Raw genomic sequence first — 72,089 nt, 5'->3', positions numbered from 1 at the left:
TGTCGTTCCAACATTTTTTACTTCAACGTTATGTGAAATGTTCGGAATCTTCGGGACTGTATTAAATAGTTGCAGAAGAGTTTTTGAAATGTAAATACACATGTGGAAACTACACGATTTTCAAAAATAATCATAAATATGTTAGTTTAAGATGTAACTGGGTGTAATTTGGTTACGTCTAATGATGTTAGGAACACATTTTAACGCATTAAATATTCCATTCATCTTACCCTTTTTGAGCTGCATGTAATAAAATATGTCGATATTTAGGGTGACTTTAGAGGTTATAAAAGCCTTCATGACAACAGTGGAACCTTACTCTCAAGACAAACACAAGTATTTGGTAGGTCACGCCAAGGTACATGTTATTTTCTAAAGTGTCCATTCTTTTCAAATTGACTTGGGCAGTTTAGGCTACATGAAATGATGCATAGTTAATCAATAAGTTGTCTTTACATCGTTGCCTCAGGCCAATATGACCAGCCTTAGACCTATAACTAAGCCAATATGAAAATCACTACGTATTTATACCATATTATTTTCTTATGTAGTTTTAATGATAATTTTTTTTTTATTTTTCGAATAACAGTGTCAAGGTTTCAGACAATCGTTTTTTTCGTGGTTACTAATTTTTATCAAATTATATTCTGTTCTGATGAAAGTATGACGGAAATCGGAATGAATTGTTTTGTATATTCTGACTTAATGATCAGTCGGAATAATGAAATGAACATCACATACGCATAACATTGTAAGAAACTAGGTAAATTAAGTCATAAATGATGAATATTTGTTTGTTAGTTTTGAATACATCTTGTATCTTTATTGCGGTGGCATTGGTGTCTTCTTTGTAGTCTTTCTATTTGTTCTATTTAGATCCTTTTTACACTGAAAACGTGGTTATTTTTAGTTATTTATTGTTCATATCTTCTGTAAGGATATGTCGACTTATTTTACCAACTTTGACCGATGACAATTTTATACTGACCGTTTATATAATATTGATTAACCGTAATTTAATTACGGGAGGTTACGTGCGCTATAAAATCTATCTGGTTTAAACCAACATTTCTTTCGGAAGTGCCTGGATCAAGTCAGGATGCAAATAATGTTATTAATTTTATTAATATTGCTAATTTTTATATGCTGTACACGTGTTTTAAGGAGTAACCTCTCGTCCTCAGCAGCATTAGAATAAACAAAACACAAGAAGATCGAAGTCCAAATATTAAATGTATACAAGAAATACTCAAAAACAAACATATCAAAAAAGGTAGCCATATCTATCACCAAGATGTTATAACATGTAAATTACAAGCAACAAAGCCTCAGCGTTTTAAGTAAATGTTAACCATAGCGGTGGTGTCTTTTAGGCTTTTGCTTTGATATTTCCGTTTGTTATGCAAATTTTTCATTTTGACTATTTCTTCTTTAGTTTGATAAATGTTCTATTACACTGCAATTACAATTAAAAGAGTCCAATTAAACGACTGTACTATATAATTGTATTTGCACGAATAGTCTCCGATATTGCATTGTTCTCATTTGGCAACACAAAATGGCGGATGCTGATCATTTCAAAATGCATTTTGTCGTTGAAATGTAGATGGATACTAAATAGAAAAAAATAATATTAGTTTAAACTGGTGAATGTAATCCTAGCGGAGAATAGAATTGCACTTGCATGATCGTGACACTATTCACCAATATAAATGCAATAACAATATATCATTAGTGAATATGTATTAGGGAAAATAGAATGAATAAATTTAAAATCAGGGTAACGGTGGTTTGTGATGGAGACATTTGCATACTTTTATAATGGCTATTAATTGAGATTATGCGTCCATCGTCCGTAATGTTTCAGAAATCCTCAACCCAACAAAGACCGTTTGAATAAATTAATCTGAACTTGGCAAAGATGATATATAAGAAGAGCTGTTGTAAAGACTTATAATTTGTTTGTTTAAATAAAATTGCTTCTGAATAATACCCTGACAAATATTCATCAAAAGTCAACTCATGTAAAACCATACATAAATGTCAATACCCTCAAAAATTAAATATTTTACGGAATGCCGGATTCAAAAGTAGATTGCATCAGCTCACACTGGTCTTTTAAATATTCCCATGTTTTACTTCGTTAAAGTATTCTATTTATCGAAGCTGTGGTAAGAACTTGGATGCTTTTAAATTACTATTTCAAAACATTTAGGTGCTTACGGTGAAAATAATTTAATCTTCAAAGAAATATATTTGCTGTTCTTCCTTTCCCCAATGAGACCGCCAAGCAGATTGTTTTGTGCTGGTGGATTTTTTCCATTGGAAAACTTGGCGAAATTGCTTGCATTTCGTAATTATGAAATTATGGACTATTACCATTATACCGTTTTGGGAAACGAGTTTTGTCATGTATTTTAAATACAATACTTATATTTCCTTCCATTGGATGAATTCAAAGACATCACTGTTGTTATTGAAAACGAAAAGACTGTACAATACTTTTGGGGATAGTATGATAATCAGATATACACAAGCGGACAAACTCTGTTTACTGATTCATAGAACATGTTATCCTGCCTTAACCCAACAAAAACGGAGTCATTATACTTTACCTAGATGTCTTTTATCATTGTATGTACAACACATATTTTGTCTTATGGCTTATATCTAGTTTCTTGTATTCGTTGAGTGTGAAACAAAATTATATTATAACTACATGTATATTTATTTTTTTTTTGGGGGGGGATATATCATAAAGGCTCTCAATAGGAGAGGTCCTGAAGGTACCAAGGCAAAGTCTTGGTGGTGAACAGTGTCTAAAATTTCAAGGTAAGATTTTTTGGCGGAATATAAACAATAGATCCATAGTTAAGTTTAGACCCAACTAAAGATCTATATAAATTTAACAAAATTGAGATATCAACACCCCAATCGGTACTGGACACCATTTTTAAAATATCTAGTGCCTTTAGACATCTAGATTAAGTATTTTGATATGGGGAAGAAAATAAAGTTTACTATCAAAAAGTAAACCAAGGAATTTTGTTTCTTCTACTATTTTGATCTTATCACCATATAGAAAGAGATCTGGGTCTGAATGCAGCTATCGCTTTCGACAAAAGTGCATACCAATAGTTTTAGATGTAGAAATCTTGAATCCATTCTCTGAGCCCATTTCTGAATTCTTTTGAGGCAACGTGGTAACTGCAATATTACTCATATTTTGTCCCCTGTAGCAGATCAGAAAGTCGTCTACATACAAGGAATCGTCAAAATTGTCCTTCAAAACTTGGGCTAAACTATCAATTTTAATACTGGAATGAGTGAAAGAAAGAATACTTCCCTGAGGAACTCCAATTTGTAAATTTCGATATGCTATACTTGCGTTTATTGAGTTATGATATATTATTATATATTGTTATTATATTAGGAACTATATTCAAATACAAATGAGAGAGCTAAGTACATATAATTGTGATCTCAGAACTAAAAGCTTCGATGTTAGAATAAAAGATGTTTGTAAACAATTTCGAGGACCACTTATTTAAATGAAAATTCTCTAACTTTGTTTTTAAAACAGATTTTCCCCAAAACTGAATTTATTTAGCTATTAAAAATAAACGCTGTTTTATCAAAAAAGCTGATTGATACAAATTTTGAAATCTTAGCAATCGACAGTATCATGCTAATGTGAGTAATATGATGCATAAAATGATAAAAAATAATAGTTTACAACAACGAAATTAAAAATAAACGTTCCTAAATGTCTTCACGTAAATACGCCACCTAAGCCTAATATGAAGTTTTCTAGTTAAAGAGTAATCAAGGGAACCAAGGTTATAGCGGTAATCAAAAGAATGTAAAAATGGAAAACAGACATACACAACAAAGAACATAAAGTAACTAAAGTCATACATACGAAGTAACAAAAGCAAACGAGCACTCAGACTCCACAAAAAACTGGGAGCATGGACATTGTGCACCGGTAAGGTAAGCGTCATCTGCTTTTCTAGAAACACCCGCCGAGTTGCTCATTGAAACTCAAGTCAGGGGTACACAAACGAGGAAAGGAAAACTATGACCCGTTGAATAAATCAGTTTTTATAGTGCAGATGGATACACCATAACGATCCACGAGTTTATGATGACGACAGGTGTTTCTAGAAAAGCAAAGGACGCTTACCCTACCGGTGCACCTGATCCATGCTCCCGGTTTTTAGTGAAGTCCGAGTTGCTCATTTGCTTTTGTTACTTTGTATGTATGATTTTAATTACTTTATGTTTTTTGTTGTGTCTGTTTTCCATGTCTGGTCTTTGTCCCTGGATTACATTTTTAATTACCGCCATAACCTTGGTGCCCTTGATTACTCTTTTAAATATTTGTGTGATTACTTATCAAACAACGTTTTTTTTAACTTGAAAATGATAAATCCCGTCAGAAAATTGTCTAAACACGAGGTCACACGTACAACCTACGACTCTTGTTCTTTAATCCTTTTCTTCAAGAAGTGATAAGAGGGAGTGGTTACTAATTAGTTTGTAACAAAAATTCGAAATACCTTTAATCTATTTATAAACCCAAAATTTTGTTTATTCAAGCTTGTATGTTAGCAGGACTTGTCGAACAAAATGCTTCGACCGGGTAAACCTGAAAGACTTATTGATTTTGGTAGAATGGTAATGAGGTGACTTTGATGAGACAGGCAGAGTTGGGAATGTCAATACTAATTAAAGAAATCTAAATATGTATACGTCACTAGAAAATGTGAAAGCTATGTCACTGCAGTTGTATTTAATTGGTTGTTTTTAGAATACCATACAAAAAGATTAAGGTACAAACTTTGATATGGTAACTTCATTAATTTCTTATAAACATCATAGTATCGAATTGCTGCCTTATTTGCAGTTCGTCTTTACTGAAAGATAACGCACAACTATAGCCTGATTTCAACTACCTGACAGATTATATCAGGTGTAAATTTACAAATCAAATGTTTAAACAGAAACATTTATTTTTTTTTCTAAAACTTTTTATAAAGGATTTATGTTTTCATGTTATGCAGGGGTTTAAATTAAAGAAAAACAATAACAACAGTTTATGTAAGAGAATAAACTTTGAACATATAAAATTTAGTTCACATCTGCTTTTATTTACGAAGATATTATTGATATTGAAAAGTTTATTTGTGATAAATGAGTTTGGTAGATCACAGTGATTGACTTCACAATGGGAAGCTCAAATTAAATGCACATGGTCCATGCTTCAAGTTTTTAGTGGAGTCGCTCAAACCCAAAAAAGGTCTTCTTCCATTTACACAACTTCAGAGCGAAGCTATTAATTAAGCAAGTAAACGTTGCCTCCTTGATATGATAAAACACTTACTGTTACAAAATTAAACGACTAACCAAAACATCTCAATTTTAGATACGGTTATGAAAAACGAAATGACTAGACCAACAATACAATATTTTAATAGCGTTGCTGTGAGGATGTATTTATTTATGTTTCTTTTTCTGAGCCACGTAATATTATGCATTAATCTATGTATCTTATTTTTTTTTAATCGCCATACAACAATGATTTTTTTATTCTGAAATCCTGAATGTTCATACTAGCTGGCGTTTTCAGATTTTTTTTTTTTTTTTTTATTTTTTTATTTTTTTTTTTTCAATATTCAGGTCGAGATTGATTTTTAACCTTATCTTTAACGCACACAAGTAGTAACCAAAATACAGAGAAAGTGATTCTAGGTATACTAACTGATTTTCCTCACTGTCTTACGGAATTTTCACAAACTGCTTTTCATTAATTCTTGATTAAAAAGGAGTGTGAATGAAAGTGTAAGCTATTTAGTAGAATTAGCTGACTTTCACATTTTGACAATAAACAATCCATAAACTATCAGAATGATTATCACTACGAAATTACAACAAAATAGTATTACCGGATTCGATAACGAGGGGAAACTATTTACTAGTCACGTCTCACCTTTATTTTTAACTCTATTCCATACCTTTAATGTTTTGACAGATCTTGAAAAATCCCTCTGTTTTTAGTCATCCCAATTAACTATAATTTCAAAAGCTTTCTGAATTGTTTTTGACCATTTATTTTTCCCACCGTTTACGCTGTTGAACATAAGTAAATCCTGATGCAAACTTTTACAATAAAATTCCGTCTATTATCCATTTTGTTCATAAGTTTTATCCCATAACCTCAGAGTTCCAAAGCCACTATCAATTTTAACAAGCAAATGCAATTTAATCGCTTAACTGTGGTTGCAATTTTAACAAGTACAGATTTTCATTTTACACAGATATTTTATGAAGCAATTTTCTTTTGTGCGTGCGATTTCGCTAGGATATTATCCTCCGTGGTACACTTTTGGTATTCTTTTTTCAAACTTCTATATTTTTTTCAAGTTACATAATAACGAAAATGAAGTTTAAAGCCGATATATTTAATTCACGTTATAGTTCGTTGTAGTCGTTTTGAAATATCATGATACCTTTTTTTCATTTTAAACTCGATATGTATCTAGTTGTGAAGACAATACAAACTGAAAGCAAGCACGTGTAGTAATAAGAATAACGCGTACACCGTATAATGAAGAGAACTTATTTTCCTTAAAGTTCTCCAATCAAGTACATAAGTGTGTGTTTTATCCACTTTGTTGATTTTACAATGAGTCCTAAAAGAAAAATATCAACCCATTACAATTAATTAGATTACCAAATGATATATTGTTTCTGTACTAGTTTTATTCAATACTACATTAGAATTTAAAGACCCTGATGTAGCAAACCATTGTCTACTATATATGACAAATATTTGTTGTACCAACAGACAAAATCTGACACAACTTTGTTTTGTTTTCACAGTATATTACACCCAATGTTTATTATCAGAGGTAGACTTGTAGAAAATAACAGCAGTAATAAGACCTATTCTGCCACCACACTCTCTAATTCCAGTTTTTTTTCAATTAAGTACAACAGAATAGCATATGTGGATATTTTTCGTAACCTTGGAACAAAAACTGATTTCGAGTGGATGACAATATTATGTATTATATATTATCAAAGCAGATTTAATAGGGCATTTATATTCAGTTTAGAGACTTGTTTTCTCTGACAAAAGTAGAACAACACCTCCACAATGCTTGAAGATTATTAACAAACTCGATATGTCAGACTCAAGATAATTTGAACGAAATCTGGTTTCTGGAACCAACAAGCGTAACGTGGGTACAGCAGACAACATTTATATATAAATAGATCATGTCATTGCCTATAACCATTCAGTTTAAATATGAAAGTGCAATTATTCATAACTTAAATTAAATCGTATTGAAGTGCTCTAATACACTAGAATTGTGCTTTTTTAAACAACTGTATTAGAAATTGGGAGCATGGACCAGGTGCACCGGTAGGGTAAGCGTGCTCTGCTTTTCTAGAAACACCCGCCGAGTTGCTCATCAAAAGTCAATTCCGAGGTAGACAAACGAGGAAAGGAAAACTATGACCCGTTGAATAAATCAGTTTTCATGGTGCTGATGGATACACCATAACAATCCACGAGTTCATGATGTCGACCATAAAACTTCTGTAGTGATGACTTCAATCTTGTAGCAACATAACCCTGTTCCAGAAGCCTATTTGTTAGAGTTCTAGTGCGATACAAAAAGTCTGCGTAGTTTCGGCAAGCTCTGGCATAACGTATGAATTGTGATATGAACACTCCATACGCAGGAGCCGAAGGGATGTTGCAACAGATGAAAGGACAGTTGACAATTCTGAACGAAAAATCAACACGTTTGTCGTAAAGTTTGGTCGATAGTTTTCCTTTACCATCGATTTCTAAGTGTAGGTCAAGATATGAGGCTGACTTTACAGTGTCTGTAGTATCCTTTATCTCAAGTTCTTTTGGGTAGATGCGATGTATCAAATCCCCGAAATTAGGATTGTTTAAAGATAATACGTCATCTATATAGCGGAAACTGAGATTGAATGATCTAGCCAAACGATATTCTTTCTTTCGGATCAGATCAGCTATTAAGTCATCCTCATAAGAGTGAAGGAATAGGTCAGCAAGTAAAGGCGCACAATTTGTTCCCATTGGAATGCCGACCGTTTGTTGAAAAACACGTCCACCACACTGGACAAATATGTTGTCGATTAAAAATTCCAGCATTTTGTAAACATCTTCCTCTGTATATTTGGAAGATGATTTGGAATTATTTCTTACAAAGTATGAGGAATCTCTACCAAGAACTATATATTTATATCTAGGTGTACCATCTTTTTTGGAAAAACAACAATGTATAATGTTTTTAAGTCGGGATTTTAACTGAGTATGGGGAATAGAAGTATACAATATTGAAAACTCATAGGTTTTAATGCTATTATATTCATATAATAGTCTTGAACTGATTGTCTCCAAAAGATCTTTCGAATTTTTTAGGATACACATTGAATTAATACCACTACAGGAGTAACAAGTGTTGTGGTAGGACTGCAGACCCTCTTTGACAGTTGTGAGTATAGAAGTTAAAAGTTTTGAAAGAAGTTTGGTGGTACATTTTGCAGATCCTGCTATAAAACGTTGTTTGTATGGATTCTTGTGAAGTTTAGGATATATAATATAATATTTGATATATTACTTCACTGGAATTGTTCTTATAGTTATCCATTACTATAACAAAAAACAGCGGGATGAGTAGTCAATAGATTAGTTTCAGACTCAGTAAGACGAATCTTTTAAAACAGCGCAAATTTGAATCTAAAGTTGTTATTTGTTATCTACATCTTTTTGGCACAATGATGTCTGTACATGAAGGTTACTAACACTTGTACCAAACAGATAAACTTTAGACAGTAGTCATAAGAAATAGTCAAAAAGGGTAGTCCGTGTAAAAAATGGCAGTATCAAGGAAAAAAACGGACCACTACGATGATCCGGACTTATGACAACCATTTCCAATGGAAGTGGAGTGTTAATTCAGGCTTTATATCGGGTTAAACCTCCTGCCTCCATTACGGATAATCATCTGGTATATTACAATGCAATCTGAATCATAAAATTGAGATCGGAAAAAAAATAGTAAAAATGCACTGAACCTATGTCCGTCCTTGTATTTACATAATATGCAGCACAAAATAATTCTACATCAAATATGTTTAATTACTTAATCTTAAGTTGTTGTACAACAATCAATAAACGATATTAAACTGCTGGTTTTAATTTTGATTAAATCGTGCACAGTCCAGACACGTGTATGATCGTGAATTATTTCGTCTCCCGTTTGGTATTTGCCGTACCATTGCAGACATGTAAAAAAATAATTGTATAATCGTGGTCATTTAGATGTACCATTTCTATGGTTTGAAATTTAACATTGGTTGATATGTGTACCATATTTCGACTGCTAGTTTCAAAATGCAACACAAATCAGCTAAAACAGTATTCGAGACGTATGTTGATTGTCTGTGTATCTTTATCAAAAGCTCACAGTACAACATCAATAAATTTTGTAACTCTTGTGTTAAAATGAAAACATAGCTTGCCATCCTTTTTTTTAAATTTTGGTACATGTATAACAAATGGATTGATCTGTCAATTTATCGTATGTTTTAATGATTTCTGTAAGATACGCACTATGTTTAAAAAATTGTTACGGGTTTGTAGAGCAATACTGGACACTTTGTAATTAAATGTGAAACTGTTTCTTTTAATCGCAGTCCAATCTATTCTCTGCTTAGTTGCATTTATTCATTAAAAAATTGAATTAAGGTTGAAAGACCAATCATTGTATTCAAGATCGCATATAATGATTATACAGTGCATGATGATCACTATCACCAAATATCGGCAACAAAAACCGACGCATGAAAACAGAAGGTCAAATCAAAGATCAGAATCCAAAGACATGACAAAAACGTAAAAAACAAGAAACATGAACGATCCAAATAACTAATGTAGACAAAAGTTAAGTTATAGTTTGGATTTTTCCTTGTCTAAGGTGACTTTTCCTTGTCTTTTGTATCAATTAAAGATAATAAATATAAGACAGCACACAAAAATCAGGGATTGACATCACATGGTCAAAAGAGGGTATAATGTCTTGCTCCGCCAGCGGCAACGATTGCATTGCAAATTGGGTAAAATCCAGTAAGCGTGAAGTTCGGCAGATTACGTGCAGTCAAAGTAAAATGTTGAAGAAATAAATTTCATTGCAGCCACCCCAATTGTTAAAACTAGCATAAAAATTCTGTAGTGATGAAATCAACAAAGGCAACCGTCTTAAATGCTCATGCAACAGTATCCTTGCTGTGCTATGAAATCTAATCACAGTAACGGATCATTAGTGAAATATATTATATATTCCCCATAAGTAGGTGTAAACTTAAGATTACATTTTAACAAAATACAATACAATTATTAAACTCACTGCTTCAAGACTAGCATTTCAAATTCGTTTTTTTTTTGGGGGGGGGGGAGCCTTAGACAAAAACAAACGGATGGAAGTACATTTAACGCGTTTAAGTGTTATGCATAAAGGGTTAAAACTTTATTTCAAGTGTTCCCTTTGGTTGCAGACATATTAAAATTCCTAAAAGCTGTAGTCGAAATTAAATAGTGTCAAATTATCCTCCGTTCTTTCAAAAACATTTCTTCAAGCACACTTATAATCAAATACTTTTTTATGATAGAGACTAACTCAAGATTACTGAGTCTGAAATCTAGCATAAACATATCCGTATATGCAATAAAAAAGAGAAAAGGCATAGAGGTCTTCTGATAAAAAAAAACAGAGTTAAAATAACTTATAATAAGTAAATAAATAAGTATAAATAGGTGTCCAAATGAAAATGCTAAGTCATTATTTGCATGTTATGATAGGTGCCATTTTATTTACATAAGAATTACTTCTTGCATTGTTTCAATTACTAATAGAAAGCAACTTCAAAAACATATAGCAATAGTCAACATATCTTTATTTACATCTACTGTAAAACTAAAACGTCAAAATGCTTCGGATATGATTGTTGTTTTATTTCATATCCTCAATTTAACATTTTGCAAAGATCATTATAATGATGTAATAAAATCTCATCCACACCTGCGTTTTTAAATCTCAACATTTACAGTAGTTTGCAATCTTAAAAATACTTAACTTTCTTCGTATCCGTTAGCAAAGAACATTGAAAACAATAGAAGAACACAACTTGCAATATTTAACTAGATTAGACTATCTTTAACTTAAATATTGGTGAAACTTCACTTGATATTAATAAACAGTGGAAGTTTTTTTTTCGACGGTAATTGTGACGGCTTCATATGGGTCATTCTCAAAATATATGCAATTTCTGGGTTGGTGTTTTGAAAACAAAATAATTTTGCTGAAACGAACGGTTCTATGGTCTTTTTGTTTTTTGTTTGTTTATTTGTTTGTTTTTTGTTTTTTTTTTTGGTATTTTTGTTTTTTTTTGTTATTTTTTTCCTCCAATATACCTCCACAGTAAGTAGAGTACAAATCTGTCAAAAGTTAAGATGTGTTTTAAATTCATCAGCAATTGTCTTTAGTATAACACGGATTGCTTTAGTCATTATAAGAAAGGAATACGTCATAAAGCATAAAGACCGTTTTTAAACATTAGACAGTTTGCAATGTAATATAGGTTCAAAACTATAAAAAAAAAACTGCTTTTAAGCTTCATGGTTTTTGCTGTAGGTCTTTTTCATATCCAGGTGCGAAATGTAGTCAAAATTAACCACATAAAATCTCCAAAATAATGCTTTATTTCAAAATATTCTTTGAATTTCTGTTATGGTACCATAATGTAAGTGTGACGCAACAATCCAATAGCAATTATTTTAAAAAGAAATGTTTCATCATGCAATTATAGAACTCTTTACTGTGTGTTATACCGTGGACTTGAATGTTACACCAAGGACAATTTTCAATATTATTAACCGCCTATCAAACACGGCAGAAACTTCAGGCGTTCCAATTGAATACCATTCAATTTCGATAGGGTAACCAAAAACCAAAACACATACATACATATTGCAAAACCCTTATCTGTCAAGAAGAAATCCGTGAATAGTCAATTTAATCTTTAATTCGTAATTGAAAAGTTAATTGATCAAAATTTTAGTTATTTTTTTAGGATAAACTATATAAAATGGATCATTAATGCATAAATGTCCACAGAATAAGAAAATAAGTGTCTTGATGTAACACATTCTGTCTTTGCTGTAACAAAAAACTTTGCAGAACTATTTTCCTTCAAAAGGACCCCTGAGATAAAGTTAGGAATATCTTATTCTTAAGTAAGAAATGTGTAAATTGATAAAAATATAATTACTTTGAAAAAATATAAACTTAATGATAACAAAATGGATTATTACTGCATAAATGTCCATGGACAAGCTAATTGTCTTTGGTCAAACAAAAATTATCTTACATATAACACAAACTATATACAATATACTATATACAATTACTGTATCAGCTTTGGTTTTTTAATATGTTGGGCGTTATCTGTCATAAAGTATTGTTTCTTGGTATATTTCATTTTCCGTCTTTAAATATATAATAATTTATAAAAAGTCTTTCTTCTAATGTATTAAGCCCTTTGAGTAACATTGTCAATTTACACCAAGGACCGTTTCACCCTGGACAAACATGAACAAATTTCCATTCAAAATTTGAATAAATGCACCCTTCATAAAGAAAACACATGTCATCAATTGCTATCATTTGTTATCATATTTCATTAATGTGAATTAATTAATTTAGTTTTCTTATTGACTGTATATCAATGTTAGACCCAAGACCAAAAAAGTTACGAGGTCACTTTAACTCACATATTTTGACTTTAAATCATTGTAACATTTCTGCTGTAAAACATCGTCTGTTATTATACCTCAGTATATAAACATCAGTACAAAATTTTCTACAGTAAAACTGCTATTTTTCTCCTTTTTCAGTGTTTGACAATTGAGCAGTCCATAGTTTTCAGACTATTGACCGGCAATGTCAACCGCTTTCGCGGATTTTTAGTTCCGTCACCGGATTGGACAAAACTTTTATATTTATTCGGAATGCTCGCACTCTCTCTTAATGAAAACCCCGAAATTATCACGTCTGCTCGTTTTGTTTCTGTTACCTGATCTACATGTACCTGACTTTTTATCTGATGATTATGAGCTAGTAAGCGCTTTGAATGATATAACTAACTTAGAGGCAAATAATAATCAGTTACCAATTCAAAATAACTTTCAAAACTTTACAAACGCACCGACATGTAATTTTGGTGGGTTTCCATCTGGCATAACAATTAACAATTCGACAGTTAAATTTTATGTTCAAAAGTAACTGGTTATAACTTTAAAAACACATAATTGTTACATTTGATTGTTATTCAATAATATTGTTAACTCTTTATTGTTTTTATTTTACTCAATACTGCATACTGGCGCCCTCCTCAACAAGTCTTGCACTTTAACAAAGATGAAATTGAATATTTGCGAGACAATATTCAAATGTGTAAATTGTTGCTGTTCTTTATCTTACAGACACCATGTAATTGATGTTGAAGGCTACTTTCTGCAAATTCAAACTCCTATGAATTACTGGTGAAAAGGTCAATGACACAACATTCAGATTAAAATATTGCCAAACGATGCATGGTTTTCTGGATTTTGAACATTTTGAGGTGATGAGGGAAAAATATCAGTGACATTCAAATTGAAAATATTGTAAAACGTTTTTTCTTGGTTATCATTTTGAGATGATCATTCAACTATGAACAATGGAGGGATATGAGTAAATGTATTACAAGTCTAATGTTTTCGGTATAATAAAATACTTATAGACTGGGTATAAGGGAAATAGCAAGTTTATTGTTCCCCTCTACTGTGACTACTGTGACTACTGTGCTACGCCTCGGTCAATTTTCACCGTCTTGGGGAACAATAAACTTGCTATTTCCCTCATACCCAGTCAATACGGATATACTATTTGATTACGCTGGATTGTGGATAAGGGGCAAAACTATTTTTCAAATATAATTATTCAAAGAAAGACAAACCATGCCCCTCACTTTTCTTTGGTGTTATACCGAAGACAAACAAAATGGGGAACATGTTCAACTGCAAAAAAATCAACATGTTTATAAAATATAGGCATGTTTTTGATGTTACCACATCAAATTTACATATCAACACGCTAAATTATTGGCTTTATGTGTAATATTTGATGCACTTTTAGATTCCTAGACCATTGTACAGATTGAAAAGTGTGCCAGTGACATGCAAAAAACAGCAACAAATGCCTACTTATCAGGGTGGAATTTTTTTACCATATATATGTTATGATTTCATATATTTTTTCTCATCTTTAGGCCAACACACATCAGAAAACATAATTTTTATATAGTTAATAAATAATTTCCATCAACCAACCTACAGGGACAATACCATTGCACATTTTTTTAGAATGACCCATATCAGTTTTTTCTTAATCTATATATTTTAGATTCGGCAAAAGCTACTATAATGACCTTAAGTGTTTGATTTCGTCATTTCAATGTTAAGTTTAAAAATTCCATGACTCTACTTGAACATGTTTTTAAAAGTAATTGTATTTTGATTTTGTTTCGATATAATATAAATTGAACTTCATGTCAATTTTGTTTCTGTGAATCTCTTATTTTTTTTTAATTTCCAACTATGTTAGAACTGTCAAATTTGCAAATTCTTGGTCGTTCCCTCCGCTGTGACATCTATGTATAAGGGTCTGAAAAGTTTGCAATTTGATCCGATGGAGCAGTGTAGTTATATTCTGAGAAGTTTGTATAATATTGAGTTTTTGTTACATGTATCGTTAATTTGATCCCCTATCCTTCATAACAACATCTAGATGAGCTGTCCCGTACTACCATACATCGTGTACTAAGTTACAACCCTAGATTAATCCCATGTGGAGGAATGACCTGGCCAGCTAAAGCTATAATTATATATAGCCTAGCTGGCCGAGTGGTCTAGGGTGCAGGACTTTTGGCAGGCGGGGTTGCCATAGATGTCACAGCGGTACGAGTTCGAGTCCCCAATAATCCTGTTCAGTCCTGTCAGCCCGAAATCAGGCGCTGTTTTCTTATATCATTTCTTAAATTTGTGTTTTTAAGGTATAAAGAGAAACGGAATCATCATACACTAAACCCATCCCTAACAATATTATTGAATGACGACTACAATGTTCTTCCCTGTTTCAGACTGAAAACTGATTAAAATAGTTTCGTGCAATAATCAGGACAACTAATGTTGTTATTCCATAGTTAAATTAAAGCCTACAAATGTATTCAGTGCTACCCGGTAAAATTGAATAATTTAGTTTTGTTATTGGGAAATCAGTATTAACAAACTTCTTGTGACAGTACATTTTTTTAAATATATCATATTGGATTGAAATTATAAATTAATTTGCAAGAACCAAGACAGAGTGAATTGTTGCAGAATTGTAACATTTTTTACACACTTGAAATATCATTACATGCTGCATTTCCTTAATTTACTTTTTATTTTTTTTTTTGTTGTTGTTGGGTTTTTTTTGGGGGGATGTGTTTTTTTTTTTATTGGTTTTCGTTTTTTTCATGTTATCAGTATGCATTACAGAATTGCTACGGGGTAAATTACTTTGTTAATGACAATAATGGAAATATGTCTAAACCATTTAATCAGAAATTTTCTAGACTTATTAAATAGCTTTAATGCAAACATAACTGGTAACTAATTGAACATTATGTTCCACTCAAGTACTGTGTGAGAATATTTGTCAGATGTATGACATAATTTGTTTTCTTGTAACCTTGAGACTATGAATATAATTGAATTGTCTGTACAAATATATCATTGGTACGTTATAAGGGGATCACTAAATGACCAGCTTCTTCCATTGTTATTGGAGACTTCAAATGGAATAACATACCATTTTACTGAGAGTCATTTCACTTAAAAGGCTGTAAATGAAAAATAGCATGCAAATCATATGATGTAGGTGACAAAATATTGAATAATTCCATTGAGTTTTAGGTGTCAATGTAATGTTTTTATGTTACAAATTGTGTGTAGTAAAAGATTTTTTAGCTACAATGGATGGTTCAGAAAATGATTTTAAAGTTCCCCAACAAAGTAACCAAAATATGCACAAAATAAAGAGTTATCTTCCTTTTCAATTACTTAATGTGTAATGTATTTCTCATTAAGCGTTACAGTTAATTATAAACCAACATTCAACTAAGAGAAACAATGAAATGGATGTCAGTTTCTTTTAGACATAATTTGTCATGTGCCAGCCACTGCCTGATTTTTGCATGTATACCCTCTTTAAACACTGGTTCTTGCTAACATTTCTTATTTTTCCCATTGCTTAAAAGTGAATTCAAATCATTTCTAATTAAAACAAAATGTTAAATATGTGAAACTTGATTGATGACTGACACAACTTCCAATAGTATCAACAATGATACTACATAATGACATACATACATTTTACGTTATATGGTCCATGTCGTAGGATGTTTGAATGTATCAATCCAAATTATTGACACCCACCACCAATTGAAAATAAAATATCACTCCTAAAAAATTAAACAAAATATGTCATGGTTTGGTGTAAAAAGAGATGCAAGAACGTAGAAAAGCATGCTCATTTATCGTCTTGACCGCTAAGAGCAATATTGGAAATACAACAGCACGTAAAATGTAGATGGAAATTTGTGAACTAAAAGAACTGAATATCGAGACTGTAGAATGAATTTTCTACCGTGTCATAGTTTTCCTTTCTTTTTTTTTTTTTTTTGATTTTCTTCATTGTTTTTTTTTTTTTTTTTTTTTGTTTGTTTTGGTATGTTTGTGTTGCTTTGCTTGCTAATGTTTTGTTGTTTTTTTGTCTTTTTTTATACTGATTTGTTTTGTTCGTTTGTCTGTTAAATGAAATTTTCTTTGTTTCGTTTTTCTTTCTGTTTTCTTTTTTCTTTTGAATATTTTTTTTATTTTAATAGTACTTTTTATATCTACTTTTTGCTTGCCATACAGTTAAAATAAAGCGATACCATTTTTTGCATTGAGTAAGCTGTTCTAATAAATGTTCCTTAACAACAATCAACACTGTTCTACCTTTCATACCTTTTTCTGATTTAAATTGTAAAAAAAAACTTCAATAATATATATTGACGATTCTATGTCGAAATCAAATTTATTAGCAGTATGAAAGCATAACAGATATCTTATCTTTTTCCCCGTTATAATAATGTCAATATCTAGCAAATTTCAGCGCTGTCATCCATACAACAATATTGTTTATCATCCTTCGATACAAAGAAGATCACAATAAAAAAAACTTTATGAACACTAAATAAAGCGATGACGATGAAACATATCACGATATTAACAACATGAAATGGTTATATTAGCTAAACATCAGAGTCGTGAATTTGCCCGTCAGCACAGTGAATATGTAAACAACACCCGAAACAGTGCAAACTACAACTTATGATATTGTCTGTTAACTCTTGGTTTGATCTTGATCTTTTGCCAAGAGAATTTCTCCTTGTTTTTCGGAAACACGTCTGTAATGTTACCTTGAAGGCACTTTGGAATCTACTTGAAATTAATCCGTATATGATAGGATTTCCACAACTGTTGATGTTGAGCAAAATTCTAGATACACACATTACGTTTGTATAACTTACGAAACCAAATCGTTGTAAAGATTCGATTGGTTCAAACACTAACCACAGCGAAATGATTCGGATCGGAAATAATGAGACGTAAAAGAGAGCAATAATCGTGATAATCATTGCAATAATTTGTTTCCTATGACGTGTTGGTCGATTTCCGTCAAGCTTTTGGGTAACATAAATTGTCCTCAAAATAAAAACATAGATTACTGTCATAACAAGTAAAGGCAACACAAAGCAAGTCATAAATAAAAATACAACATAAAATTTATCCATTGATGTTGTAATTTTTGTTCGACAGACCATGACATCAGTTCCATCAAAAAACTTTGCCGGTTCGTGGTGAGTAAGAAATAAAAACGGTAAACAAAGAGCAATTGCTGTCAGCCAAATGCATATTATCGACTTGCTTGCCGTCACTGTTCCAACGCAGGTGTTATTTCGCATTGCTCTGCATATTGCCTGAAACCTTTCACAACTTATTACCCACATAGTCAGTACTGACGAATTCAGAGAGGCATTTTCAAGGAATGGAATTAGTTTACCTAAAAGACAAAACAAATATCATTTAAAATTGAATCATATAAAGCCATACTTAATAAAATATCACAACAATACCACAGCTTTAGAAATATCAATGCTTAATATTGGTTGAAACACTAACTGTTTCTGGTTTTACACAGAAAGGCATTGTTTTAAAATGTTTAATTTTTTTATTATTTGTATAATTCTTTTCCCCTAGCATCCAAAGCAAAAAGGTATCATTGATTTTAGATATTTAATATGTTGTAAATTATCAAAAGACATCGGTGAACATGGGTTTTGGTCTAACTATTGAAATATAAAAAAACAGATAGGAAATATATTTGACCCTAAATAAGCACTTTTGTAGAATTCTCGAAATTTCGTTGATTCGTGTAAGCTCAAATGCAATTTGAACGATATAAACAAAATACATTAAATATTCTGCAGTGGGTTTTTTGTCTATGTTTGCATTCTATAAATAAATGGGTTGCACTGTTGAAACATAAAATTGACCATGACTTGATCAGCAACCCGTGAACTTTATTTAATTAAATTTCTGTGCATAACACTTTTTGCTTCTTTCCCATGAACAAATGATAATACCTTCAATCGTTAAGTGTCTAGACCAATATAAAACTCAGTGCCCATAGTATACTCGAACTCAGTATAATTATTTATTCTTTTACTGATATAACGTCAACATAAAAGTAATATAGACATCGGTATAAACCCGTACATTGCAAATTCAATAGTATGGAAACGTTTGGCAGTATTGCTATTGTTGAGTGTAAATATATATTAATTCGAAAGCAGTAGACCATTAAACTTAATATTACGAACAAACTGCGCATTCATTATTATTTCATAATTCGGTCGCAAGGCATCTTGTCCATTACACGAACTCAAATTTGATTAACATTTCGATATTATGCATCAGGTCTGTTGAATTACGGCCAGTCCGTTGTAAAACCATGATAACATGGAGTCTCCGTATATCATTTCTTAAATCTTACATTCACGCATATTGATATATGTTTTGCATGCAATATTCGAGATAAGATTCTAGGTTTTACGATTAAACTCTGTAATTAATCATATTCGATTATTTGTACACTGGCCATTATGTATTTGATGAGAACAAAGAATTTTATCAAAGCCAGTTCCTACAACGGCGACACAATATACGAGTAAATTGTTATAAATCTGTGTTTCATGTCTGCTCTGCAGAGAATTTATTCGCCTTAATTGTAAAAATGTTGTTTGGCAATTGATGCTTTTATAAACAAATATATAAAAGAGTTGTCTGTGGTTGAAAAACAATTTAACAGTGTTTTCCGTAGTTTGACGAAGAGGTCTTTAACATGAACTTTATGGTACACTTAGCTTTGGGGCTTTATTGCGTTTTGATACAGGAATCTTGTGTAGAAATGGCCAATTATATTGCATTTGTACATCTTCTTTATGGAAAATAGAATTTCAATTTATCTCATTATAAATAATAGACTTCGTTTGTGTAAGAATATTTAATGATTGCCGTTAGACATTCCTCGTCATGTGGAAATATCTTACTCATTAAAACTTGCATAACGAACTTAGTTACTAATTTTAAACACGAACAACAAAAGCAAAATTGCTTTTATTACATTGTCTCAATGGAAATTATATGAATATAAGGAAATATGGAGACGAAAACATGCCCAATAAGCACCGATATCGTGATTTAATCAAATTAAAATGAGTTTGCTGGAAATGAAGTGCAATGAAAACATTTTTGTTGTTGTTGTGAATTGTATGAATTCAAAATGATTCACAAAGCTGAATCTCTTGTCGACGTTGTTTTACAATTACTCAAATGCAAAAAAGTGGAAACATTCAACTTAACTTCTAAGGCCATTTTTGTTCTTGTCAAATATTTCGTGCATAATTTATACCACAATGTGCTTAAATCCACATGTAATTTTGTTTTGAGCATGTTAGCTTCACACTTTCCATATTTAGATTATCTTTAAAAATCGTCATAAAAAGTGTTTTTCATGCTGCATTATTTCATAATTACAATTTTCAATACACCACGATTCCTTTGATATATACTGCATAGCTGATACAAAACATAGGAAACAGAACAATATTTTTGTTTAAATGAACAGAACAATGAAACACTTTATTATCTATAGTAAACATACGTATATTGAACATTTTATTTTGATTAGAATAATTATAAAGACACAAAATTTGATCTGATTTCGATTACTCTGGATATAAAACAAACATGCTACAAAGAAATAAGCTTTGTTTGAAAGTAGAAATCAATAGTCAGCCGTAGCTGTAACATCTGTTAATTTACTCTGAGACAATTAAAGTCCATTCAAGTAATAAAAGATAATAATCTAATCCAGTGTGAAAAAAGAAATCTTTTTTTATTCTGTGAAATCGATTTTGAAAGTTGAACGATCGCTATGATAGAACCCAATTTGCATATTCATAGAAAATGCTTCAGACGATAATTATTTTACCAAAGTTCGCTTTAGAATATTAATAAAAATCAATTAATTTAGCACCGTCAATAATTTACTGGAAGCATCAATTAAATTAGCTTAAACATGATAACAATCATTCAGTCAGACAGTACAAAAGTAAAGAGCAAAAGGATTGGATATAACAAGAATGCTTTTTTTTCCGCTGGCGGAAGTAATTTCGAATACATTTTGGAGAAAGGCGGAAAGAACATGTTAAACAAGGAGGATTACATAAATTGGTGATTCTATCTCACTAATACAATGCATGTTTACATTTGAATCAATTTAAATCTTAAATCAAAGTATTTCGGAAAACGTTGTGGGGTGTGTTTTTTTCTTGCATAGACTGAAACAGTCATTTTCACCGGTGCACCTGGTCCATGCTCCCAGTTTTTAGTGGAGTCCAAGTTGCTCCTAAATTGAGTCTAATAATTATTATATCAGTATATTTTATATAAGTAAAAATATCTAACGGAAAAAGCCAAAGTGTTTCGTATATATTTTCTTATATGTGATATAAATATGGAAAAAAGAGGAATGCTGTAGGTCATGATTCTATATCTTCCATTACGTTTTATGTCATTCACGTTTCCATTTAGTATGAATTTGAATTGCCAGTGGACATATTACGACAAACGTGATGAATTTTCATTCAGTATTGTTAACTTTCCTTTCATCTGTGGCAACATCCCTTCAGAACCTGCGTATGGAGTGTTCATATCATACGTTATAAAGAGCTTGCAGAAACTACTTTGCAGACTTTTTGTATCGCGCTAGAATTCTAACAAACATGTTTCTGGAACAGGGTTATGTTGCTACAAGATTGAAGACGTTTTATGGTCGTCATCATGAACTCGTGGATCATTACGGTGTATCCATCTGCACCATGATTTGTTCAACGTGTCATAGTTTTCCTTTCCTCTTTCGTCTACTCCGGACTTGACTTTTTATGAGCAACTCGGTGGGTGTTTCTAGAAAAGCAGAGGACGCTTACCCTACCTGTGCACCTGGTCCATGCTCCCGGTTTTTAGTGGAGTCCGAGTTTCTCATTTGCTTTTGTCACTTTGTATGTATGATTTTAGTTACTTTATGTTGTGTATGTCTGTTTTCCATGTCTTGTCTTTATCCCGGATTACACGGTTTTGATTAGTCCATAACCTTGGTTCCCTTGATTATTCTTTGAAATTACACATGTGCAAAGTCAAAATATGTACAGTTAGTATAAACCCCTTACATATCTCGTGCATCATTGTCAAAATTGTTTCAGTGTTTTTAAGATGGTGAAGTCGTTTTTAAATGAAATGTATATACCATTAAACTAGACTGTTTAAGTAGGTAGCTGATTGGTGTTCCTTAATTAAGTTGTCATGATATCTTTTCAGTGAAAACCGTGATCAGTAAGAAACTTACTTTTTAAAAGTCAATGGTTTTGTCAAGAATGCGTGACTTCGCACTCTGTAATTCCAACAGCACATATCTTACTTAACATTAGATGTTCATAGCACTTAAAGCTGGTATATAGTAGTTATTTAAAAAAGGAGATAACCTTAGAATACGCTTTTCTCATAAATATCTAGATAGTATATACAGATTTATGAGTGTACTGGTAATTCGTCATTACGATGTCTTAAATCATCAATTAATTTCACTTTCGCATGTTCAAGTATTAGTGGCTACATGTATATATGTATTGTATTGTATCGTATAGAGATATGCGATATTTAGGAAGTTAATTGCCTTTATATGATCAGGCATGTTTCGCTCAGTTATCCACTTCTTGTCTCTAAAGATGTACAGTTCGGGGAAATGTAATTAACGTTATATAATTTTGTGCTAGCTTTGTAAAAGATTCCGAACAGAATCTCACAGATTAAGTAATCGCTGGTAACACGATTCATTCTCAATGGAAATTTCGTGAGATTTGACGTAAGACAAATAATTTTACACTCAAATTGAACAGCTTCAAATGCGTTGGTTTAAAATTAGATTGCAACTTCGCTCATCTTTAAACCGAAAACCTGTTGTAATGCTGACCTTTTACGTAAGCTCCTTGAGACTAAAACGTATCTCCAGTTAGTCAAGTGATTAACTATAACACCGATAACATGACCAATCGGTATATATAAAGAAAGATTTTGTTTTCATTGGAAGTGTTTCCCATTTAATCATCAATGCACTTATTGAGATCGTTATATAGGTTCATTATTCATTATTTATTTCATTTTTATTACCCAGAAATTCAATTGTTCTAAACTTTCTAAATATATCTTTCAAAGTATGATAAGACAGTGATAAACACTTCATCAAAAAGCATTCATATACAGTGAGTTTTTCTTTCTTATTCTTATTAATTATTCGAACTCAAAAAAAAATCAATCATTTTGTAAAAGATCTTCCATTAAAATAATTAATATCAACAAAGGAGTTAAAATGTGACCATTCCGTTTAAAAATGCATTTAGGTTATCAAGATACATAAGTGTTTTCCTAATATGACAGTAATATCATTTCGGAACAATATTTGTATGATTAAATGCAACATGATTTGTAATATGGACAAAGAATTGCATAACACAGTAAAGTTGTATCATGGAGTCAATTCCAAAATTAGTAGACTGCATTTGTTATGAATGTACAGGTGCGCTTATAAAGATGTTTAATTGCTATTTTCATTGATTATTTGGCATTTGCAAAAGAATTTAGATGATAGTATTGTATTTGACGATTAGTTGTCTTTAATCTTGATTTGACGGTTGTAAATTCACGATTAACACGATTAAAACTGATTTATTCAACGGGTCATAGTTTTCCTTTCCTCCTCGTTCGTCTACTCTACCCGGACTTGACTTTTTATGAGCAACTCGGTGGATGTTTCTAGAAAAGCAGAAGACGCTTACCCTACCGGTGCACCTGGACCATGTTCCCAGTTTTTAGTGTAGTCCGAGTTGCTCATTTGCGTTTGTTACTTTGTATGTATGATTTAAGTTAATTTATGTTCTTTGTTGTGTATGTCTGTTTTCCATGTCTGGTCTTTGACCCTGGATTACATTCATTTGATTACCGCTATAACCTTGATTCCCTTCATTTCAAAAGTTATTTTTTTCAAATTTGATACAAGCAGGTTTAAACAAATTATGAGCCGAACAGTGAACTTACAACACTGTCGTTTTCCGTTTTTGCTTGCTGTTTAGTTTTTTCCTTGTCTCCTATTCTTGTGTATGTAGTTATATTTTAATGGTTTTGCATCCTACAATGTTAATGTAGATGAAGTCTACTTCAGAATTTTACATTTTGTCCATGTACTGGAATGTCTATGAGTTGTCCTTCTACTTTGAATCTTCGGCAATTCGTTGATCATATGCTTCTTCAAAAGAATGGAACTAATTATTGTGATACGTTTTTTATGCGATCCTTGTGCAAACAAAAATACTAAAACAACAATAACAGGGAGCACAAGTATCCGAAATATATTACAGCCAAATGAACGCACCATGCAACTCTTCCTAACACTGAAGTCAATAGCGAGAAAAATTAGGTCAAATGATGTCGCTTTTTATCCATTAAATTCCGTTTTACCGAATATGTGTATATGTTCTCATATTGACTCATATGTAAAAAAAAAGTAGCACGATGCGTTCAGATTCTGCGTATGCCTGAACACATTGGTAATGCTGTTTAATTGTTTGTTTATTTGTTTTTTTATTTTTATTTTTTTATGATTTTTTTTTTTCAGGGAAAAGGTTAAGTACCTATTTTCACTGTGAACATATCTTTTTATTTTACGCCCTTGTTGACAAAATTTCAAATTGACAGACCTTGTTAGCAATTTATTTTCAATTCCCTGGGTACTTAGGAATGTAAAATGAGGGCAAATATAAAATAAATAAAGGAACAAAATCGTAACGTCAGTTTGTTTTGGCAAATATTGTTAAATATAAGTATTTCACGGAAATTGCAATTTATATTGGAATCAACGGAAGAATAGATGTTTTTTTTAATATTTTTGTTGCACTCAAATTTCAAATGATCTTAATCATATCATCACCGTCAGGATGTATTTTATGAAATGTTGCAACCAAACCAATGTTAATTATTCTACTGGCTAAAATGTACAACATAATGACGGAGTATTTATACATGTGAGTAGCATTGGTCTTTTGAAAATTGACCCATTTACAAAATATTTAATTGTAAACTTACATAACGCTTCCCCAAGAAACCATCTGTCTTTTCCATAAAACTCGATCATTCCGGCAGGCTGACAAATCACCAACACTAACAAATCTGCTACTGATAAACTACAGAGAAGTATATTCATATGTGTCCTCATACTTTTGTTTGTGAATACCACAGTCAACACAAAAACATTGCCTGAAACACCAACTACAAATATTGTAGCATTTGCAATTGTCACATACCAAAAAATGTATGATGGAAGATAATATGTCCCATTTACTAATTGATTTGTTGAATTGATGAAGTTTTCGTCTATTCGGTCTATATTTTCCATTTTATCAGACCGCTGCTGATTAAGAAAGTTGTATTCTTATGAGTGTCTTATTTGTAGCGTTCTTCCCATCGGTTATGGTAAATGTCAATACAGACTAGATTATATATTAAGTAGGCAATGCTGCTCCGACTTAAAGGAAAAAAACTACTTAAAGCGTATTCAAGGTCTGTAAGTGCGCGATATCAAAGTAATTGATCAGAGCCAGACTGCACTATTGTTCTTCCACGTTCTCTACCGGAACAAATCAAGTTTGATGGGAGAAAATGCAAAATTTCCGATCTGTTAAAGGCATCACTGAAGTTGGAATTTGTGTGCCTCGTTTATAAATATATATATATCTGCGCGTTTAAATGATGAATTATAATGTTTTGTAATGCTTTTAAGATTAAAATTAATCATGTTATTCCTGAACAATTAGTTTATCTGTGGATTTAAGAGGCTGTACTTGTAAAAATTAGACAGATTCTATATGGGTGGAACAGGGTCAATTATATCCCACTGATTTGTTTTTGTTCCAATCTAATGTATATATCATATGTTTGTCAAAGGTATATGGTTAGTTTAAAATCGACAATGAATGGCTCCGAAAATGATATTAAAGTTCCCTAACAAAGCAATCAAAATTTGCTCGTATTAGTTATCTCCCCTCCTTCAATGGATTTCAATTCTTTCTATGTAATTTATTTCTCTTTAACCCTTGAAGTCACTCAAAATCCAACTTCCAACATCCAGAAAGAATGTATTTGTGATAAGAAATTGGTGAATATTTTTAAGCAAAATTTGTCATGTGCCACCCACTGCCTTGTTTGTTTTTTGTTTTTTGGGGGGTTTTTTGGTTTTGTTTTTTTTTTTTTTTTGTTTTTGTTTTTGTTTTTTTTTTTTGTTTGGACACCCTCTTAATATACTTCTCATATTTACGCCAACGCATAATTATGTAAGTCGATAATATGTTACATGGAACGCCAAATAAATGAATTCTAACGGAACAAATAATAATAAAGATATAAAAGTAGAACATTTCAAATCAAGATATTTAATACATGTAACTTGTTTAGTAATTTTCCGCAGTTTAATTTCGCTTGTATACACGTGTAAGCCGGTTTCATAAGAAGAAGATACTTATTTTGAAGGAATCGATTTTTCACAGCGTGCAATTTATTTTCACGCAAATTTAATCGCTTCTTATATAAATATAGAAAAAAATCTTAATTCTTAAGTCAACTGTACATTTGTAGATAAGTTTACATATCGTAGTGAGTGAAAACGCTCGCTTTTATTGGCGATCTGGTATTTTTTCTTTGATCTTGTTGATTGATATTTTTCTTTCGCGCGAAAAAAATTCCGTCAAAACATTTGGAGTGATTGAGACGTCATCAAACCGTCTATAGACTTTTGAATGAAAATGACCACGAGCACCGATAGTTTAATGTCGCACTGGTAAATATTTAACTAAAAGTTCATTCAAATTGTACAAAAGCGAGCAATTATTAGATTACCGATAAACAGAATATCTTACTTTCTAAAAGAATAGGGAAGTTTTAAATTAATGTGGGTATCAAATTAAAGTATGCCTATCTACCATATAAAGAGAGCACTTTATTAGAAAATGTTTTTCCTGTATAGGTTATCACGGAAAATGGGCCTAATTTCAACGAGAGAACTACTCAAGTCATAGAGTTTGAGACTTTGTGCAATTGCTGTCATTGCAATTATTTGTATGCTTGCAAAAATAAAGTCTACAAAATCGGTCATACTTAAGTCATACGCGAAGTTTACGTGTTTAATAAATGTAAACGCGTGAAAAAATAAAATGAAATATTTTCATATTTCCATAGGGACAGGTTATCTAATATTTCTGTTGTTTTAAATATAACGAAATAATAAATTGATTTAAATTGTATTCATAAATGTCAACATGTGAAAAACATATCAAACATATTTCCATGTGAAACAATTTGTTGCAACATGTATCATTTTTGCCACCGTTTCTTCATCTAAATACTGCATTATATAGTCTTTCCTATGATCTGCTTTTGTTAGCAACCTAAACATGATTTGTATGTTCGTTGTGTAATAAGATCAATGAAACCCAGCGTTGTTAATTGGTACTAGAAAAGAACAAAATAAGATGTTTATTATTTCATTTAAAAAATGTTATTGTATATTGTGTACCGTATATCTGATATATTAGTATTTGCTGATACCAAATAAAGAAGTTTTGGTTTGTTTTGTTATGTTGTGTTTTTTTGTTTTTTTTTGTGTTTTGCTTTTGTTCAATATTTATTTATCAACTAATTTTGATCCCTCTTGCATTGTTGTCTCACTTATTCATTTTTCCCTTTTTATTATTATTTTTACCATTTTCATTGCTTGAAAAAGAAAACTCTGTTAGACTTTTGCCGTCTGACAAAAATCTAATTTAATAGCACAGAAGTCATGAGATATATAGAAAAACGGTTTTCCTTACTACCATTGAAACAATATGGTGTAGTATTAGAAATAGAAGTAATCATCTGTCGTTGTTTAACACAAGAACAGAAATTGTTCTATATGAAAGTAGAATTCCTCATTTGTAGCCTTCAACAGCAAGATAATACGTGATTTTACCACCATCATGATATTTTTACCGAAACAACAATAAAAATATCCTACATGTGATGTGAAAGAGTAATCAAGGGAAGCAAGATTCTAGTAGAAATCAAAATAATGTAATCCAGGAAGAAAGAAACATACAAACGTATCAAAGAACATAAAGGAACTAAAATAATACATTCAAAGTAACAAAAGTAAATGAGCAACTCGGACTCCACTATATGGAAAGCAATGTTTTCGTTCAAATTTAATCTTCCGACTGATCATTTGACAAAATTTCGTTTAATGTGCATGTTAAAAATCACAAACTGTCTCCCATTATTTAATTTGGCTTTAACGTATATGATCGCTAGTCTTTTCGTTTAATCTTTATCTTTTGAATACCATTAATGACAAAAATCATTCTTTTTTATTTTATAACAGTTAACATTTTATACCGGTTAATAAATCGTTGTTTTTATGCTATGACAGTTATCGGTTAATGAAAGTAAAGCAATTTTCCCTTTGCACTATTGGCGATTAAGGTCGGATAAATACACATTGAAATATATGAGACTAAACTCAGTAATTTTTCATTTCATGTGTGACATTCCTGTAGTTATAGGAATAAATCAAAAATTTGTTTAACCAAGTTGTATTAGATATTAGCTATTATGTTTTTGTTTACTATGTTTTCGCAGCAGTGAACCATGATCGTTAATATACTCATACGCTATATATCTGTTTGGACGTATGACGGTCATGTGTCTTCTTCTCAAACTGCTATTATGTAATTCGTGATGTTTCATCAGTCTATTGCACAAACATATTGTATTAAATCTTCTGTAGTATTAAAAAAATAATGACACTTCTACAAATGTGTCGGTGATGTTACTGAATTTAAATTTAAGTTCAGTAGATTACTTATGTATTCTTGATTAAAAACTAATACATTGTAAACAAACGCATTAATATGAATTGAATAAACCAGTAAAGGCTGAGCGATGTCCATTTATAGAAATATTAAAAGAAGTTTTTGAGTGTTTCCTTTCTGATATTATATAATTACTCAATTCAAAGAAAAGCAGCACGATATTTATGTTTCCGAGTCCATCTAACATCCTGCCAATGGTGGAAACAAATCTATCAATACCTAATATCAAAATTACTTAAGGGATATGAATAACGACAAATTAGATACCAAATAATTAAATTATGAAACGAGAGTTTTCAGTAGGACATTAGACATTAAAGCATTGTAAGGAGACATTTTAATAGTGACAGCTTTTTGAAGTGTATAAAGTCTTCAATCGTTATTAATGTCATTGCAGTATTTTTTGTCAGATCAATTTTGAAAGAGTAATCAATGGGACCAAGATTCTAGCGGATATCAAAAGAATGTAATCCAGGGACAAAGACTAGAATGGAAAACAGACAAACACAACAAAGAATACGATATAATTTAAATAATACATACAAAGTCTCAAAAGTAAGTGAGCAACTCGAACTCCACTAAAAACTAGGCGCATGGACCAGATGCACCGGAAGCATTGTTATATTACGTAAATGATAAAAATCTTCATAACAGATATTTGACGGTGCATTATGAACTAGTCTAGCCCTTCTATAAAAACAGATTCATATATCCATATATTTTTCTTTCGTTCATTGGACATGTTATTGCAGGATGTTCCTCTATAAAACAACACTTACCTCAAATACAATCGGATTTAGAAAAGCATTGGAGTAGCATGTGTAGATGAGTTAGATTTGCAAAATCGTCACTATTGACATATTGTGTATCAATATCAATACCAATATCATAGCTTCAGTCTTAAGTGACTGGACTTAAATTATCTACCTAATAATCTACGATATCTATAATATCAATAAAATCACCCTTCCCCATTCTGGTTGCTGTTCTTTTTTAAATGCAGGAATACAATCTCGTTAATAATGATAACTCCAGGTACTTACGCCTTTGTCTTTTCCAGAAAGAAACTTGTTTCACTGAAAGCAATGTAAATAATTAAGTAGCAATTCCGAAGGTTCACAATAGAGGAAATCATTAGACAATGCATCCCCATGACACTTAAAGAACATACTGTATAATACAAAAGTTTAAAAAAAAAATACATGAAAGAAAAAAGAACATAATAGCAAAACTTTACACGAGGGGTAATAACAGATCCTTCGGCAGATGAACTCTTCCTTCTACTTGTAGGACACACGCCTTGTTATTTGTTGAAAGTCAAGTTCGTATGAAGAGGAGGTCGTCTATGATAGTAGGAGATTGCTAATTTATTAGGAATTTGCAATCCATATCGGTTAATCAGGCCTACTCAAATATATATGTAATGTTTTTTTAACTCATCTATTAACTACTATTTTATTTTAAAGTATGGCCATATCTTGCATGGATAGTTGTACACATTTTAACCTATTATTGGTATGGCTTTAAAAGCATGTTAAGAAACCTTAACGTTTTAGGCCTCGTTCAAAAATATACAGTAGCAATTTGAAGTTGTCAATTGTTATGTTTTGTTCATCATAATGATTGAGACCGTTTCATATGTCAGTCATATCAGCTTACTAGTGATACTGTACTTATTAAGACAATTAAAACACCTTTTTTGTTAATGCTTATAGTCCTTAGTTCTTTTTCTTTTGTATTATCTTTGGACCTGTCGTGTACCTTAGATCTTTATGGTGTATCCATCTGCACCATGAAAACTGATTTATTCAACGGGTCATAGTTTTCCTTTCATCGTTTGTCTACCCCGGACTGGACTTTTTATGAGCAACTTGGCGGGTGTTTCCAGAAAAGCAGAGGACGCTTACCCTACCGGTGCACCTGGTCCATGCTCCCAGTTTTTGGTGGAGTCCGAGTTGCTCGTTTACTTTTGTATTTTGTATTTTTAAATGTTATAACCAATAACCAGAGAACTCATGAAAGACGTCATGTTTAATGAATATTTGTAAGGAATTACAATATTAAAATGTCTGCCATTGAATGGTTAAAACGTAAGGGTTCCTTGATATATCGTTATATCAAAATAACGTTTATAGTGAAGTCCGACTTTTGTTACTTTGTATGTATGATTTTAGTTACTTTATGTTCTTTGTTGTGTATGTCTGTTTTCCATGTCTGCTCTTTGTCCCTGGATGGCATTCTTTTGATTACCGCTATAACCATAGTTCCCTTGACTACTCATTAATATTTGTCAGTTTCAATTTTGGTTTATTGGAAAACTGGAAGATTTTTTTTTCGGGACTGCTTACTCTATGATAATTAATGATTCTTTATCAAAATAAAGATTCCCCTGGTGGGCAGATATTCATGAACAATAGTACACGCGGAATAGATTTTTAACACTTTGAAACGCTAACATTTTTAACCATGAATATATTAACAATATAAATGATAGTATTGTTTATCTTGCAAGTGTGTGTGGGGGGGGGGGTGGGTGGGTGTGTGTGTGGTTTTTTTTGGTTATACGACGCCGCGGACGTCCTTTGCGCCCGTTTTAAACAAAAAGAACTTGAGTAAAACATATCGTATCTCATCCATACCATTCACTTTTTCATTTTATTTTTTTTTATTATTATTAAAATGTTATTTTACTATATTGAAGTTGTTGTGTTAATGATTTAATGTTTAAATGAGTAGAAAAATAATATTGTGTCCATACGTATACCAAGTTCAACAGTATTCAACATATTGCGGTCGCATATCAGCTGCACTCTATGAAGCAAAAAATATCCTGATTCCTTTTTGGTACTCTTATGAATTAAATTCTTGTCATTAATTAAATGTTAAATGTTAACCACCAAAAGTGCCATTTATTAAAATGAACAAAATTGAATTATTAGATTAAACACAAAGTCTTAAAGAGTGTTGTAAAATTAAATAACAAAAAAACGTACTTCGTTTAATGAATGTTGGCATATGTAGGTTTGATGTTCTACGTCTTATGTAAATAATTTGGGGATCTAGTTTTCGGTTACGATTAGTCCTTCTTCCTGTTTTTAAGGGACTTCAGGGAAATATATATTTGTGGGATGTTGACACAAAATCGAATACAAAACGCCACCAAGGTTATATAAAAATAATGGTACTTTTCAGAGGCAATCTTGTCGTAAAAGTTGACGAATAGTACTAAGATGTCCTGTCAGTGGTTTAATGCAGTCTTGAGAACATTTGCACATCACGTAAGAGAAAATGTATAATGTTAAATTTTCATTTTTATGTTGAACTATGTTTTCTTGATTTGTATTGTCGTGTTTATGCTCTTTTCCCTTTTGAGTACTTTTTTGATTTTTTTTGTTATAGCTTATACGTAGTTAATTGCATATTTTTTTTTAAAAACTATATCACTAATACAATTGGTCTTTGGTATTTCATAACATCTAAATGACAATTACTACCATTTCATTAAATAAACGGCCCACGATTTAAAAATCCATAACATTGCTGTACTTAACTAATTTCGAAATTCACTGAGACTACTCCGGAACATGAATTATTACATAACATTGTTGCACTCAACAAAATCATGTCATGTTAATTTGTTCTTGTCAATTTATGTTTAGTTATCATAACGCTGTTGTCAGACTTCTTCCTGGTAAAACACAGTTCTAGTGATATTGATGTAGTAAATGTTGCTGTATACTATTAGGACAAAATTCTATAGCAATTTCATATATACAAGACAGCCCAGGAGCTTTTTTGTGTTTTAATACATTCAACATTGTTTGTAATTTATTTTTCAGTTTTATGCTTTTACATGAGTCTCTAAACGTCATCATGTTACAACATCATCTAAACTTAACTGTATAGTAAACATTGAATGTAGAACGAAATGTTAAAAAGAATTTTTTTTTTCAGTTTGGAAAAAAAAGACTTCTTAGCATGATTTGTAGCGACTGTGTTTGGATAATAATTTGATAATTTTAATCTTAAAACAGGGACAAATAACATCATGAGTATATTAATGTGTCAAAATATAAAACTTAGATTGGAATCGAGCATAGAAAAATATCCGTGTATTGAATTTCTTTGATTCTAACACTTACATTTAAAAAAGAAAACTTTCAATGAGTTTATTTCCTTTTATTTCTGATTTAGTCAAATAATATACCTCTTCGGTGATGCTTAAAGACGCAAATTGCAACCAAAAAGCCCATTCTACATTGTTTTGTTTGTATTTTGTTTGTTTGTTTGTTTTGTTTTGTTTTGTTTTTGTTTTGTTGTTTTTTTTTTTTGTTGATCAAGGTCTTATAAAAAAGAACAAACGTCAACCAACATAATGTCATGTTAAAGCGTTATAGGGTGTCGAGACCTTGAAGAAGATTACAGGCTAATTGGAAGACATTCATAAGACTTCATTCATAATTTAGGAAGTCTCATACAACTTTGATTCTTAGAAAAGGGAGAAAGGGCATATTAGATATTATATTAATAATATAAACTTAGTTCCATATGTTATAGTGTAATTTTTTTTTATGTGTAAAATCATTATTTATCAATATAAATTTGCATAATTGGTATAAAACATCTTTTTGTTTTAATTCTTACAAAGATCAAAGTATTTTGTGTCATAACATTACTCCTGAAAAAAAACGGTTAATGGTCAATCTGATAATACTAAAATGAAACGAAAGAAAATAATTATCTGGCGCAGAGGACTATTAAATCTATCATTTTTATTTTCCAGGAAATAACGAAAGTGACGACGGCAGCTAATTGTTTACGTGACTGCCACTCCTTTTACTGTACTTTGTTATCCCTATGCGACAGAATTTTTACTTAAGGATCTATAAAGAGTTGTCAAATCGACTTTTGCGTTATTTCGTAATATATATATATATAAACGTCTCAGAATGTGAAGACTCTATTCGCTTCACTGCTCCATCGGATCAAATTGATACAGGGAAGATATGTAAACGTATAGAAAGGTCTGAACAATTCCCAACGATGTTAGAACTGTCAAATTTGCGATGCAAATTTTTGGTCGTTCCCTTCGCGGGCCTACTTGGTCTACACTAGGGCTGTAACTTAATACACGATGTATGGTAGTACGTGACAGTTCATGTAGGTGTTATTATGTGGGATATACGTTGTATAATATTGATTTGTTGTGACATGCATCATTAATTTGATCCTCTATCCTAAATAATAACACCTAGATGAACTGTCCCGTATTACCATACATCGTGTATCAAGTTACAGCCCTAGTGTAGGCCAAGTGAGTCGGCCTATTTTTCGAACGCAGCTTTTAATACTATAACAAAAGAGTTATGAATACCATATCAGTGTAATTTACATATTTCTGGATCATTCTATAAGACTTTCTATTTGTCAGACTATACCCTTGCTCTTTTTTCTTCTGGATAGAAAATCATTCAAAGTTACAAAACTGACTACTGTTACTGTCAGTTTCGGACATTATTTTTTGATATATGATGAAAAATAAAATTGCATATTGGCTTTCGTTTATTCCATTATTATCATCCTAAGAGAAAAGAATAACGTGTAACAAAATCGTTAAAATTGTGTGTCATTGCTATTATGAAACAAAGGTTACTCTTGTAAGATGCGGAAACTTATTAAATGTCATAATTATTAATGGATGTTGCTTCTTTGCTACTTTTATGCAATGTGGATCAATGGAACCGTCTTCAATTTACGACTAACACCAACTGACTTGACTTGTTATATCCCTGATATAAGCTAAGGTTTCTGTTCGACTTTAATCTTAATTTGTTAAAAAGTCAGATTTTCTGCCTTGCTCAGGGCGACTTGCATTATAAGGGGAACGTTATTTTGTGTATACTAAAATATTAAAAACATCAACGTCATTATATATCAGCGTTAATTAACCATTGTTTAATAAAAGTAAGAGAAGGGAATTAGATTCCTTAAATATTTACGCAACTGAACCAAAATGCTACATTAGTATCCTCATTTTGAGTTTTGGAGAATGAACGTTTGTCTCGAACTTGAGACATAAATTATATTACACTGATCGAGACAGGTTGAAATGTGTTGCTCTGTCGATAGTTCGAAACCGAAATTACATTGTTTAAGGTTTACGTGACAATCGTTTAACGACACATTTTCATTTGAAATTGCCGATATATTTTAGTATCATGGACAGTAGTCTGGTATAGAAAATATCAGTAATTCGAAAAAATGAAGGAATGTTAAAGGGGTCATTAATTCGTAAAAGTTCTGACCTATTATAACGCCCATTTACCCGTTTGAATCCAATAACAGAATATCTAGAAAAGTTTAACTGTCAGCTAAATGACAACAAACGTAATTAAGGACAAACCATGTATCAAAAAAGCTTTAATTAAACAGAAATATCTCATTTTCTGATGCTCTAATTGACATTTGATCTTAACAGTCATTGCAAAGGGAATGGAAAAAAATGAAATAAGATAAATGTATAGCAAAACTCTATCGTCATCAGAGGACGGGAGGATAAACTCTATCGTCACCAGAGGATGGAAGGAGGGGATAACAAATGTGAAATTATTAATCCACAATATTCTAAAATCATACTAACAATAATATACAGCAGTAACAACCTTGTAAAGCACTACCAAAGCATGCATCAAATATGATGTGATTTAAAAACCTTTTTTCAATAGTCTTGATTTCAGAAACATTGTTTTCACTTGCGGTCAATCTAACTTGTCATACTAATCAGTTGTTCTTCTTATATAGTCCTACATTCGTTGGCTTTCAATTTCAATATTGCTTGCTTTGACTTACGCCTAATGACAGTTTATTTCATTAGGATTTTGTTGACTCCTAATTTAATGACCAACCAGAGGTGTACTAAATGTACTTTCTTGTTAAACGATTTTATATTTCCATGTAATATATAATGGTGCAGTTTTTTGGTAGAATTTGATTCACTTGGATTGTGTATGTGTATGTAATATGACTGTAGGAATGTGACCATTTTAATTATAAACCTGTAATCCCATTCTTTCTTAATAGTTGGCTGTATAGGACTATGGTAATGGTGGCATGAAATATTTCAAAATGTAATAGTTAATGAAAGAAATGGTAAGTTTATTGGATAAGTTTCATTGTTTAAACTACATTGAAACAGCATTCTGTATGGTAGAAATCATTTGGGACACACAAATACCAAATACTCCTCTTTCTGAAGACAATCTGACAAATGTTCTTTGTTCACATTTTGTACCAAATCGTGTTATTTTCGTATGTCTTATTGGATTAATAACAAGTATTCAAGGTTAAAACAAATTAAAAAATCAAAAAATGATAAAGACCAAGCAAAGGATACGGTAAAAGAAAATGTGCAATTTGTCTGTCTTGTTCCCTCCATTCGCACAAAATTTCTTAGCGGAGTTCTTGATTTCTAATGATATTTACAGCAACCTATAGGATAGAATTATTTTATTATGGATCGTCCACTTTCCTAAGGACAATATAATAAGTATGTCTTCTTTCACCATTAAAGTATTTCTGACGCTGTCGAAAATACCGAGAGTTTCCGATTGAATATGCAATTTTATCTCTTCTTCGTCGATATATAATATTGTCTAACATTACAGATATTTATAATGTCTTACCTGTAAAAGAGTTTGGAATATTTTGTACTGTATATTAAAACTTAATTATAGTGTTTAACAGAACTGTGAAAAATCAAAACATCTTAACCATCTGTACAAAACGGTGCATAAAAACATGTGGACCTGTGTCATTTTAATGAAAATTGTATATGGTGCATATAGCTCCCAATTGTCGTTTTATGGAAAATGTAATAAACAAGCAATTACAGCCCTTCCAAAAATACTGAGATAATTGTACTTCGCCGATTTGAATTAAAACATCAATTGGGATTCTGATGGTCGAACCTCGAGTTTACTAAAGATATGTCCAAAGGCGTAGCACCAAATCTCGATTGATACGGCAGGGGTAACGAACACATATCCTTGAACTTGTCTTACTTAGTTACCGAGTGAAATACCATGTTTTTTTTATATTTTTGTCAAGATATTTAGGTACTGCATGTAGTATCAACAAACAAAATATTGGTACTGATTCAGCAGTAACTTTCGTACCGGGCCCCTGATGTCAACAAATTGGCTGTCGATTGTGAAATTGTTATTGAAAAATTCTCGACATTAAACTTTGTATTCATATCAAAGTGCTATTTTCTTCAAAGAACGAACCAGATATTGTCTAGACTGCCTATTTATAGACAAGTTAATGGGTTTTCTTCACAATAAAAAAAAACACACACAAGTTCGATAAACATATTACTTTTGTGACTTTTTCTTTGAACAAAGACACCAATTGGCTAGAAATGTTAATATTGGAGTGTTAAATTGTTCATACTATTTTAGTTTAGTAGCTTAGAAGTGTAGAAATCTGTACTACACTACATCAATGTAATATTTTTTAAACCCTTTTGGAGCCTTGTAGAACAATATGCAATAGGGGAAATTTCCCTACAAAGTGGACAGAGGTTTTCATCAGTTGTAAAACACCCCATATCCTTTCTTTCTCCATTTTTACATTTTTGAATTTAAAAAAAAATACTACTAAATTATGTATTATAAATAAATCGATACTCATATGCATGCAGAAATACAGTCCTTGAACCGATCCGCGCAACGATTTGACAGATCGATGACCGTTGACTGATTGATCGCTGACGGATCGATAACCGATGACCGATCTGATCGCAGTTTTGTTATGTAAAATGACGTAACATCTGTTTTGAATTAAAGAAATGTAAAATAAAAGAATAAATTAATGTTTATATCTATTACATTATGTAAATATGTGTAAAATTAATAAAGAAAACAACAAAAACTGTAAAATACATTGTCCGCTATGTGGTTACGCGATTCGATCACCAGTTAAATGGATCGGTTTGACGGATCGATGACTGACAGGAAACTGATCGGTGATCGATGACCGATCGCAATTTTTGTTGCAGGGATCGGTTCAGGTACTGTATTGCAAAAATATAAAGATGGAGTTATCAACTGCATTTATATGACCACAGATATCACGAAAATCGCTTAAGTATTCTTTTTTTCGCAGTACTGTCGGTATAGTACATTTGTATATAAATCACAAAATCAATTAAATTGTTCCGAACATTTCTGTCTTCTTACGTTTGCTACTGAACGTAATACTAATATGTTTATGACAGTAGTACAAAAGACAAAACTGAAATTATTTTGGTCATGTTTAAAGCTTATAACTTTCTGGATTAAATTCATCTGCCGACCTCTCCGATCAACTTTTATACTATTTTCTCGATTAATATTAAAGTTTATTAATTTCAAATTGTTACATCATTTATAAAAATGTACAATAATATCGGACAACCACAGCAACCTTGGGCCCATTTACGTTAAGTAACTGGCTGTGGTTAAACTAACAAATGAAAAGTCGGCAAAAGAAAAATTGTTTTGGCATTCGTAGTAAACTTCTTTTTTAAAGCCATTCTGGTGAGAATAACATCATAAATAATTATTTGTGTCTTGATATGATCAGAGGGCAGGTCATTATCGCTCGGGACTTATATTGCATATCGGAAGTAAAACTTTTCTGCTGACAATATGCAAGCAGCAGCTAGTAGTATGTTATAGCATGGTTGTTAAAGACGTAGGATCAAAGCACATTTAAATAACTAATTAAGAAAAAAAGATATTCAACTAAATGGCACTGGGAATAATTACAAAGAATTTAATTATTTAGACATATTTGCATACGTATTTTTAATGAAATTTGAAAATTTAGAATTTATCTTGTGATTCTATGTTAATATTCTATTTACAATCAAATGAAAAGTTTCGTGTAAATACAAACTGACATGCTTACGGTTGTGGTACGTACTGGATTATCTGTATTTCATACAGGACATCTGCACTCATGGCTAAATTTAAAGTTATGATCATTTATTGGTTATTTCCTGGTTAAGGTCAGTTTATGAGAAATGTATTTTGTCTACACCAGGAGTTTTAACAAATTTTGCAACAGTTATGTTTTTTTTTTCTTATTCATTTCTTTTTAACCTACCTAACGACTCACAAAATCAAGTTCTGTTCTTCCTGCTTCAGAAATAAGACGTCAATGAGATTACCGAACTGATTGCTGTTATTGTAAAGTTTTTGTCATTTTGTATATTTCGTAATAAGTATTCTTCCAAATTGACTTTTAATTAATTCATCAGTAAAACCACAAGAGGAAGGAATAACGTGTTCAAACTCGTTGAAACTTGTTGTTTGTCATTACTTTCAAGGAATGTAATTTTTTCTTACAAGTAAAAGGATGGGACAAGGTCAAGTAAAACCTAGAAATATTAGTTTATTGGTTATTGTTATCTTTACACTGAATGTGAAAAGTTTCAGCTGTCCTATCCTAAAACAATTACAGATTTTACTTTATACGTAATTGCGTGTTTTGTCTATCATTTTCGTTGCTGTAATTTGATTTAAGTTGTCACTTGCTTATTTGCCACATATGAAGCTTTTAAAAGAACGCTTGTACTGATGTATAAATTTGTATTATGCTTCTCGGTAAAGGTGAGTTCATGAAAAATGTTTTTTTTTTAGTTGATGTCACGGATAGTGTTTCAGATTTTTATTATTTTTTTTTTTTTGTGTGTGTGTAGGAATACACCTTTACTCAAATTCCAGGGCAATAGAATTGGTGCTCACCAAAAATAAATATGTCAACTTCTTATTCGACACACCTAAAAACGCATTCATTTAGGCAACTATTTAAAAAATGACTGATAATTGGCCAAAATTCCAATCTAATTAGCTTATGCTTTTTTCGTGCATTATGATTGGTTGTTCACTTTTTATTACCTGAGGGATTACTGTTTAATTCCATGTACAAATCGTAAATGATAAAGCTACCGTCAATTCGACGAAAGATCGATCCATTTAGAGGCTTAACACGATATTATCTGCTTTATTTCCATTCATTTTTCGGCATCATATATTCAAAACAACAATTTTAAAGAGATATAGTTATCAGTAGTCCGTAACTACTCTGAATATTGAAATTGACAACCATGTCACGTGTTGGTTGAATGCCGCTATTTGAAATGTCGATTTCGGGTGTCAATTTCACTGAAAAAGAATAATATAAATATATTTCAGATAGTTAAGGATCGAAATTTTGAGGATTACAAACCTGACATAAAGGTTCGAAAGACTTTATTTGTTTTGTGAGTTAATGGTCCGATTTCTCACATCGATAAATTATGAAAAAAAAAGCAGTGTTTAATCCTATAATAGGTGTATCAGTCTACCAGAATCTAATATATGACTTCATCCATGCAATTGAGTCATTCAGATCGGATAATAGGTATTGTAGCAGTGACAATCAAACAGATGAAAATGTTGCATCATATATTGCATTTATAAATAATATGGGGTACACATTTGCCTATTTCAGCGAGCATCGTGAACTTTACCATTCGTAAGTGCGAAACTCGTAAGAGTAGTCAAGGATATTTAAACACATAAAAGACAGTAAAACGGGGTTTGGATGAGTATAGTTTTGCACAAGTGCAATATTTCAATTTATATTTCAGCAGCAAGCGAAATCAATAACTTAATTGGATTGATTGATTGTTGGTGTTTAACGTCCAAGCAGCAATATTTCAGCCATATTCAGACGGTGAACATGAAATGGATGATAAAATGAACATGAAATGATGATGAAATAAAAAAAGGATGGGACACAAGGGCAACAAGGTCGACAAATTTAGATTGCCACTAGAAAAAGGGAGGGATAGGTAGGGTCGGGCAATTTAGCCTCCTGTGGCGGAGCCCAAAGGTTCCTTCTCCTATCGAATACCACAGCAGGGTTCTTTAACGTGCGAGGAACGTGGAATCTTTCCCAATACGGTGCACCACTATGGTTTGCGGTCAGGTTTTCCGTATTATAGCCTGACAACCCCAGCAGGGGTACCCCATTCCACCACCTGGGGCACACATCCCAGTAGCTCTGTGGGCAGAGCGCCTAGCCCCCGGCTAGGTTTCTGAGCACTATTTAGTCGCCTTTTACGACAAGCTTAGCGATGCTGCAGGCCTATTCTTTTTACACCCGGACCTGCACGGGGCTATAACTTGATTGGAAAACCTGCCTTTTTAAATAATAAGGGAAATACGGAATCATTTTTATAGAATCTGACAGCGTATGTAATTATTGCCTTTCCTATATTAGAAAATTCATGCTTCGAATTGGATAACACAATCGGAGTTATATTTTCCCAAGGCGGGTTAGATTCTTGACAACAGCAACAGTGGAATAGCAGAGTTACACGTACGTACACCCATGTATTTCCCAAACTTTGTAAAACACATCATACATATTCTATAAGTGGAAAAATTAGAAAAGACTCGCAAACTAACAGATAGGATGAAGTTCTTAACCTATATATTTTTATTTGTTTGAATTAGGAAAATTTAAAGTTAAATTTTCTCCATTAGGCAATCACTTTTTGTTACTTCCGGAACATGACTGTTTTTTTTTTTTTTTTTTTTTTCGTTGGTATATTGGGGAACCTTAAGGGAAATTTAAAAAGTTCATTGCTTTGCGGTGCTTTCTAGGAAATTGCTAAGCCATGTTACTTAATTAAAGGTGAACGTTTCAGGTGTGAAAAACCTTATATTTCAAGACCCCCTTGGAACACTTTATGCACCGTTCGATTCAATATTTGACTCTTTAGAATGTCACTGGATAAAAAAAAACATTTTATCGACGCAATATTCTCTACCAATTACAAAACCTTTCCTATCTTTAATTGCATTTAATCAAAAGCTGTTGTTTAAGTTAAGTAAAAATAGTGGCAGACTAATTTCAGATTTTAAGAATTCATTTGATTACAGTTTCCTTATTTGGGCTAATTGCGTATTTTTTTTCTACAAGTTTCAAGGTGGATGTCCTTTTATGTAACCATTTACTTGCATGGTTTCCATGTATGATATCAAGAAAAGGGCGCAAGGGATTATACATATGATATCAATTCACGTCTAATCTGTACACGTGTACAAAAACGAGTCAAACACTTAGCGATAATAGTTTGACTTATACAAATGTCAAAATACATGACTTTACTAACTGAATTTTAGTGTATATTAAAGGCAAAACAAGTTTTAGATATATCCCCATGAGAGATCGATGTTTTAATAACAGGTTTGGCTCTTATGTATTGAAACCAGGCCATGATGAGTGAAATTTGTTGAACATTTACTACCCAATTCAGAACTTCCTTATATAAAACTTTGAATTACTGATATAGTATGATGTAAATGTGTAAAAAAATTGCTTAATAATACGTCTATAAAATGGGGTTATTCCTGTTTGCAAGAATGTTTACTGTACAAATTAACCCAATTAGCGTTTACTACTCAAAGTGAATACTACTAAAGACGACGTTCTTAATTCATTATTTTGTAAATAAATGTTAAACAACACACCAAAAAAAGCTCCATTGAATGTTAAAAACCTTGCTAAATCCTGGAAGTATTTTTTTATCTGTACCTCATTGCATTCCAAATCTACTCACGATACGATTCTATCCACTTAATGCCAAATCTGAATCAGCATATTTATACAATTTTGGTTCATGTCAGATGTAGACTACTCGGTTTGTATACACCAATTAATTGAAAATTAACACTTTACTAAACACTGTTCAATAATATTAAGCATAGAAAAAACTATGGGCGGCAGAAAGAGCAAACAAAAGACATCAAAACAAATAAATCTATTTAGAAACACATTAAAATGCGAATCAAATTAAAGATCCATCACTCTAAATACAAACAACACCGAATCAAAAATAAAATCATTAGTAAAATTAACACACGTCATTGAAAAATTAATGAACATTAAGTCTTGAAGTCGTTTATATTGAAAAAGAAACATTTCACAAATGAAATTGATGAGATATTCACAGTTGATATTGGTTGATTTTATCCTTTATATGGACGTGTTTGGGTTATTTTTTTTTTTTGGAGGGGGGGGGGAGAGGGGGTATTTTTTGGTTACTTTTTTTTGTTTTTTAATAGTTTTTCCCTTGAGTAATTTAAAAATATAGTGTTGTGATATAGCAAGCTGTGTATACGTTTTATAATTTTGTTAAGCAATATTTGTCCCTCATGAACAAGACGATATGTTGGCCAGTCTTTAAGCTATGTAGAAGTTAACAAATGTTTGCAATTTTCGCTTTCCCTATTGAGTTAATCGTGTTTTCTACTTTTATCACATTCAATCTTAATTGGCTTTTTTTATTTAAGTCTACAAGAGATGATTGCAGACTATTATTAACTTTAAGACGTCGTTTGATGCAACTAATAGTTTCCTGGTAAAGTCTTAATAAAGTATCTTGTCATCCGGTTACGATGTCATCATTTATAGAATGGCTTGCTTGTTTACCAAGACCTCATGTCAGCCTCAAACTAAATTAGGTTTAAGGGAATAACGAGAATAGAAAATTCACACCAAATCATTTCGGCTTATGTTAAAGTAAGAGCTTCTAATTCTCCAGGGCGTATGTATCATTCTATCCCAGATTTTATAGGGTTTCTGTTGTCAGTTTGTTTGTCGGTGGCAAAGTCGGCAAATAGAGCGTTTTGTTTACTTATTGTTAAGAGCAAAGACAATGGTGGGTTCCAGTATTCGACTTTTACTAAACCTTTTGATGCTCTAGTCTGGCCAGTTATAAATTAAGGTTCAGCTATATGGGGAGTCAGAAGTTTTTTCTTGAATAAATGCTGTCCAGGACAGAGCTGTCAGATTAGCTTTTCTGTTGTCTTTTACCATCGGAATTTCCATCTCGACGGAATCTTCGGTATATTCCTACATTGTGTGTGATATTTTGAATAATATTACCAATTAGGGTTACTACTGAGTCAAAGCGAACATGTTGACCAAAAACGATACATTCAAAGAACTGAAATACATTTTTTAGACATAGAAACATGATTTATTTAATTATTTCCCATTCCACTGTGATTTTCGTTTGTCGGGGAGAAAATGGCTGTGATAGGTGGATTATGTATGGTTAACAGGAAACGACAAGTGTAGATCGTGCCGTTTGCTTGACAGATTTCTAAAACGATGATTTCTTTGGATGGATAAGTTGAGACTTCTTATATTGGTGGCGCCCTGATGATATTTCGACCAGCGTGAAGCTAGCCGTTAATACCAGCCTGCATGGAAGCTAGCCGTCAATAACTTATCGTCAATAATATTCATGAATATTCATAAGATTTGGGTGCGTTCAAACAAAAAAAATTTAAATTTGAAATACGCGAATCGATTTCGCTATTCTTAATATTTTGCGTGCAGAAAATAAGAATAATGATAGAACATACGTGTAAATCTGGCGGACTTATACATTTGTAATGATGTTATGAAATATGGAAAAAAAATAATAAGTTAAGTATTATTAACTAATGTATCGAATACGCAATAGAGGTGGATACAGGATTTCAGGGCATAATAAGAACGCTAAGTAAGAAAATTATGTTGGTTAGAGTTTTTAAAAAGTCAAGATTTCAGGAAAAAAAACTAAAAAACTTAAAGGGAAAAGGGGTGATTGTGGCCCATATGAATCAGCGCCCGTGCAGTTACTTTTTTTCAACATGTGCACGTGCATATTTCTCTGAAAATAATCTCTTAATCCTAAGAAGTAGACTATTAAGTACAATAAACAATATTCAATATCTTATTAGTTTTGAATGATAATAAACAAAATACTTTGACCCTGGGAACTATGATAATTTCGCTTATTGTCTCCCTTAAAGGTCATTATGATAATAGAAAAAAAAATAATGTCTTTTTAATAATAAAGTAAACTACATGAAATTTTGAATTATTTGGAAGATTTAAAATTTTCATGCACTTCACTGTTCAAAATGATTGTATTAAGAAAGTATTCATTTCTGCAACGTACTTTGTGTTGACAGAGCTGTAAATCCTCAAAAATAAACATTACAATTTAATGCGTGAAGTTAGTACATGTATGTGGAAGTAACACCTGTCTGATTTGTATTCAACTCGTCTTAAAGATGTAGGCATAAATTTTCACAGTTAATAAATTTATTTTTCTTCGAAATTTCCCCACGGGTTTGAAACAGGGGAAAGGGTACATGTAAATAGTACCAACGTTGTGAAAAGTTTTACGGATATTTGAATAGGAAAAAAGTCTAATGAATAAAATTTACGAAACAAAAAGTTACATGTACTTGTTACATAGGCAGATCTTTGATTTCAATAACATGATGCATATAAAATTTCACGGTAACTCTTTAAATGTTTTGGAATATATAGAAACGCAAACTATTCAAGATACTTTCCAGTGCCGATAGCATTTCAAACTTTCCGTTCTACATGTATTGAGGAAGAGATTTTGACAAAAAATAAAGATTTGTTACCAAAATAACTCCTTTTAATATCCAGTTGAAATCTCGAGCATGACGAACTAAATATGTGTAGCTTTTTTTCAATTCCTCCTTCTAATATAAATCTGTATCAATATTTTCTTGCAGTCAAAATAACGAATGGGTTCATTATGATACTTACTTTTATTCAAGTTCAATTTATACAGAGGGCTTAGGATTTAACCCTTGGGTCCCTGCTAGCTTCCACATACTGGTGACCTATAATGCAACCAAAGATACATGTACTTCGCCTCGTTTTGTGAAAAGGAGTAAGTTCTAGTATCGCTTCTGCAAAAAAAATTTAAAAAAAACTTCGAAAATGAAATATGAACCAAATTCGAAGTCAACCGGGGGGGGGACCAAGGTCTATTAGTCCGTTAGTTCATTTAGGGACTGACATTTTAAGCATACTTAAGGAATATGAATTCCCAAAATATTTGGAATTTCCTTTCCTTTTCCTTTGTCCTTAAAACAATGGAAATTAAAAAAATCGCCAAACGCAGCATGATACAACCACAGTGTTCGAACCCTGTATGGTTGGGCACTAAATTAGGCCCCGTATCACTTGAAAACCTTGAGAGATATCTGAAATCTGATTGATACATGCAGGCAAGATTTTTTTATAAGGAATCCAATTGAAAAAAAGGATTTTAAAATCGGATTTAAAAAAAGTTGAATTTTTTGGGCGTTGCCATACTTTGACCTCATATAACTAATGGAATCAGCGGCAACATTTCTTTACAAAGTTCTACAAAGAATATAATAAAACAATTAAAATCGAAAAAAAAAACAAATATTCTACATGGGTTTTAATAAAAAAAAATAAAATTTTTACTCTTTTTGGTCCCTTTTCCGAAAACGTTAGGGGCCACAAAGTCCCGTTGAAATTAAGATCAGATTTGTGACCTACTTGAGGACTATTGATTCACAAAATATTGGGAATTTTCATATCTTCGTCTGTATTTGAGAAAATGATAAAAGGGGGCCACTTCCCACTTATGTACCAACTTTTGTGTCGGTAGCTGGGACCATGGTCCATTGGCCCATCTTGGGAATGAGATAAGGTTTTGCCGATCTAAGGGCTAACGATCCCAAAAATATTGGGAATTTTCATATCTTCCACTGTCGTTGAGTACATTTTAAAAAGCCCCCCCCCCCCACCAACTTTGGTGTCGGTGGCTGGGACCAAAGTCCATTAGTCCATCTTGTGACTGGAATGATATTTTAGGCCTACATAAGGACTATTAAAAAAATATGAAAAAATTCTATATCTACCTCTGTCGCTGAAAAATTTATAAAAAGGGGGTCCCTTTACCACTTATGTACCAACTTTTGTGTTGTTGGTCCATGGCCTATTAGTCCATCTTGAGATTGGGATGAGTTTTCAGGCCAACTTGAAAGACTATCGATTCCAAAAATATGGAATTTCCATATCTTTCTCTGTCGTTAAGAAAATTTTAAATGCCCCCCCCCCCCTCTTCCACTTATGTACCAAATTTGTTGTCGGTGGCTGGGACAAAGGTCCTTTAGTCCATCTTGAGACTGGGATGATATATTAGGCGTACTTAAACACTATCGATTCCCAAAATATTAGGAATTTCTATTTTGTGTTTCCTCTGTCCTTGAAAACATTTTAAAAAGGGGGCCACTTACCACTTTTGTACCAACTTTGGTGTTGGTAATTGGGATCTAGGTCCATTAGTCTATCTTGGGACTGTGCTGAGATTTTAGGCCGACTTGAGGACTATCAATTTCCAAAATATTTGGAATTTCCATATCTTCCTTTTTCCTTTAGACAATTTTAATAAAAATATTCACCGAGCGCACCATGATACGACCACAGTTTTCGAACCCTGAAAGGTTGATCACTGCATCAGTTCTTGACACACTTCCAGATAAGGACTTACAATTTATATAGACACATGGTTTTGACACTATATTGAAAAAAGAGTTAATTAACGATCTTTAAATCAGACCAAATAAAAAGTCGATTTTTTGGTGTGTGGCTTCCTTGACCCATTAAAACCGTAAAAACATAAGAGATTTCTATGCTAATGCATGCAAAGATTTTTATGTGGAATCCAAAAAAAAAATATTTTTCGCAATCGGACAAAACAATTTAAAAATCGATTGTTTTTCAGGTGTGGCCCCTTTTGCCCCTCATTACTCGAAAACCATACAATATAGCTGAAATCTTATTGAAAACTTAAGGCTGGGAGTTTGTTAGGGAACCAATATTTTTTTTCTTTTAAATCGGACGAAAAATGTTTTTAAAGTGGATTTTTCCGAATGTTCCCCTTTGATCCCTAAAAGCTCGAAAATCGTAAGAGATATCTTTGACCTCCTATAACTTAAAAAATGTTCCAAAATACATGGAATCAGCGGCAACATTTGTTTGCAATAATTCTACAAAGAACAAAAAAAAGAACAAGTAAAATCGGAATAAAACAAATATTCTACATGGGTTTTAATTAAAAAAATAATATTTTTACTCTTTTTGGTCCCTTTTCCGAAAACATTAGGGGTCTCAAAGTCCCGTTTAGATTAAGATGAGATTTTTAGCCTACTTGAGGACGATCGATTCCCAAAGTATTGGGAATTTTCATATCTTCCTCTGTATTTGAGAAAATTTAAAAAAGGGAGCCCCTTCCCACTTATGTACCAACTTTGTGTCGGTGGCTGGAACCATGGTCTATTAATCCATCATGGGAATGGGATAAGTTTTTGGCCTACCTAAGGACTATCTATCCCCAAAGTATTAGGAATTTCCATATCTTCCACTGGCGTTGAGAAATTTTTAAAAAGGCCCCCCTTGCCAAATATGTACCAACTTTGGTGTGGGTGGCTGGGACCAAAGTCCATTAGTCCATCTTGGGACTTAGATGATATTTTAGACCTACATAAAAAAGTATCGATTCCCAAAATATTGGGAATTTCCATATCTTCCTCTGTCGTTGAGAAAATTTTAAAAAGGGGGCCCTCTTGCCACATATGTACCAACTTTGGTGTGGGTGGCAGGGACCAAGGTCCATTAGTCCATCTTATGACTGAGATGATATTTTAAGCCAACATAAGAACTTTCGATTCCCAAAATATTGGAAAGTTCACTATCTTCCTTTGTCGTTGTGAAAATTTTAACCCCCCCTCCCTTACCACTTATGTACCAACTTTTGTGTCAGTGGCTGGCCCATGGCCCATTAGTCCATCTTGGGACTGAGATGAGTTTTTAGGCCTACTTAAAGACTATCGATTCCCAAGATATATGTAATTTCCATATCTTCCTCTGTCTTTGATGACATTTTAAAAAGGGGACCCCACCCCTTTACCACTTATGTATCAAATTTGGTGTCGGTGGCTGGAACAAAGGTCCTTTAGTCCAACTTGGGACTGGGATGAGATATTAGGCCTACTTAAAGACTATCGATTCCAAAAATATTAAGTATTAACGTTGAGAATATTGAAAAAAGAGGCCCCACCCCTGACAACTTATGTACCAAATTTGGTGTCAGTGGCTGGGACAAAGTTTTATTAGTCCATCTTGAGACTGCAATGGGATTTTAGGCATAATTAATGACTATTGATTCCCAAAATATCTGGTATTTCCACATCTCCCTCTTTCGCTGAAAAAAAAAATATAAAAAGGGGGTCCCTTTATGTACCAACTTTGGTGTCGGTGGCTGGCCGAAGGTCAAATATTCCATCTTAGGACTGGAATGAGATTTTAGGCCTACTTAAGGTAGTACAATACAGTTAGGTCATTTCTGAAAATTTTGTCTCATTTTGTTGAAATAAAGCTATTTTGAGGCAGTCCACACAGAAATTTCTAGTGTTTTGTCATAAAAAAAAGTGCATATTTTCTAAATCCTTGGTGTGTGGAGGTTCAAGTCATTTATAAGTAATTTAGTGATTATTCTTATAAAATCCAGTAGCCATGGTAACATACTGAAAAAAATATTACTGCGTTTTAGTACAAATCAAGGGTGCCTTTCCAAAACTAACAGCCAAATACTATGTTTTATAAAATATCAAGCACTTAGACACTACCACAGGATGAAAGCATGCATGGAGTAGGTGGAAAAAAGGTAAAATTAATAAGACCCTTTTCGATTCATTCTCTCACAACTGTAGTCCAAAAAGTTCGTGAAATAAGGTATTTTGAAAATCAGTCATCTGATGTTGAGGAGAGAACCTAATACGGCAGGGGACTGAAACGTTCCGTATACCATTTTTTCATTTAAATTACACCTGTTTACCATAACATATATTACATCTGTCTAGTATGTATAAATGCTTGTCTACATTTAATCAATATAGCCACCAAATTTCAACTTTTAATTTTAAGTTTTACAAAATTTGACCGGGGTAACTTGGTGTTTGAAACAGTGCGCCTTAATGTAACTGTATAGTGCACCCTAAGGACTATCGATTCCCAAAATATTAGGTATTTTCATATCTTCCTCTGTCGTTGAGACAATTTTGAAAAAGGGGCCCCTTACCATTTATGTACAAACTTTGGCGTCGGTGGCTGGCCTAAAGTCCATTAGTCCATCTTTGGATGAGTTTTTGGCCTATCTAAGGACTATCAATCTCCAAAATATTAGAAATTTCCGTATCTTCCACTGTCGTTGACTGGGACCAAGGTCCATTAGTTCATCTTGGGACTGGAATGAGACGTAAAGCCTATTTAAGGACTATCGGTTCTTAAAATATTGGGAATTTTCATATCTTTCTTAATCGTTGAGAAAATTTAAAAAAAAAAACCTCCCCCTTTACCACTAATGAGTCAGTGGCTGGGACAAAGGTGTATTAGTCCATCTTGGGACTGCAATGGGATTTTAGGCATAATAATGACCATTGATTCATAAAATATCTTGAATTTCCACATCTTCCTCTGTCGCTGAAAAAATAGAAAAAAGGGGTCCTTTCTGTACTAACTTTGGTGTCGGTGACTGGTTTATTAGTCATCATAGGACTGGAATGAGACGTAAGGCCTACTTAAGGACTATCGATTCTTAAAATATTGGGAATTTTCATATCTTTCTTAATCGTTGAGAAAATTTTTAAAAAGCCCCCTCCCCCTTACCACTTATGTACCGAATTTCGTATTTCAATATCCTCCTCTGTCGTTGAAAAAATTCTTAACAGGTCAATCTTTTACCACTTATGTTCCAAATTTGGTGTCAATGGCTGGAACCAAGGTCCATTAGTCCGTCCTGGGACTTGGATGAGATTTAAGACTTACTTAAAGGACTATCGATTCCCAAAATATTGGGAATTTCCATATCTTCGATTGCCGTGATCCCAGCCACCGACACCAAAATTGGTACATAAGTGGTAAGAGGGACCCCCCTTTTTAAAATTTTCTCAACGACACAGGAAGATATGGAAATTCCCAATAGTTGGTACATAAGTGGTGATGGGGGCCCCCTTTTTAAAATTTTCTCGTCAATAGCCGTCAATACCAGCCCGCATAGAAGCTAGCAGTCAATAATATTCATGAGCGGTGCGTTCAAAATATGAATTAAGTTATTCATATAATAAAAACGTTAATAGGAATATTGTGTTGTCTTCAATAGTACTATCAAGGGCGGGACAGGGTCTAGAAAGTTTGGAAAAAGGGGTTCTAGATGGCTTTCGGAAAAAAGGGGGTTTGGCTATTTTGTCAAAGTTTAGAAAAAAAATTGCTTGAACGCACCCAATCTTATGAATATTCATGAATATTTTTGACGGCTAAGTTATTGACGGCTAGCTTCCATGCGGGCTGGTAGCGACGGCTAGCTTCACTCTAGTACTGTAATTTGATAATTTGTCCCATCAGATTACAAAAAATTACGCCATTTTTTATTTGATCTTGTTGAAATTAATCACTCTTGAAGCTCTAAGGATCCACAAGGATTTGTGGATTATTGTAAGGAATTTACATTATCTAAATATCTTTTTTAGACATTCGTTTGTTATCTTAAATGAATCATAAAATGAATTAATTTACAAGTTACCGCTGTCTATGTGTATATCTAATTTTATTGTGTGCACCAAAACAAGTCCTAGCTTTGGTCTGTTCTAGTTTGATTCTTGAGGTACATCGTGTAAAAAAATCTCGGAAAATTAAGACATTAACGGAAATATTTTTGCGATTTCTTAACTACCACACAAGTGATTACTATATCTCACACGGACAATATAAAGCACCAATACAATTTACATGAATTCCTAATTTGGCAAATTAAGTATACTATCCGAAAGCAAGGAGGGATTGATTAAAAGAAAATACTACAAATAATTCTGAACAATTTGGATTTTTTATCCTAAGTCGGACTTTGTTAATACACTTAATTTGTATTACGACGAGTAACAAAAACAAGGGAAATTGAATCTTATAGTCATTAGTAGATCTATAAGGCAGTCAAATCCCCCTTTTTGTTGGAGAATTCTGTTAATTCCGTGCAAAATTTGTCAAAAAATTAGCAAATAGCCTGGATCCCCCCTTTTTTCGGGAAACCATCTAGAACCCCCTTTTTCAAAATTTCTGGACCCGGTCATTGATAGTACTTTTGAAGACAAAAGATATAACAATATTTAGAAAAATCTGCTGATTTTTTATTCCTATTTAACGTTTTCATTATATGAATAACTTAATTCAAATTTTGAACGCACCGCTCATGAATATTATTAACGGCTAAGTTATTGACAGCTAGCTTCTATGCGGGTAATGACGGCTGGATTCACTTTAATTTTTAAATCGTATGTGTAAACTTGTCCACCAAACAATATCTGTTAATAAACATAAGATTTGGTTAAACCTCCCGTCTGGAAGCACTTGTTTATACCAATAAGGACCCATTATCTATCTTCATTTTCCCGTGCAACGTAAATAATGCACTTACAATAAGATTTGCACCTAAATAGTGTCTTTTTGTGCATCATCTGCTGAAATGTTACCGACTGAATGCATATAACACGGAGTGACTTGGTGAGGGCAATGTATTGGTTGTGGAATAAATTGAATCTCTGTCGTCTGATCAGATTATTTCACACTTGATTCAAAGACAATTGTGTTGGTTATCTACAACCAAATCTTATTTGTCGCCTTGGGAATTATAAGAAAGGGGTCACATTTTTTTAATTTACACTATACAAATGTACCTTTGTATATATAGTTAATAATCCAACCCATGTCGGATTTAATTTCTTTCAGTATACATTCAAATTTGTATTATGTGTGAAGGAGATAAATATGAAATAGTTAGTCTGTATCATTAGTAAACAAAAACTCGGTACTCTCAATACATCATATTTTGATAACTTGCGCGTACAAGTAGCATACTTGTATGAGATGAAATTATCTTAAAATTTTACTGCAAACCGTATTTAATTTACTAGGGAGTTGGTTCTAGGTCTTAAATTATGATTAACGCTTTGTCGATTTTTATTCAAAATTTCAGAAATTATGTAAGAAATGATAACAAAAAAGGTTGTTTGTCTTGTATACTTACAATATATGGGCGCAGTATGTTTTTGGCATAAGCTATCATATATCTTATTTTTTTAAAGATTTTAAAATTCCAGAATAGGTTGTAAAATTACTCAACGTTTTTAAAAAGAGAAATTACTTTGTTACAACAAGCAGTGTGTACTTTAAGTTACTTATGTTCATATCATATGGAGATTTTTTACACATGAGGTACAAAATACGCCCGGATTAATGAAACAAGAAAGAAATGATAACTTTGGAGATATTGGTGATGGATGCCACTTCTTTTTTGTTCGTTAGTTTTTCAATATGAATAGAAATACATACTAGAAATTTTTGAAAGTATAGAGTACGACCAAAGGTGGAGGTATTTATACAAAGTCGAAAATAGTAAAGATCTCATTAACATTTGTAAATTTACAATTGTGGAAAACTGAACTCTCCATGTTTATTTTATATATATAAACTTTTTATATTCAATGAATCAGATTGCAAAATATGTGTATCATGTATTTATATTTCTTGTACAGTTTTATATCTTATGTTAATCATTAAAATATTCGTTCTCTCTGCCACTTTAATTGTGCTTTGTGAGAAATAAAGTACATGTACATTACATGTTGTATGATCATATAGGACTTTTGTCATTTAATGAAATTTTAAAACATTGATGTGGTACACAAAGAACATTGTCAGTATATATAACGCATATAAAAATCGTCAATTTAAAAGTACACCCCTAATCCTAGAGTGTTTTTTTCATAAAACCAGAATTTAGAAAAATTCTATAATAAAATATAAAGTTTCTTGCGTTTACATGTATTTCGATATCTTGTAACATAACCTCTACTTAACAGAGTTGCATTTAGTACTAATTGCATACTGTGAGCAATTATTCTCAGAAATTATCATTCTATCTCTTTTATTTTCCTTTATTGTATAGTAAATGGACTAGAATTTGTTTTACTCCCCAACATGAACAACAAATGGCTTTAATGAGTACTAGATATAATATACAAAGTATCAAGTGAGTCTGATCATTTGCTCATTTCAAAACTTCAGAGTTTCAAGATAAGGCTAATCATTTATTACATTGTATTATTGAGTTGGTTTTTACAATACCATCCAAAAGTGTTTGTCACGTGATTTTCATATGTCTAGGTCCACCATGAAAAACATACTAGTTCTACACATACTACTATATGTTATAAAACATAAGACTGACATGTTGCGATTCTGCCTGTGTACAAGTCGACTTGTATGTTTTAACTTTTAATAATTTGCTGGCATATTTTGCCTCTGTCATTTAAACAAAAACCTTTGCATGTCTTGTTTTATGTCTCGTTTTATGTTTTTAATGTCAAGCTTAAAATTTCTATGGAACTCTATTACTCAATTTCTCTGAGATAGATACAACGAATATCTAGCAAAATATCGTTCTTTTTGATGAGATTGGTCATAACATATGAAAATGGAATATTTTTTTTTTCATTTCATTCAACGTCTGTTAAAGAAATTTGTGTCACGTACCATTTGATGAGATAAACCAAGACAGTAATTAGCACAACGTGTGGAAGACGGTCTGTAAACAAGATAATCCAACGTGTGGAAGACGGTCTATAAACAAGATAATTCAACGTGTGAAAGACGGTCTGTAAACAAAGATAATCAAACGTGTGAAAGACGGTCTGTAAACAAGATAATCCAACGTGTGGAAGACGGTCTGTAAACAAGATAATCCAACGTGTGAAAGACGGTCTGTAAACAAGATAATCCAACGTGTGAAAGACGGTCTGTAAACAAGATAATCGTTTGACATCCTTTGTAAGTCACGAATCGATTCGTCGCGTTTTTCAAGATGTTTTTCATAGTGATAACAAAGAAAACGTAGAAAGCTACTCATAACTACTGGATGCCATATTAATACAGGTAATCTACAACACTTCTCGTATAACTCGTAAGGACATATCGACGAATTATTTGTGAAGCGTATTCCCTCTACAATCACATATTTCAGTACTGAAGCTACGTCTTGTGTAATGTATGACATGTTTTCAACACCGGTTACTTTCCCGCCTAATGTCAAGACGGAATCAGTACTACATTCTTTATCAATGTATTCAAGTAGGTACAAAACTTTATGAAAGTGTTTCATTTTCAAGAAAAGTAAGTCGAGATAAATCCATCCTGATACTGAATTACAATGAGCTCCTTGCAAAAAGTAACTTCCACATCTGTACAAGTATTTGTTACCATAAATACCGAACAGAATGGTCTCTTGTCCTATTTGTTTGCATGCATCAGATATCCATAACATAAATATCGCTCTTATAGAAGCCGAGTGAAATGATGTTATCATTTGAAAGGCTTGATGGTTTCCGTGACAATGATTTTTATTCTACCAAATCGTCAAGCGAGCATTTGGTGATAAAATTACTTTAATAATGTCAGTTGCAAAAAATCTGTAAGAGGGTGGTTGATAAATTAAGGATTAGAAGGCAAATGAAAACATTCTCCTTGAATTTAACAGACACCGCCAACCAGTATTAAACAGGGAATATAATACCGGAAGTAAATATTCTTGTTCAGTCTCTGTAATCCTTTTTTCAAATAGATTTATTTCTGAGATGAAGTAGTGTGGACAGCAGAGATTTTCTATGAAATAGATAAGTCTTTTGAAACATTTCATAAAACACGAAATAAGATTACTTGGTATCCATTCTGTTAGTTCCGTTTCCTCCGAGACCCAGAATAAAATTATTTTGATAAAATATGAACAGAGCACATCACTGCATAATTGGTTTTGTTTTATAACGCCCTTCAGTAAAAGCTTCATTAAAGCATAACATAGCAATTGTGTGTGGTTGAATGAATAAACCAAACATTTTTCACCATTCAAATTCTTCGTTTTTAGATCCTTTGACACCAACAGGAACACAAAGAACACCATGTCTTATTATATGTTTCTTGACATCACTAGGTGGCCAATTATGTGCTGGACGGTATATCCACTGTGTGGCAGATGAGATGAATTCTGGACTGTGGACACAACTAGCATGGTCCATGCACCCCGCTGAATCAGTACAAGAAGGTCCATGTACTCTTGAATTGAATGAACCCATAAGAAATAAAAAAAACATGTGCTTAAATAATACATTTGATAGGTACAAGGCAGAGGAAAAACATTTATACATTTCAGTGATATTTGAATTCTGGGGGTGTAATAACTGTAAGTGAACATAACCTTGTTTAACTCTGTCAGTTTCGGCTAGAAAATAAGACATTCCCTGGTTTATAATATTTAGGTATTGTTTCAGATACAGATATTAACTTTTCAGCATTCATTAAATCAATATCGCCGAGACCAAAGTCCAAACACTCCCCTCTCAAATTCATTGTGAAACGAAAAGTTTCTTAAGTCAGATTATGATGAAAACGGAGAAAAGAAGTATACTTGTACACAGCTTGTACAGATGGTCCGTCGTCAATCCTTGTCGTACGCCACCTTTTTACTATAATCATAGATCTAATGTGGCTCACTTTTTGTCACAATTATCTTTGACGTATGCACTTTCGAAATTCCATTCGGCTAGTCAAAATGACTGCTGCAGCTATAAATGGGGTAAACCACAAATTGTGTAAATGGTCTATAACATGAAGAGAAATAAAACGGACTTGACAACTATACTTCTGATGCACCATCGAAAATTCTATGGTTCTATCCATGCCTATGGCAACTCCTTGTAAAGAAGACAATTTTTGTATTGTTTTCCTTTTTTCACCGATACGACTAAAGACACATGGAAACTATGAACAGGTAAAGTCGCTTTCTGATTTACTATGTATCACTCCGCTGGCTGATACATGTAGGCTCTGTTATATAGGATATGAAATCAAAGACTGAAGTCTTCAAAGTCGCTAATCGTCAAATATTCTCCTCCACTGATTTTGGCTTACTTTCAACATCCGAAATGGCACGAATGCGATATGCTCTAAAATCGGGTAACTTTCGTTATAATCTTGGTTCCCTTGGTATGATTACTCTTTCGTAAAGGTGATGACCCGAATGTTTCCAATCAAAACAACTGGTTACCAGAAACCAGATTAAACAACTGGCAATGGCTATATATAGATATCGGGGCCGTGATAATGTATATGACCTATATACTCAATTGTAACGAGCCCTGTGTTTGAATCGGAAACTGGACAATATTACATAAATTCAGTACTTGTAACGAGCCCCTGTGTTTGAATTGAAAACTGGGTAATATTACATAAATTCAATGCTAACCAATCATTTCAGCTTTTTTAAAATGTAAACTTCCAGTTCTCATACAAGCAAAAAAAACACATAGACATGTGTATGATATTTTTAAAAGAGGTACGTTTTAGCAATCTTTAGGTCCCTTATGATATTGACCAGGGAACCAGATTAGGAACCAGATTAAAAAAACTGGCAATGAATATTTATAGATATCAGGCCCTGCTAATATATATGACCTATATTGTCTCTGTGCCTGAATCGGTAACTGAGTAATGTTCAATGCTAACCGATCATTTCATGTAAACTTCCCGTTCTCAAACAAGCAAGAAACACACACAGAGCACATGTGTTTGCTATTTAAGAGGTAAGTTTTTATCGCGTACTAAGCTAGAACTATGGCGGTAAACACGGCACAGATCTGCAGCATAACGTGGAGTAGTAAAATATGATTATGCAAATCATATGCGAATATAAAGTACTGAAATTACGAGTGCAAAAAGTCGCTAACAATATTAGCGACTTAAAAAATACTTTTAGCATGAGCACTACTTGTAACAGTTTAAACCCTCGCTGTTAAATACTAATTTGCATAAAGAGACGGATTTAAATACTTAGTGTGTCAGAGATATAAAACTTTGAAATACCGAATATATCCTCAGCACGAGAGATCGGACGATTTTCACGCATTGTTGCTTAATATTATTTCTAAAAAACAATCAGTGATAAAAATAAACTGTTAAAACACGTAAATTGTGCAGAATTATTATTGTTGAAGTTTAATTTTCACACCAAACCAGTTTGATGACTCCATGTAATGGTATTAATCTTCCTTTACAAAATGGTAAATATCCGCAATCAATAATGATTCCGTATACTGAGATAAAAATCGGCGTAAACAGGCAAATTGTGCTGTATTACTTGTGCTAAAAATAAACAATAAATCAAATAAAACATGTTGTGTTACCACTCACTGTGGGGGTTTCTCTCTTTCCTGTAATAGTTGATGATTTTCACACTTTTACACGTTAGAAAATATTCATCCAGTCAAACAAAGAATTTGTAAGCGGGGATACTGAGCAGGAGTTTTGTCCTTCGGCTTTATCATGGTATCCGTGTTCTGAATCTCGTTGTTACCATGGTTAACCTTGATTTCCCTTTCTTAGTCAGGGAAAGTCTCGTTTGTCATATTTTACATTATTATATACTTTAGTTCGATAAATATGTCATGCAATTTTTGAATTCCCGAAAATATTTTTAAAGCATAAAATAGAGAGGCCCTATTTTTCTGGTTTATCAGGAGATTAGAATTATATTATCCTTTCACATCGATGGTTGCTGCTGATTCAAAAATAAAGTCTTTGACTACCTTTCATTTTCACCTATACACGTATAACAGGATGCCTACTGTAACCTGTTTATACTAAGTAGCTACATTTAATATCTGGCTAAAGATGTGTTAATGTGGGGAAATTTGTTATTTCGACTGAAACTAATAAAATATTTCCTAGACACCAGTAACATTACAGGTCGGTTTTATTTCCTGTTTATCCAATACACGTGAGCGTGCATATATATATAGAGTCATCACATTCTGAGACGATATATATATAGTTTTATGAGTTTTATGCTGAGGAAGGATATCTGTTATCCGAAATATTCAATTTCAATTTTACCATCTTCTGGTGATGTTAAACATATTTAGACGTTTATTTTATTTATTGTTATGTTTCGCATCGTTTTTAACGATCCATCACCCCGTAAGAGTGATTGTTGACTATTATTTAGACGTTGTATTATATATATATCAGGTCCACCAGCAGCGGTATCGACCCAGTGGTTCTTAAATACAAAATAAATACCAGTTTTATATATTTTAAATTTCGATATGCTGTACACGTGTTTCAAGAAGTAACCTCTCTTCAGCAGCATTAAAATCAAATATGTTGGAAGATCATAATCAAAATAGTAGTTGTATACAAGAAGTACTCAAAACCAAAACTATCGAAAGAGGAAGCCAAATCCATCACCGAGAGGTTGTACCATATGAAAGGTTTGAAAAGGAATAAACTCTTATCTAACATCGCAATGTTTTAAATAGCAAAATATTAAATTTGATATACCCACGAAAGCCGAATAAGATATAATACTACTATTAAGGAGAACCAGTCGCCTGCACATACTAGAAAGTAGTCCGTAAAAAAACAGAGTAGATCCTAGGTTGCATTGTATATTTTTTTGTTATTTAGCCAGTATATGCAAACATGGTATCATCTGAAAGCTTACAGTCCTTGTATGGGATAAACTTCCCACTTGCCCCGTACCCCATTGCCCCATCCCCCATCCCCCATTGCCCCATGTCCTATAGCCCCATTACCCATTGTCATATTCATTTACCCCATTGCCCCATCCCCCATTCCCATTGCCCCATTCCCCATGCCCCATTACCCTATACCGCATCAAATGGGAAGTTTATCCCATACAGGTACTGTATCATGCCAGGTACACACTGAATACAACAGTGTTTAACTCTGATGTAGAGAAAAAAATAGAGCCTAGATCTTAAGTCCATTGACTTGTCAAATTTCCAAAACGAAAGTAGTATTTTTAGCATCTGTCTACTTTCACTTCATCGTTCTTTCTTAGAAGCCGTTAAAGGTATGTTGCAATTTTTATGAGAAAGTCTTTAAAGGGTCCTCCCTTAAAACCTCTTTAAGTTCATTTTAACAAACTTTTAAAAAAAACTTTGAAAATTGCTCAATTCAACATAGACAGTAATGGGACTTTTAATAGTGGTTTTACACCACAAGGCCATTCAAAATTTAGTGTGGAATGTCAATTTATTAGAAAACTCCACAACCTCTTTGAAATATCTGCACACTTTTGTAAGGTTCACTATAATAAGACAATTAATTGGAAAGAGTGAATAAGCAAAATATAATCACGAGTGTCGAAGAAATCCTAGATTTCACGAGTGTGTGAAACTTGTTCCGCGCACTAGTTAAATCATACGCGTTCTTGGCACGAGTGATCATATTTTTGTTATTCACGATAACCAATTGATTATTCTATTTATTTTATTGATTTCCTGCATTATTCTTTGCTATTTTCAAAATAAATTTCAAATTTTGTGAACGACGGATTGATACGCGTGTTGTGACGTTTTGGCGGGAGAAAGTCCGAGAGGGAAATTACCTAATTTACTTCACAGCGTGAATTATCGAAAATCATTCGATATAAACACAGGTATCTCTATAATAATAAACTATACCATCTCCAGTCTCATATTTTCATGGTTAGTATACAACTTACAGTCCTGTAGATATTTCTATATCATTCAAAATACCAGTTTTATATTATATCAATGTGGTAGTCCTAAATACATGTATGTTTTCGAAATAATAAAGTCTTGACTGACGCACCTTGAATTCAGAAATGAACCATCAATTGATTCTTTGAATTTATCGTGTGAATATTTTATTGTTTTATTTTCTTGTTGGTCTATATCGCTGTGACCAGCATTAGTTTCAATTGGGGTAAGAAGCGTAACTCAAAGATATCATACAACACTTTAAATACCAATCATTTTCGAAATGCTGCACAGTTACAAATCTGAGTAAATGAGCTTCTACTTAAACTGTCAAATCTCGGAATCGAGTTCCAACAACGAGACAAATATATCTGAAAACGACAAAAGTGGTCATTTTATTTAAATACTCTGTCAGGCAATAAAAAGGGAGTAGGACTTGTTAACAGACAAGATCTAATAAAAGTAAAAAATATACTAGAGAAATCTAGTAAAAGAACAAATAGATAACAAATCATTTGTAAAGATTTCGCGCGTCTTAATTGATGTTTCTCTTTTCTTTCGCTTCTTCATTTTTCCAAAGAATGTTTTTTTTTTTTTTTTTGGTGTGTGTGTGTGTGTGTGTGTGTGTGTGTGTGCATTCTAAGTCCAAAATACAATGTATTTTATTCTTTATGCATTCGATATAAATTCCTTCCATTCGTTAACTACTCTTTTTCAATGTGTTTTCAATATCGTAAACAATATGTAACTACAATACGTGTACGTTGGTATTCTTTCCGTATTCCCTTTCAAGATCGTTCTTCGTCCGTTAAAATCTGGTTTCTTTTGATTACAAACACTAACGAACACAATAAAAGGAAAACATTTTGAAAACGTTGAAAAGTTGTCTGAACATAAATACAGTCCTTTCCCAGTACGTTGGTATATTTGTTATTATAGTGTAAGAGTCTCATTTTGAGAACCGCTTTCCATTCATGAACGCTGACAATGACGTAACAGATTAATGACGTAAACATTATAAAGACTTGTCAAAACGAATCAGCGTTACATTAATTGAACTTTCATTGAACTCGCTTTATCGTTTACCCGATAAACAGTACTTAATAAAAGATTCAATAAAATGTGAAATGTTGTGTTGGCAAAACGGCTCCAGAAAGCGGAAAGACGAGATCTGGCAAGACGGTACAAACCGCAGAGAAGTAAATTGGTTAAGATAGGCGTTTCGCTGTTGACAGCGATAATGGAAGTTCATCCGTGCATTACTGAGTGAATAGGGATCCGATCCTCAAATACATTAGGCCACATGTAAATAAGTCACCCTGGTAACAGAGGACGAGAAATTCTGACTGGTACCAGTCGTGAACCGACCACTCTGGTAATAGTTTTTTTAAACCCACCTTCCCGTGGTACTACAGAAAGGTGTAACACAATATGGTCCAACGCAGAACTATAGGATCCTGGCCCCCTCTCATCTTGCAAGATTCGGCGAAAATGGTCACGTCCAAACGTGTCTATCCCAAAAAACGCGCGAAAAGAGTGCGAGATACACCACTTGCGAAGAAAACTTCTTTTTTTTTATTGTTGTTTATATTATATGTATGTAGGCTAATGATATGTACGATCGTTTTAATATTCATTAGCAAATGAGTTTCCTTACTTTCCGAGTTTTTTCTCCTGCTACAAAATATTTTTTTTTTTGTGTATGTGCAGCATTAAAATCTAGGATGATTGTTGGAAGCATACTGGTTAGCTTGTTTCATACTGCTTTGATATTCATTAACAACTGAGTTTAGTTGTTTTTTCGAGTTGTCTCTACTATATGTTTTGTACAGTGGTAGTATTACCATTTCTTCTGGATAGTATCTCGCTCAAAGCTACTGTCGTGCTCCAAAATTTAAAAAAATAGATTAATAAAACAAACTTTACAAAAGTAATTTCATGAAGACTTAAAAAAACATTTAGATAATTCTGTGTACAAAAAGAAACATAAAGAAACGGGAGTGATTTGACTCTCATATGTTCCCTGGATATGAGAGGTGTAAAATCATGGAACCCCTTATTCAACTATAATGGTGGGCTTGAAGTCATATACAAATTCGTCTCATTCAAGTTTATTCAGTATCAATATGAGAACGATTAACTACAAAATATTAAAGAATAACATTCATAAGCATTTGTCAAAATACTTTCACAAAAATACAAATGTTACAATTCACATAAATAGTATTGCAAAAATACAAAATCCGATTCGCACTAGATACTTAGTGGAAAAAGTGGAAATATCGAGTAGCACTTTGTGGACAGTAAAAAAAGGATAAATCGAACGTGACCCGTTCAAGAGAGAGTAACTTTAGAAATAAATATGTGTGGAATGACAAAATATAAGTTTGGTGTTGTTATTGTCTCTGGACATTTAAACGTTTACATGGAAAAGGACACCTCGGATAAATATAGCCACAAGTCAATATCTAGAACAATATATCAAAAACATTATGCATATATAAAATACACATATCAAATGGGTTTTCAAGAAACATAAATGTACATACCGTATTGGTAGACTCAATAAAACCTCAAAAGTGATAATTCTGATAATTCTTCATCGAAATAGATATGTGACCTTCATTGTAAGCTTTTTTAAAGGGACATAAACCAATGTAACATATAATTGTATGCAAATTGTGTGAAATCAATCAATCACCAAAATCAAACACTTTGGTCTCAACATCAACTACCCTGGGCTGTAAGGGGATTTCGATGTATTGCAGGAATTTTTAATAAATTTACATTGTATGTATTTAAATAAAAAGACTTAACTAAGAATACCACAAGTCTGTGTAAATCTGCACATGCTAAACCCTAAAGTAATATAGATTTTATTGAATTCTATTACTCACCTCTTCTTACATACATGTACATATTAGATAGCCTCCATTAACAGTCTCGTAAAATGTGTGCACAATTAAAGATGCAAAGCCATTAATAATATTCTTTACGCTTCATACAGTAATAATGTTTCTCAACTTCTTACATCTTGTGCCAAAAATTTGCATCTACATAAAGAGGATTCGACCATACAAGAATAACAATTAAATGGACTATCTAGCCTTGTAGGAACTCGACTAACTTATCAATATCTTTAAACTCTTTGACTCCTGATAAAACGAACAACTCATTGACTCTAGGCACGTGCAAATGAAACACAACATAAATTTAGGTTTCAAGTGATTATTTCGATCTACATACTCACGCTCTAACCTAAGTACAACATGGCTTTTGTAATGTTCCGTACGGTACGCATAACTGACCCCACTGAAAATTTGTGGGCGTAACTCTTAAAGTAGTCGATTTAATACTTAGCCTGACGTGATGCATCTGATTGTAAATAATTGTAATTCAAGATATTCGAAATAGTTCTGTCCCCTTCCGTCATCTTTTCTCTCCTAAATATAAACTGGTTAACTTAAGGTACTAACAATGTATTGGAAACCTTTGTATCGGGGTATCGTTTTTTTTTATATTTCCCTTAAGTTTCGGGGTGAGTTCAATTTCTGATTTTGCAGTCACTGTGTTCCTATTTCTAGGTCTGTCATTCCCTAGCTGAGATCATTGATCTAAGCAGTGTTTTCTTGCTTTTACTTTTTACTTTGCGACCATCTCCCAAGTGCCCGACATTTAACAAAACATTTTATGTGTGTACTTCTATGGATTAGTATATACACAAATGTACGTATCTCTTCATCAAGCCTCTCGGGGGAAACTAGAATTGGCGACTTTGAAGACTTCAGTCTGATTTTTCATTTGTTGTTGCTGTTTTGTTTTGTTTTTTGGGATTTCTTTGCCGTAGTGTCGTTGCATGGAGTTCTTAACGAATGTAGGGGAGAATAGGACCCAACAGAATTGTATTTTATTTCAAAGTGGTTATTTCAGAATAATTATTTAAAAATATGATAGAAAAAAAAGGAAAAAAATATCATTATTAGTTCGTATCATTGGGAAAATACTCTTAATGAATGGATATTAAACCTGTATTTTCTGGTCGATGCGACAGTCGCAATTTCCACATATATTCACTGGGTTGTCTTACACAGTTGAAGTAAATACTAAAATATTTAGTGAATTTTATGTCCCAAATTGAAAAATAAATAAAATAAAGTAAGTTCCAATCCATATAAAATTTAGATATGTATATGGTTCAAGTTATATATGGTTCATAAAAACCACCGACTAAACGACTCTTTTCGGTCTAAATATGCATATATTTTCCATTCGCTTTACAGAAATAATAACTCTTACAAAGTGTCAATTTCATAAATAATCTATAGATATCACATTTTTTTCAACAACCGAATGACAAAGACGAGTTATGTGTTCTATAAATGATTTTTGTGGGTATTTGGCATGCCTACTGTCTTTTATTTATAATGAATGCTATTTTTAGTTTACAAGGAAAGTTAAGGATATGATTGATGTTAATTATATTTTCAGTCATGACGTCAATGCGTTAGAACTATGATACTGCCAATTTCTTTGGTTTGGCCTAGTTAGAACTTGTAGAACGATTTTGAAAATTTGATGATAATACTGAGATAACTCGATCTATTTTTATGCTCTGCAAGATCAGCACTAAATATCATGATATGTGATTTATATTATTATTTATGGTTTGAACCGAGTCAAATTACTTGCCGCCAAATGTAAAAAAATCACTATTGATGTAGTTCAAGTCGAAAAAAACAAGCTGCCAATATACCACAAAAAGAGGTCTTCAATAAAGTTCTTTTTTTCTTATTTTGTGGCTCTTATGATATATTTTTTAAGTTTGAACATTTGTAGGTAATATAAGGAGCAAAATTAATTTGAGCAAGGAAAATATCTCCTTACATTTCCATTACTGTCTGACGTAGTTATATGTTGTTACTGTACTTATTTGTCTGTCATTTTTGACTGTTCTATTTGACTTAACATACCAACTAAAACTATATATTGAACTACTCTGGGTTGTGCACTGGTGTCTCGGAGTGCAGACTTGGAGTACAGGTTTAGAGTGAAAACTTGGTGTACTTGATTTCCTGCCACCACTGGTTTACTATATTAAAAAAAGTACAGTCATGCACTTCGCTGGTTATCAACCTTACACTTTCATGTATTGCTTCTGTTCATTGAAGAGAATATCATTGACACGAAACTAAATGTGATTTTGTTTGTATCTGCCTATATAATAAGCTATTCGGCGATCTTTTCTAGATATTCCCGTGGTGATCAAAACTTACAGCTGATTTCTAGATATTCCCGTGGTGATCAAAACTTACAGCTGATTTCTAGATATTCCCGTGGTGATCAAACTTACAGCTGATTTCTAGATATTCCCGTGGTGATCAAAACTTACAGCTGATTTCTAGATATTCCCGTGGTGATCAAAACTTACAGCTGATTTTAAACTTTATAATCCTCTCCATGAAGAAAAGTCCTTTTAGATCGTAGCTAGTTTCAAATACTTTGCAAGAACTATCCAAAGAAATGAACAAGATGAGTTACTTATGCACTCTAAATAAGGAAAATAACAAAACAAGACATTGTTTTAACAACCTTCCAACCAATATTGGGTAACCGTTCATCTGAAGACGGAGCACTAACAAACAAGATAATGTTTTGCTGATATAACAATTCCATTACAAAATTTTCAACTTATGTTTTATTCAAAAACTCCACCTCGTTTCTCCGCTAAAAACCATATTCAAAGATGCCTCTCGAATATACTCCATTCTAATAATAACCTATACCTCATTTCGGCGAGTACGATAGCGTATGTCTATGGTACCAAGCCATGATTTTAAGCTTTTTGATTTGTACTGATTATTTGAGAACCTTTTACAAGTTATTTGGCCAACAAACAATTTATCTGAAACTATTTTTGTGATTTAGTACTCAATAAAATACAGTTATTCATTTGTGTTTATCTCAGCTAGGATTTGGTGATAGACATCATGTACTCTTTCAGATAAAAACAGAATTATGTCGGCTAAGTGCGCAAATTATATCTCCTAAATCTAAACAACAACACAAAAATACATATCTTATCAAAACAATTGAAAGAATTGAATCTGAAAGTATGGTTATTGTTGTTTCATATCTGAATGACAGAATACTTCGTGATGACATATATGAGGTATATTTGTGCGAATAACTGTCTGTTTACACATAGCTAAAATCATATGAGAGTAGGATATCCATGTTATTTTCCTTGAAATAAAAAACGAAGACACGTACTATTCCCTCCCTATATTTACTAATGAAATATTCAGGTATTCTGTCGGACATGCATTCGTGAATGTTCGTACAAAGACATTGCGAAGTTCTCTTTTTAAACCCCTTTCACGTGTTGTGTGGTCGTTGTCTTTAGGACATTTCTGTTTTAATGTATAATGGTAAATCGTCAGAGATTACTCAGAAGTTGTTACTTCTAACAATGTATGTTTATCGACATTGTTGACTTTTTGTATGACATGATATTCTGTCATGATGTCTTTCACTAAAATGAACTTACTCGTTACTCATACAGAAACTGTTTTTACTGATTCATATTATGCTTCTATGACGTAACCGTTATGTCAGTGAAAAGCAAAACTAATGGGTCGCGAGATTAATTACTGTTTTGACATACCTAGTTCAGGTGAAAAAAGTAAGACTATCATAATCTTACAGAAAACCACAGTAATGCTTACAGGTTTATGTCTACCAGAGATAATACATGTCTTAAATTTGAAGTCAGATACACATACATCTTCTCTCCATTCTAGCTGACGACAAGACATAAATGCCTTATCATAGGCTAGGCATGTGTGGTATGAACACAATATACCGAAACTATCAGCGCCCAGAAAAGTTTTTTTTTCAACAGTCGTCAGATGGAAACTTGACTGTTTGCGCTTTAATTATACGGCCTCAAATTTTTTAACTCGACTCTTTACTTTGGTCGTGATGATGATATAAGACTTTAAGATAGTTTAATTTAACAAAAATAAATATGGACATTATTTTTAAAGCCTGACTGCTCTGTATTTACTTGCAGAACATATCTATAATGATGTGTAAATCGAAAAGTTCTTTAAAATAATAAATTCGATTTTTTTTTTCATAAATGTAAATATATTGTACCTTAATACATCTGTCCGTCCATCTGTCCATCTTCACATCACATCGACCGACAATTAAAGCGCTTTTAAGGATATCAAAAATGTTTGGTACAATGTTTGTCTTTAAATAAGGGAATTCGCTCTAATTTTGGGTCATACCAAATTATTTCGAGAACTAATTTTCCATTTGTTATTAGTATCAAAAAAGAAAAGACCATTTGAAAATGTTGTTCACAATTAATTAAGTGAAGGCGATTTGCCAAGAAAAATGAAAAGTAATCCATATTATAATACAGAACTTCGCGGAACGTACATATAGCTTGATACGACCGCAGCATGTCGAACTGTTCCCTTGGGGCAAGTGTGGACACTCTACTAGTTTTTGTCACACTTAAGTATAGGAACTTACATTTCATTATGGACACAAGAATTGGTTTGGACAAATTATAGCACAAACTTTGAAATGCAATTATAGGTTATCGAAATTAGACCGGTACCCAAAATAAAACAAAAGTCGATTCTTTAGGGTGTGACCCCTTTAACCCCTCATAACTAAAAGACCGTCCGATATATCTGAATTCAGATTAAACGCGCAGACAGGGCTTTTCATTTTTAAAAATATTCAAAAAATGGGCAAAAGAAGTCAAACAGTAAAGAACATACGAAATGCTCTACCATTTCCAACTTTAAAATTTTGTAGTATGGATAAGATTTATCTGGCAATCGTTTCGGACACAATTTTAAAACATTTCATATTTTTTACACTTTTAGGTCAGAACCTTTTCTATGCAGTTGGAACTTCTTATTTCTCCTTGATTACAAACACTGCATGGAATAAAGTGTATCACTTCGAAAATGGAAATTCCTCCTCTGAATTGTGAATTCCGATCTGAAGGTGGTATGTTTACAGATGCGAACTATAGAAAAATGTTCTTCCAACTGGTCATTCAACCGTTTATATTACCCATCGTCGTTTTTCAAGCATTAGTATCTTCTTTCTTTTAGATTCGAACTGCGCTCCGAAATCCAAATAATAATTTTAGTCATAGTCAAACAGAAAGTCAACACGATATTGAATTTTGATAATCTATTATAAGCTAAATCACATGTATATTGTTTATTAAACACCTATAATTCTCGTACAAGGGTTAAAGTACTAGAAAGTCAGCGCATTGTTCTTTCGCCATGACGTCAGTGCGGTACATACGCCATGATTATACCGAAGCAAATCTTATTTCTTCAGTATTCAGTAATTGAACAAGAATTTCATGGATAAAGTTCCCTGTCAGATTCGTTTTATGGTACAGTTTATGACGTAGTTTATGTGTTTGTCGGGTGAATTAATACAAAATTAACGTCGACATTTTATACCAGCTATGTTGCAGTAAATATAATTCGGAACAACAATATTCCTATTATTTAAAGTTATTGTGAGTAATCGTGTGTAGCTGCTAGTTAAAAGCGTCCATTTGCGTGACATTTTAACACTAGGCGACATGTAGCCTTTTGAAACAATGGACCTATTCGCCCATTATGTGTAGAAACAATCATCTATCTTAAATGTATGAGTGTAATGGCAGTAACTCAAAACAGTAACGTCCCACCACGTGCTGCTTAGGTCATTGTTTTTAAACCTGCAGATAACTTATGGTAATGGTCTACAATCAACAGAGAATAAATTGAAATTTTACAATACATAGCATGTTTAAGGCCCTTAAAAATGAAGCAGTGTAAATCACAATTGTTGAAAAAAATTTTTTCAAGAAAACAATATATCATAACAGGGAATCTGGCTCTACTATCATTTCAAAGTATTTTTACTGCCGGCTACCGTAGCGTTTTTCAAGTGAAGGTATAGTTTTACAAATTGTATGATGCACAGCATTCGACGGATAGCGGAATTATACTGCATGTTACAACGCTTAGCAATATAAGCAAAACTACTACATGTAATTAGAATTACATAACTGCACAATACTGCAAATGACAAATAACGTTTGTAATTATCTTGGTCATATTGTATAAAGCATTCGATCTTCATTATCACACTTCAATACTTCGGTCTAATTGACTTTTATATGAGCGAATTGCGTAATGTCAATAATGTCAATGGTTTTGATTATCAGCATTGTGACGCTTGGTACCACATCCACAGCCATGCGCAACTTTGGTTTTCACGCGGTCCATCTGATGAACTGCAAGCTTTATAGACATAATGTAAAAATCGATTATCACATTAATGCACATTGATACCAATGCTAAACCTACGAAAACATAAAGTGATGTAACCATAAAATATTTTGTATGAGCAGGAGTAATATCACCAAATCCTATAGTACTGATAGACACAAAGACGAAGTAGAATGCATCTAAATATCCCCAGTCCTCCCAAAAAGTGTACATTAATCCTCCCAGTAATGTGTATATCACTAGAATGACCACAGGCACAGCAATAGGAAGCTGTTCTTCGATCTCTTGCTCTGCTTGTTCTTCTGTATATTCTTGTTCTATTTTAATCGTATCCTTCTCTCCAAGTTCCAATACAGTTTCTTTATCTTTATCGGAGACTTTGTATTTCCTATTTTCCTTCATTTTATTACCACAACAACGCCGTAACCGCACGTAAATGAATTTTAGTATGATAGATAATTTTTTGCCCAACACAGCCAATACTTTCATAGCCAGAGGGATCCCAAATGCTGCATAGAGTATTGCGACAATTTTACCACCGTCAGTCTTAGGGTAAATGTTACCATAACCTGTAAGGAGAAAAAAATATAAACGAATTCAGGTTTGTTTTTATTATTATTTTCTTCTGCATTGCTGATCTATAATTGATTTTATCAAACTTTAATTTTTTACTAATGGCAACCAAACTAAATAGTTTAGAATTTAACATTATTTATAGTATTAAAGAGGTTGTTATTGATGTTGTTACATGTATTGTATATGTGTGTTTGTGCTTTTTATACCTTTGCCATTTATTGCTTTCTAGCAAAGATGTTGAATGGTTCTTAAAAAACAAGGGTTTACTGTTAGTGTATTTGTATGCACAAAATTATATCGTTATATTTTATATGGTGAGGTACGATTTTGTCAATCCGAGCATAAGCCAAATTTAAAAGTAAAAAGCATCCATGATTTGGTACAACGTTGTTACCAAATAATTATATCAGTACATGAGTGTATATTTTTTATATTCAAGCGCCCAATGAAAAGTTCGTATAACGAATGTTTGCAGCCAAATCTACACCTGTAGAGATGAAGTACTTTTTCGACCTTCACACTTTCTATTCAATAGTTAATTTCCTTTAACGTATGATGTAGCTTTTGCATGACTAAATACAATGACATTCGATATGTAATGATAAATAATGATGTATGAATAATATATTGAAAACATACCAATAGTCGTATGAATTGTTCCACAGAAAAACATTGCTCTCCAAAAATCCCACATGTTCTCTTCTACCTCGGATGTGCTGTTCAAGTGGGCTATCATTGCTTGGGTTCTATTTTTAAGCTCTTCAACATCACTCCAATCTAGAACTGCAGATACATTGCTCAACAAATTTAATAAATCATTTCCACCTTTATCAAACTTGGACTTCTGTTCCTGCTCGTAAGGAGCTTCTAGTTTCACAAATATAATGGCACCTATAATATTATAAAGTATCAAGATAATGATAAGTCCTGTTAAAGACTTCAGTGCAGAATAAAGCTGTCTCAGCACACTTTTCAGCTTAGAACAGAATCCGCCTTCCATATCAAATAGCTTCCTTTTATAGCACCATTAAAATTATAATTATAGTATAACTATCTCCATTGATCACACAAAGAATGTTTTGTATTAATTCTTGTGTAAATATTTTACATTCTTCCACACAACGTACCTGATACGGTTGATTACATATGTAAAACCTTTAAAACAGTAATATATTTTATGTAGAGTAACACCCACCTAGGGACATCAATGTTATACTTTGTTTTTGTCGCAATTATATAGTTGTCGCCTTACGTTATATATCGATATTATGAATGACACGGAATTGTCTCCCGGGGCAGGCTAAATTAAATCTTTATTGTCAGAAAGTGTTTAATCCTTTGACGGCATCTATATACTGTAATTGAATACATTAATAATCATGCACGTATAATGCATTAAATGGAAGTAATAATTATCCAATCATAAAAGGACTTTATTACACTACAAAGGTCAACATTAAATTTGTTATTTTTTTATTCAATTCGAATTTTAAATCATAGATTGATTTCCATCCTTCTTTCAATTCTATTAGTTATATGTATCGGCGGTAAAACATAGTCCCCATTAGTGCATATTTTGAATTAATTATTTTACTTTCATATATTGAGATATTTCGATTAAGATGTGTCGGCAGAGTAAAACCGTCTCGTTAGTTTTATTGTAGAGTGTTCGTGTTGATGGAGGTCGTGGGTTGTACGACTCACACCAAAGACTGTAAAGACGGTTGTCACAGCTTCTCTGTCAATAACGCGAAAGAAAGATAGAGAGACGACTGGTTGCTCCGGATTCAGAAAAATATAC

At 32.4% G+C, this 72,089-nt stretch overlaps 2 protein-coding genes across 2 annotated transcripts; both read right to left on the bottom strand.

The window, feature by feature from the left end:
* Positions 1-17,484: 17,484 nt before the first annotated feature.
* LOC148622391 (QRFP-like peptide receptor) lies at positions 17,485-25,301 on the bottom strand. Its single transcript, XM_088574122.1, has 2 exons — positions 24,992-25,301; positions 17,485-18,296 (listed from the first exon to the last, which is right to left on the bottom strand). Exons 1-2 carry the CDS (start codon positions 25,299-25,301, stop codon positions 17,485-17,487), a joined length of 1,122 nt encoding a protein of 373 aa, XP_088430248.1.
* A 43,293-nt stretch (positions 25,302-68,594) lies between these two features.
* Positions 68,595-71,488, bottom strand: LOC148622390 (TWiK family of potassium channels protein 7-like). The gene is made up of 2 exons (XM_088572262.1): positions 70,928-71,488; positions 68,595-70,281 (listed from the first exon to the last, which is right to left on the bottom strand). The coding sequence occupies exons 1-2, from the start codon at positions 71,286-71,288 to the stop codon at positions 69,629-69,631; spliced, it is 1,014 nt and encodes a 337-aa protein (XP_088428388.1). The 5' UTR covers positions 71,289-71,488; the 3' UTR covers positions 68,595-69,628.
* Positions 71,489-72,089: the final 601 nt, after the last annotated feature.

This window comes from Perna viridis, chromosome 3, assembly GCF_037379345.1.
Source record: "Perna viridis isolate PV_CMFRI_1.1 ecotype Kerala chromosome 3, ASM3737934v1, whole genome shotgun sequence".
Classification (NCBI taxonomy): domain Eukaryota; kingdom Metazoa; phylum Mollusca; class Bivalvia; order Mytilida; family Mytilidae; genus Perna; species Perna viridis.
The sequence above is the reverse complement of the archived record's forward strand: the minus strand, read 5'-3'. Positions and strand labels throughout refer to the sequence as shown.

Coding starts and splice junctions, on each gene's coding strand:
- LOC148622391 (XM_088574122.1), bottom strand. CDS start 25,301: ATGGAAAATATAGACCGAATAGACGAAAACTTCATCAATTCAACAAAT. Junction 18,297..24,991: donor GTTTCTTGGGGAAGCGTTAT/GTAAGTTTACAA, acceptor TTTGTCTTTTAG/GTAAACTAATTCCATTCCTT.
- LOC148622390 (XM_088572262.1), bottom strand. CDS start 71,288: ATGGAAGGCGGATTCTGTTCTAAGCTGAAAAGTGTGCTGAGACAGCTT. Junction 70,282..70,927: donor AACAATTCATACGACTATTG/GTATGTTTTCAA, acceptor TTCTCCTTACAG/GTTATGGTAACATTTACCCT.